Genomic DNA, 60,948 nt, shown 5'->3' with positions numbered 1-60,948 from the left:
CTTGGATCCACCATACCACCTGCACTTCAGGACAGGTCATCCACCCTCAGCCAAACATGTTTGGGCCTGGCCAATACTTAGGTCGGAAACCACCATAGAAAAGCCAGGGTTAATAGTAGAAGAGGAGTTGGTGAGGCCAGCAGGGGACACTTACCATGTGATCTGTGTGTGGGTTCCAGTGCCTTGGGGCAGTGATGGGGACACTGTGCTGTAAAAACAAAAACTGGTGCCATACCTCAGAAAACCAAAGTCCTGACTCTCTGCGCTCATAAAAGGTCCCTGAGCATCTTTAAAAAGAGTAGGGTGCTCCCAGGACTGTCCACCACATCCTGGTCATTCTGGCCCACTTCTCATTCCCTGTCTCTAATTGGCTGACTATCTCTCTAACCCTTCACCACCTGATAGGTAATGTGTGAGCAGCATTCTGGCTGAAGAAGGGACAATGGTGTAATTTATTATTATTACTTTTATTCAAAATGCTGTATATTAAGGGATAGTCCTGTTGTTGCCGCCTATATTGAGCCTAAGCCAAGACAAAGAGCAGTTTTATATGGTGTGTATACATGTAAAGTATATGTTTTAGGGGATTGTTTGTTAAGGAATATCCTTATTATGTGACATGAATTTAAAATGGCTGCTTTTCATAGTTTTACGTGTATTTTCTTATAAGTAATGGCTGTAGGCTTTTGTGCAGTGTATGTGGGATGACACCAGTGAGGGATACAACAGTAGACACAATGATGATCTTATCCATTCTCCACAAACAGTATATTTCTTCTGTCAGTTCTGTGTACTTCTGTATTTTTATTTGTAAATGTATTTTGTGTATATTACATTTGTACTTATTTGGCTGAGGTGACTTACATTTATTAAACAATTAATTACATTTCTCTTGTTGGCTTGCAATTGGTCACACAGTGTCAGTAGCAGTCCAATGACAATAATATCCATCCATTCATTCTCCAACCCGCTATATCCTAACTACAGACTCACGGGGGTCTGCTGGAGCCAATCCCAGCCAACACAGGGCACAAGGCAGGAAACAAACCCCGGGCAGGGCGCCAGCCCAATGCAGGGCACACACACTAGGGACAATTTAGGATTGCCAATGCACCTAACCTACACATCTTTGGACTGTGGGAGGAAACCTGGAGAAAACCCACGCAGACTCCATGTAGGGAGGACCCGGGAAGTGAACCTGGGTCTCCTAACTGCAAGGCAGCAGCGCTACCCACTGCGCCATCTCGCCGCTGACAGTAATATATGTAGTTTCATTTTGTTTGTCTACCAGTGTTGTGCCTGGTCTGATTTGGGGGCTAATTTTGTCTGTCAGTATAGTCAGTGCCAGCGCCACCATTAAGGTGAATTAATTGTATGTGTCTCCTAGTTTGTGTTGCAGTGCCAGTCCTTCTGATTGGTCTGTGCATGCAGTCTGTCTGTGTCAGTAGTTTACAACCTGATGTGATGTGTTCGATTGTTTGGTATTGCATGTAATGTTAGCGTCCTGAAGAATATATTTTCTTTAGTTTCTAGTGTTTATAGCTTGATATTGTAAGTTCTGTCTCACCAAACATGTCGCTAGCTATTTGACACAATCTTATCCACACAAGGCTAATAAAATTCATGAGGATGTCTGCCATGCCATGGTTTCCAAGTCCATGCTTGAGTTTTAAGTTGTGTGGTTCTTATGCCCTCTGTGATGGTGTCTGTGGTGTGTATTTTGTGTACATGTGAATTATTGTTCTGGGTGGCATTTGTGCTGTTTTGTGTGGAGGACTTTTGTTATTAATCTGTGTTGTGTAAACTATTTTACACTATTATTCCTTAAAGTCCTGCTCTATTCACTCACAACGCCAAATCCATCCCTTGAGCTTAGGGCTTCCATGAGGGTGCAATGGTTCATTTGATGGATAAATTATAAATATTATTAGTTACATAAATGGTTTTATAGAAAAATCTCTTACCTGGACAGTTTTTCACAAAACCACACAAAACTTTTGGATTTATTCTGGAAAGCAAACAAGATGACTTTTTTGTGCCAAGTGCTTTAGGTCAATATTTTTTTTTAATTCACAAACGTATTTTAAAGTTACTCACGCTTTCTCTGTTTTTCTAAATGCCCTAAATCAACATTTCTCATCTTTAAAATACGTGAAAACAACCTTATAAATTGAACACTATATCGGTACGTGCTGATGAACGTTCATAGTTACTTTTGTCCCATTTCACAACGCACTGTATATTCAGCGCATGCTCCCAACCTGATTTCGAGGTATTTATTTATTTATTTATGCCCCGTCTTTTACTTTTCTGCTGTTCTGTCTTGTATTTTAGAGAGATTAGTGACGCTATGCGCTCTGCACTTTATTGGCCATCAGTCTGTTTTGTCGAAGAATTCAATTAAAAAAAAATCCGCCATACGCTAAATGTTCAAACGATTCGATGTCAATAAAGTTGCAGTTGATAAACGCATTCTGCGCATGTGTAGTTCTGAAGCGTGAGGCCCCTGGGTAGTAGTGGTGAAGACGTTGCCTTCTGTGGACTTCCTGAGGAAGGGCTGAAGTGTTTCAGGACTGTGTCTGTTTTTGATTTAATGTCAGTTCTTTCCATTATTTAAGGAAGGTTGTAAGCCTATCGTGATTTGTTTAATTTTTGAGCGCCACTTTTCAGTTTGGACAAAAATGCCTAAAAATAAAGGTAAGTCTGGGCCTCCGTGTTCCCGCTTGGTATTTTTTTTTTTTTTTTTGACGCATTTCTCCGTCAACGTGAGTAGAGACATCCAGTATGAAACGTGTGTTTGACGAAATATAACATATGTTACAGTTCACATTCTGACACATTTTACGCTGTTAGCTGTTTTTCTGTTTCTTGGCAACTTTATAGGGTTTGGTAATTGAATCATTCGTCAGGATGGTCAGTTACTCGATCAGTATGTACCACGTTGGTGAAAACTCTTAAACGGCAGTTGTTCATTTTGATAAGCCAGTGGCACATCGTAAGCGTGACCTGTTTTACCTTTGTTATCTGTGTTTTTGTTCCGTTTTCATTTAAAGCCCCCGCACTGTGTATTACGTTTGGAATTGCACAACGCACTAGGAGTACCGCACTAGGCCCAGGCCTCTGGCCGTCGCATGCCCACCAGTTCATCATCAGTTTAGTTTCTGCATGTCTTCTGTTTGTTTCATTTTTCGTATGTTCTTTATCACTGACGAAGTATGATAGGTTTGGATGTTCGGTGTTACTGAGGCCAGTGCGCAATTAATTCGCAGTTAGGATTATAATATGCATCAAGGCTGTGTTTGTAAAGGCACCTTTCTGCTGTAAAGTGAATGGGTAAACTTTTGAGGGTTTTTTTGTATATTTGAGAATGTGATTGTTATATCTGTTTCTTAAGATTCTGTTAAGTATCCCCTCTGTCTCTGTGATATACAGTAGTACTTTTCATTACTATCTATCTACCAATCTCCGAGTAATGCAGCACTTCATGAGTCTTTCTGTCGATATTCCAGAAAAAAAGACACTGAAGTCGGTATGCATAAGAAACCGATTTAAAACATTTCGCCCAGTTGATCAGAATTCAAAACTAGCGTACACATTTTCGAAAGGCATTTTGTGGAACAGTTTCTTTGAATAAAAATAAATTCATTTTCTGTGTTTAATCTGGGAGTTGTTAATTCATATATTTTGTTCTAAACTCCTCACTTGTGATGATGACTTTTGTAACTTTGTCTTGCCCAACACTTGTCCTTAAAGAGCCCCCGACTGATATTTAAACGATTTTAGTGAGCGCTTTTGTCGCATTGGATAATAGCTGGAGCTTAGTAAATAAACGTAATTTTAAAAATACAAGAATCCAAAACCTGACCTAAACCCAGCTTATGTCTATTGTGAGATTTGCCTGAAACGTGCAAGTCTTTGTGTTTATTTTCTTGCTGAGTTTTCACATCAACCCCACAATTGCCTGTGGGCTTTGTCAGCTAATGTGTATTCATGCCAAGTCTGCTATGTTAGGGGAGCGTCTGTCTGTCACGTTTTCAAATGATATTCAGCTTTGTATTTTTCATCAGAAAACTGAAGTTAGTAAATGTTAATTTAATATTACTAATCATTACAAAAAATCCGTTAGTTGAATTTTTAATCGGGAAGCTGATAAGAATTTCAGCCATATGTCTTCTAAACCTGCTTTACCCAGAACAGGGTGGCAGTGAAGCTGGAGCCTAACCCAGCAAGCATAGGGCACGGGGCAGTCACAATCCCTGGACAGGGTGCTGGTCCTTCACAGCGTCACATAAGAATTTCTTTCTTTGTAATTCTAATTAATTGCAAGCTAAAGCTACTGGATTCAGTATTATAATTTCACTTCCAATAAACCCCCTGAAATGTGATGAAGAGGCCCTTAGAAGAATATTCAGTGGTGAAGGATGCATCCCTTTGTTAGAATTTTCATTTGCAGATGTTTGCTGCTCTTTGTAACAGCTGAAAATTCCAGTTCCTCTCTGAGTTTCCCCTAGCATTCTCAGGAAGAATATGTGACACACTGTAATTCCGCCATTGTTTTTTCTTCCTTGCGAAGAGTCTTTCCCCCTGTTATCAATACCTCAGTTAAAACCAAAGAGAATACCTAGTGTGTGTTCTTCAGAAATTTCCAAGCTATATCACCCACATCTCCTCAACCAGAACAGTTGCTCCCAAGTGTGTTGATCTGCCAAGGACCGATAAAGTACTGTAAAACTGCGCCCAGACTTGTAACAGCAGAATGTTTATTTCACATTACAGTTCATAGCTAGATGAAGTGCCAATTACAGCAGCTTTTGCTGAAGATCGCATTCTTTAGTTTTCAAATCATTCACCACCACTGCACATTTTATGCCTTCACTTCCCAACCATGGAAATCAGTCAGAGCAGGTTTTTAAAAGAAAAAAAAAAGAAATTCAGGGTACTGAAATCAGTGGTGGTTGTCACTGGTGGGATTAGCATAACTTTAATGGAAGAACTGATAATTAATACCAAATAGTTGAATTGATCCATTGGTTTGAAAACAAGTGTGGGGGCAAGTAGTAAATTGTATTAATACATTTTAATTGCTTACTTTTAAATGGTTTATTATTCTTGGTGTTCATGTCCTTTTTGTAAAACATTGCATGCTTTTGGACTAGTATGTTTGTTTGAGTTGTACTTGAACATCTTCAATATATATATTTTTTTTCCTTAAACTCAAGGGCATTTTTTTTTCTTTCCACTTATCTATATACAGGTTTATTTATCTTTATCTATGTACAGGCTGAGCCATAAAGTACCACCACATTTCTCAAGGTAATTGAGCGAGGTAGAGGCACCCAAGTGGGTTGGGGTGGGTGGTCCTTCGATAAGCAACCCCTTGTAGTTTTCAGTCTGCAACATGCCTTGGTCTTGTGTGTACTGTGCTTTCACTGTCAAAGCGTTCTTCATAAACAACTAATCCATCCTCACTACGCAACTTGCCTTCCAAACGCTCTTCAACATTCCTCCTAAAAGTGACGTCCCAAATCGGAAAGCAGTTCTTCAGTGGGTGGCTAAATTTAGACAGATGGGTACATCATTGACCAGAAAGTCTCCAGGCCGTCCTAGGACTGTATGAACACCTGAAAACATCTAAGATGTAAGGGCATCAATTTTGCAGTCTCCTAGACGTTAAGTGTGCATATATGCCTCTGCCTTAGGGGTTTCCAACACGTCTTTGAGGGTTTTGCATGAGGACCTTAATTTCCATCCATACAAAATGTTAGTGCAGGATCTCACAGACAGAGACTACGAGAGCTGTTTAGAGTTAGGGCATGATCATTCTGCAAACCGTTCGAGATGCCATCATCGTGTGCAGCAGTGAGGCACATTTCCATTTCAATGGCTGAGTAAATAAGCAAAAGTGTCACTTTTGGGCTGAAACCAATCCTCATGAACTTCATTAGAGACCCTTGCACAGTTTGTGTTAATATTTGGTGCACCGTTGAAGAATTTGGCATTGTAGGCCCTTACTTTTTTGAGGGGGGGGAAGCAACGTTCACCATCACTTCCGAACGTTACATTGAAATGCTAGAGAATTTTTTGTGGATGTGTGGTTTCAACAGGATGTAGCAACAGCTTATATGGTGCAGAGATCCATGCAAGTTTTGCGGGAGATGTTTTTGGGGAAGCTGATCTCCCTGCGCTGTTGGGAGGCCTTCACATTCACTTAATCGCGCTCTGTGTCATTTTTCTTCTTGTCAGGCTATCTCAAGTCCAAGGTATATATACACACACCGACCTCAACACCTTGAATTCCCCATGAAATGGCCGAATGAGTCCTGCCAGTGTTCAGAAATCATCTCGAAGAGTGTTTCACTAATGGTGGCCACCACCTTTAAGACATCATTTTTAAAACCCAGTGAAAAAAAATCTACAGGTAAAACTATGTTACAACAAACTCCCAGGGACCTAAAAAATATTTTGTTAACAAATTTTGTTGTAATGAGATTCTGTATTTGTTACTATAGTGCTTTCTTTAAGGCTTTTGCAATAATTTCAATAGCTTCTTTCGCATTAATTTTAATCTCCTCCTGCCTACAAGTTATGCTGCCGAGAATTTTTCTCAGCATTTCCTTGCGATAATACACTTTAAGGATGTGAATGATGCCCAAATCCAATGGCTGAAGCACCACTGTGCAATTGGGTGGGAGGAATTCAATGCGAACATTATCTAAATGCAGAAGCATGTTGTGGGCAGCACAGTTATTAATCAGGAGCCGAATCATCCTTTTCTTCTTTATATTGTGAGGTTTCTGAACTCTTTTGAGACCCCCATATCCCACCAAACAGGAACAACACGCTGATATGCATCCCGAAGCACGATTGCAGCATCTGAGGAAGATGGTTTTTGCCCTGCCCAGGCAAGGGACAAACAGACTCGTAGCCCTGCAGTGACGCGACACAAAAGCAAATCATAGTCTCGGTACTTTAGCAAAACCAGCTTTATTCACCTTGAAACAGGAACAGCACAGTTATTTATTGTAGCGGGATCTGCCACAGACACAGCAGTCAGGCAGGGTTGTGGCCAGATCAGTGTTCAAGTAATCCTGTTATCTGCATTTCCAATGAACCTTGCACCACCCATCGAGATCTTTTCTGTTTGCTTTGCTGGAGAGATGCAGCATAGCTTTGAGCCTACTGCTGCCCCGGCAACAGATAAACAATCTTCCATAGATACGGAGATCGGACTTTGGGACGCTCATCAGCGTGCTGTCTAGTTGGGTGAGGTCCCAAGAGAGTTCACAAACCTCACATTTTCTTGAATGAGTGCAGCATTAATAGGAATGTTTCTTGATCGAGCATCACTGAACCACATTAAAACTGCATTTTCAATGTCTTCAAATGCAGCAGTTCACATACGTTTGCAACCCAAGATTTTTCATCTTTTTTTTTGCCTGGTCTTTCAAGAAGGCTGATAGCGTTGATGGTGAAATTCCGAATTCACTGGCAACATCTTTTTTTTCTTTTTGCCACAATCGAGAGCTGCAAAAATGTAAAGTTGTTTTTTTTTTTCTTTCCTAATATGAACTGTTATCGTTTTTTCATGTCTGCTGTTTCTATAGGAGGGTGACAGTGAGTTAAATTCCAATGGATGTTTTTCAAATGTTCATGAGCAATAAGCAAAAGGTATCACTGAAAACTGCAGGAAACAAAAAACGCAAAAAAAAACAGTACGAGGAAAAAAAATTTACAATGTTTGTTTGGGGGATCGTTGTACACAACTGAGCTGCGACCACAGAACTAACTGCTCTGTAGATGATTCATTCGGGCATTTCAAGGTCTTTTAGGCATTTTGTTGTAATGAAAGTATCTACTGAATGTACTTTGTAGTAACAAGATTTCTATAGACTTGCATCATATGGGGATACTGTCGGGATCATAAAAATACTTCGTTGTAAAGATATTTGTTGTAACGGAATTTTACCTGTATTTTGAATACCCTTTCTTGTATAGTAGTCTTGTAGCGGCGTTTGTAGAATAAACATTTGAAATGTGGTACTTCGTTTTGGCTCCCATATATAGTCCTAATTTCTGTATGTTACACAATTACTCACAAACTAATGGTACTAGAACTTTGTTCTGGGCCTTCATTGGAAACTTAGGAGCTGATAGACTGAAAATTCAAACAATTTTGGGTAGCAGCAACCTGGTAGCCACAAAGCATGACAAAATGTTTAAAAAACAAAAAAAGTGACAACCAACATAAGGGCAGAAGAAAATAGAAGAGTGGTGACATTTGCGGAGTGTCAATTGCAGAAGGCAATTTAGAAAGAAAGAAGACCCTGAAGGATATAAACAAGCAAGACCTAGTCCTCACTATGTCCCAATTATGTTCTGGTAATTCAAAAAAAATATTGGTCTTGGCAGCCTGGTGGACAGAGACATGTATTGTAGTAAATGTAAGGTCCCCACAAGCCACCTATTTATAATTCTCCAGGACATGGTACCTACTTGTTCTGAATACATAAGTCAAGTTTAAGTATGGTAGTTAGACTTTATTAAACAAACAAAGGATGGCAAAGTAACCTGTGGTTGCATGCTTATGAAAAAGTGGTCAAAAGCCAGGTCAAACATCAAGCAAATCTCGGAATACGATTAAGTGGGAAAGGCCAGGAAAGAATAAGTTGTCCCTGAAGAACACAGACAAACAAGAAGTAATCCCAAATGCTGAGCAGAAGACAAACATACCTCATGCATGAAAGACAAAGTCCAGAATGCAAAAACATCCTAGTCAAAGTAGAAAAGTTCTGCTTTTTGTTGAAGAATCACAAGAAGCAATAAAAAACATAACTGTGTAGAGGAACTGAAAGAGTTACTGTTTAGAAATCAAAGTGTTGCCAGCTTGGGAACATTATATACTAAAGTGAAGCATATTTCATGCATTTTAAAAATACTCATTTGCATTTTATAATGAAGCTAATGGATAGCAGGATCCCATTGAGAAAAATCCTTACTAAATACATCTCCTTTGAAGTGACAAAGGTTTCTATTTATAAAATGGGGCCTTTTGCATTTCTGAGAAATGCTTGTGATTAAGTAAACTGAACATAATGCATTTTATCACAGTTACTGTTACTATTTCCTTGAGGTAAGAAGTTTGTTGCTCACTTGTTTGCTGTCATTGGGCAACATTTGCAGGTCCAGTTATGACCACACCCAGCCCCAAGCTGTATTTTGCTTATTATCCTATTTTTGCTTATGAAATTGTTTCTTTAGCAGTTATGTTCTGTGATAGGTTGTAACAGATGAATCGTTTCCTACGTGGTGCCCAGTTTCTATTATATTCTGTGTCTGAGTGGCAGCATTCTGGTTAACAGTTAATGTTGGAATTTCCTTGTATTCTATGCACATGGCAGTAAGTCTGTACTGATTACACTGCATTGAATTTTTGATAAAGCCAATTCCCCTGCACGTTGTGCTTTCAGTGCAGCACAATTTAAAAAATGAGAGAAGTATGATAGAGCTCATCCACAATGAAACAGGCCACAAACCAATTATCAAATTTAATACATGAGGAGTTGTCCTTGCTGGGGGTATGGTGTTTAAAGGAGCTGAGGATGTTTTCAAATGAGTAAACTTGCTGATTCTCACTGATACCAAGCTCCATGCAGAATGCAGGGTAGTGAGGCAGAAATGAAACCTCTGTGATACCTCTCTGCATATTAAAACATCAATTATACAAATAGATTTGATTGGGAAATTGGCCAAGGCATTTTTTTTTTTTTTTTTTTGCAGCAAATGTTTGTTTTTCCGGAGTCCTTTTTAGCAAAATAATTTCCAGTAAATTTGCCATGAGTCTGGCATAGGCAAACTTATTTTCTTTTAAGCCAGTCCCACACTGCTGCTTCTTTGCACGGCCAATGTGTGCCCTACGCTTGGAACTCCGAGTGCAATAATCTATAACTACTTTACTTATGAGATCTGACAATTAAGTTTGCGAACTCATCCCAGAAAAAGTTGTACATATCTCATTGCTGACTATCACTACAGTCACCTTCGAAGTACTCCCCTTGGGAAGCTATGCACTGATGCCAGCACTTAGTCCACACTTCAAAGCAATTTTTGAACTCCTTCTGTAATGGGTATCAGAGCTGTCGTATTACGTTTACTGTCTTGTATGTCATTAAAATGTCTTCCTTTCAATATTTTCTTTATCTTCAGGTAAAGAAAAAGTAATTGGGGGCCAGATCCGGGGCCTCCTGTATAACGCCGTGTGTAGAACTCACACTATAACATGGCATAAGCATAAAAGCGGGAATGTGCGTACACACAGAAAAATCCAGATGCAGGAATCTTTGCGTATGCAAACTTCCACGTTCTTCCGCTACATAAATCCCGATCGGCGTGAAAAATAACGCACATGCATACGCCTGCTGTCCGCCCCAACTCCTCCCAGAATTACGCCTCTTTGGATATACAAATCAATATAAATAGCTCTTAAGCTCAGCCTTATGTGAAAAGACAATGGGAAAAGCATGGGGGAAAATATAAGAATTTCAGCGAATACTGAGTGGAGGCAAAGGAAAAACGTACTATCTGTTGGTTTAAACAGTGGTATAAACAAAAAAAGGAAGTTGATCGAGTGACCTAGTGTGTCGGAGACACTCGAAAGCTCAAGTTCACAAAGTCGCACACTGCCCGAAATAAAAAAAGAAGTTGTCAGATATCAGTCTCTGTGAAAAGGTGAGTCATAACCCACCGTCTGAGTGTCCTATGAAAGCTTATGAGGGTTCAGAGAAAAAAAAAAAAAAATAGGCACACAGTGGGGAAAAAAGTACGAAATGTCAACTTTAGTCTCAAAATTTCCACCTTAATCACGTAGTTTATTTTGTCATTAAAGTAGAACATCATAAACTTCATCTTAAAATCGTTTAATTAGCTAGTTTCTCAAATACCATCGTAACTAAAGTAGCACGTTAAATGCTTTGTTTTGTCTTTGATCTTCTATGTGCTCTAATGTGTGTGAATCACTACGTGTTTCTGGGCTTTCTCTTCCTCCGACAGGACACAGAATCCATTACATTCGTGATATTACAGCTCCCTGAATAATTAAAATACTGAGATATATACGTGATATTTTCATGATGATAGGAATGAAAGCATGTTGCTAAACATGGGAACACGGTTGCGCCAGTTTTGATTTTGATGCACAATTCAATTTTTTTTTCCAATATTTTTGACCGTTCTGCTTGTTAGTGTCCCTGATCTCTCCATCAGTGACGCTTTCTCTCCCCTCAGAAAAACATTTAATCCATTTGTACACTGCTGTTTTCTTCATGGAATTATACCCATAAACTTGGACTAACATGTCCCTGATTTCACTTCCACTCTTGCCAAGTTTACAGGAAAGCAATGTATGTTGGTTGCTCTAATGCAAGCTCCGACATTCTCGCAATGGCACACAGGAACATGCAACAACAATAATGAATGCCACTTCGCAAGACACCACCACACTTCGACGCAAACACAGCTGTGAGACAGTTATACCAAAGTTATGAAACCTTACTAAGCTTTTTGTACAGTGCTGCCAACGTAAGTGTATGATGGCAAGTTTGCAAAATTGTCAGACCTCTTATTACTAGTTTGTGAATGTTGCTTTTTTTTTATTGCTTTTTTTTTTTTGTTTGTTTTTGTTCCATCTGTGTCTTTTGTGGTTTGAGGCACAGTGACGTGGTGGTTAGCACCACTGCCTCCCAGTTTGGATTGTATTTTTGGCCACTATGGCCTGCCTGCTAAGACACTTAAGATTATTGCACCTTTGTAATCCTCTCAAAACTAGTTCAGTTCCTCATTTCCCGTTGACTTGCATGCGTTTTGTAGAGGTTGGCGAAGTTTGAACATAAAGACCACTCCCATTCTTTCTCAATGCGGAAGTTTGTGTGACTTTTTTTTGGGCATCAGCATTCAGTAATATCAATAGTGGTGCATAGCAATGACTTTCTGATTTGAATCCATGAACCTAGCTGTGAAAATTTCCTGCAGAGGATGATGAGTAGCAAAATGAAGTACACAGCCAGTCTCCTTTTAAAGTGGCTGAATCTCTCAAATAAAACTTTGCTTTATCCTTCTTAAATTAAAATGGATAGTGTTTTGCAATATGTATACAATCTGAAGACATGCTTGGAAAATGAATGTATTCAGTAAGTTTAGATACTTTTTTTTGACATTTGTCCCGGTAAATACTTATTCCAGTGTAAAATGCAAGACCAGGCAAGTTTTTTTTGTTTTTTTTTATTTATATAATATGCTTCAGTTTAGAACAAAGATTCATCAGGGAAATTATTATATATCATAATTGAGAAGCAATGACTTTGACTTGAAAAATACAAAACTTATTCTTTAAACTGTACCATTCTATTGGAACGTAATAAAATCAGTAAAACAATTATGTAAAACTGGTTTTGAATTCATGCTGAATGTAAATGCAGTCGTTCATGGTTATCCAGTTCTAATCCATTCCTGAAAATGGGTTGGAAAACAAAAATTGGATCGTAAAAAAACTACTTATTGTGTTAAATGAAAAAAACGTAATACTGTACTATGTTTCCAGCCCATTAGAAACCCTCGACCAGTTTCCCCAAATATCACTAGCATGCTTTCAAAACATGTAAACAGGCATTATCCCTTGACTGCTCCATTACATAAAACTGTCATCGATAAGTTATCAATGAGGTAATTAATGGGTTTGTTCCTACACATTAGCGCTTCCATGATTCTATGTAATCAAATAATCCACGACAATGGTAATCATTGGCAAAATTTTTTTCCTATTTTCTTAACTGACTAATCGTCCCTTCATCTCCTCCAAATTAAGATGCTCTGTGGCAGCAACTGCACCACAAAGAAAGGTAATCCAAAAGATAAGAGTTTGGAGTAACCCAGTTACACTCAAATGTCCTCAAGCTGTTCTTTTTGTGATACAAAGCTTATTAACTATAGACATTTATTCTAGTTAATAGCATTATTATGAAAGTTACAGCCAGTGTATATTGTGGGATAGAATAAATAGTTGGTTAGTGCTTCAAATTTCATTACACAGGCTAGTTAAATATGATTGAGTAGTCTGTTGGGTGCACTTGCTAGCTTTATTTTGGGCAATTTGCCAAATATTTATGCCAGGACCAGCAACTTGTGACTCTTGAATGTGTCATCTTTGATCTTGTTGATTCGAAAAAATACTACACATTGGTGTTAACCTTCTAAATTTTTATTTACAAATTTTAATTTTTGGTATTTTCTCCTGTTACTAGATTGTAAATGAATCCTATTCAGTAAATCAAGTCGACTTGGAAAAATATAATTTTAATTCTAGTGCAATTGCTTCGGCTGATGTAAACAGTTATTGTGTGCCAGTGCAGCACAATACTCTGCCTGCAGACAAGCCACTGCTGTGAATCGTCTTCTTTTAGAAAAGAACCCTTCAGTTTATTTCTGTCTGCTTTCTACCTGAACCTTGGCAGTTTAAACTTTCTGGACTGGAGGAATCAAGAACGGTTGGTTAGGAAGAATCTGATTTTTTAACAACTTGTCTCCAGATGTGGATTCTCATTTGAGAATCATATCTGACTTCTGGAGAGTAGGCTACATGATATAGTGAATGTGTGGGCCCTCGGTGTGTGTTTTTGATTGTTTTTTGCAAAGTGAGTGACATAACAGCAATTTAGATTTTATTGTAGATGATGCCATCACACGCCCCTAGCTGTAATATTGCTTAAATTCTTCTGTAATGTACTTATCTGAAAGAGAGCTTAAAAGTAGTTTTGACCATTTGCCAAACCAATTAACTTAATATTTTTAATTGCACTACAGCTTTTTTGCTGTTAACATTTATGTTTACTGTATTTTGTAGGTTTTTTAGATTTTTTTTTTCTGTGTAATAGTTACACATGCCCAATTTATGTGCAATTATAAACATGGATTCAGCTTTTAATTATGCAATACTTTTTTGTTACCAAAATTTATACAAATACAGTACATACCTTCCAAAAAGCCACAAATCTCTCAACTGTTCATAAGATCTCTTCAAAAGCATACAAGGCTATCATGCTTAAAGTAAAATAGACAAAAATTTGCAGTTAACCTAAAAAGCCTATTGCATACTAAACAGCAATTTCAAATTTTTAATTTCTTCTTTTTCTAAGTGAAAATATATGCTGCTGTACTTCACACAATCTCCCCAAGTAGTTTTCATTTTATTTTAAAGGACAAGATAAAAAGCTTTGAATTCATTAAAGTACCCTTTCTTGCCTAATTTGTCTAATTGCACAGGACATCTCTTCTGATTACTTTTTCCTCTGTTTATTAATCCATTTTCTTTAATGTAAAGTCTAATATTCCAATTTTTCTTTCTATTGTGATATCTGCCTTACTGTTCTGTTTATAGAAGGTTTGCAGCAAAAAAGATGTGCCTTAGCTCTTAAAAGGAGCACTTCAGATAAATTATGGAAAAGTGATTGGCCAGTTTACTGACTTTGCATCTCTACTTCAAAATTAACAGTTTACAGGCTTATACTGATTAATGTTCCTATAATTTCTGAAATAAGATACCTACTTCTCTGATTCTTTATATTGCTGGTCCTTCATGTGTTTAGTTAAATTGGTTGTGTTGGCCCCTTTAGTTGGTATTGTTCAGTAACAAATCTTGCATGCAGACTTGCAAGCTGATAACTTGTTACTCTGTGGCTTCAGCGGAGTATTGCTGGGCATTACTGGATTCCCCCCAGATTCCACGCCCCCAAATAAGTTTGCTGCAGGATTGTGATAATATAGTGAGCCAATGATGCGAAGTTGTTTCAAAGTTGTTTTATTCATCAGAAACATTATCGTTTTCCATAGATGCATCACAAAAATAATCCATACAATTAAATATTAAAGTATATTTGTTTTTGTTTAAAGACAATACGAACATGGTGCAATGAGACATAGTTTGTGTGTGACAATTACAGCATTGTAGCAATTAAATATTGTTTTCTTGAATTAATGTACATTTTGTTCTTAGGTAAGGGAGGAAAAAATCGGAGACGTGGTAAGAATGAGAATGAGTCTGAAAAAAGAGAATTGGTGTTTAAAGAAGATGGACAAGGTGAGTTTTGACCTGGATAAGGCGTATTCTGACAGTATTGTGTATTTTTTGAGGCAGTCATTGTCTAATTCTGTCAAATGTTTAGGGAGTAAAAAATGTATTCCAAATACACTCTGATTATTTCTCTGCTGTAAACTCGGACAAAGCCCTCCTCCAGTCTTTGTGTAATCCAGTCTGTCGTCTTGTTTAACTCTCTCCTTCATTTAATTGCTTGGCAAAATTTTAAATTTGTGAAGGAGAAAGTGGTGTGATGGCATGGCATACCAAGGAGGCTGAAGGAAGGTGGGAGTTTTACAGTTATCATTTATTTGCCTCAGGACTATTTTGGTATCTGTACTGGTGTCTGAAAGCTGGATTTGGTACTGAAATCAAGTTTAGGAATTTAATTACAGCATACGGGAGCAGCCGAAAGAAGAAGATACAAGATTGCTGAACAAACCTGACTATTCACTATTTAACCTTTTATGAAAGTCCGAGAACACAATGGTCTAAATATAAATCTTACTATATGGTATACTTCAGGATTCAGCTATACTTAACACTTAACCACATAGTCTGCACATATTTTGGATCTTCATTCATATAAATAACATTTACATTTATAAGTAACATTTACCTTATGTCGTACTGTTAACAGATTCCAATTAGCAGTACATGATATCGGATTAATCTCAATACAACATGTCATCAAAGAATTTTCTTTATTAGATGGAAGACTGTGGGGAAAATTGGCTAAATATTCACCATACAATCATACTGTGTCATCCAGTTTGGGATAGGCAAGAGATGTGTGGAATACCTACATTGCTCTTGAAAAATATTTGTCACATAATAAAAGATGGCAAAAGACCTAGAGAAAATATGGCTATGTAGTGTGTTAACGTCCATGGGATGTTTGATAACCTTGTAAGTTAGGTATGCCTTACTCCCTGAGTTAAAGTTCTTTCCACTTTTTATTTAGAAAAGCAGGAAATTACTTTAACTGTTTCTGACAATGGCATCACAACCATTCATGTCCATAAACTATTCAAGGCATACACTTTAGAAGAGCTGACCTGTGTAGGAACTCATAATGAACAATGCATAATAGTACAGGCTACATGGCAGATTAACAAAGGAAATACATGGAACATCTGAAAATCTCACCTCTAGACATGACAACCAAATAATAAACTTTCTGTAAGATGTGAAATTTTCTTTAAAGAAAATGTTCATGTCAGACCTGAACATCAGATACAGAGGTAAAAGTATTTTTGTGATCAGTTTCGTCTCTACAGTACATACAATGCCTGTTGTGAATACGTTGACACCAGTTTAGTGCCTAAGGATTTAAATTCACTGTGTTGTGTTTTTTTTTTTTTTTATATATTTATAATATATATATTATGCACATTGCCACATATGAATGCAAGGGGAATTAACTAATTCATGAAATTGAAGGTGAAAAAGACAAGAATCCAAAACACACATGAAATGTACTATGAAGTACCTCAAAACACAAGGCTCATGTTTTCGAATGACTTGCAATCTGAGAGTAAATCTTAAACGTGACGTGACCGATGCAACGAGAAGTCAAGCAAAATGACACCTTTTGTTGGCTAACTGAGCGGATTACAATATACAAGCTTTTGAGGCAATGCAACACTTTAGGCAAGTGCATAATTTGCCGTGGAGTGTAAACTTTTGCATGGGATTCTATGTTAATATGAAACACTGAAATCATTTTATTTATCTTGGATGACTGCCTTAAATTTCAAAGTGAGTTTTAATTGAGAAATCACAATCTCTATTTACACTTTGCTAAGTTACTGAAATGTGTTTGTTAATTGTTCCCATCTGATCAAGTAGGCATCATTCATGTTTTACTGGAGTGTCTTATTTAAAAAAGAGGTGGGTGTTTTGGATAATACTGTGTATTTTCTGACCATTTTTTTTTTTCTTCTCTTGGTTATTTCTGGGTATTCAGAAATTAAGTGTGGTTTTTTGATTCTTGCCAAAATTAATTCATGACCCCAACACTATTTGTTTGGTTTTTTTTTTTTAATGATTCAATTACTAAGACTTTTTGGGTTTCTGATGTATCAAATGGAATGTTTGACTACTAGCTTTTATGTTTTCAGAATATGCCCAGGTGATCAAAATGTTAGGAAATGGTAGGCTGGAAGCGATGTGTTTTGATGGCGTTAAGCGGCTGTGCCATATCAGAGGCAAATTAAGAAAAAAGGTATGTTAATTTCTTTAAAATATTTAAGTATCTAAACCCAATACAAAGAAAGGTTTATTAACATTAGTCACTGTAGAAATTTTAATTCCTGCATTGGAATTACACTTGTTTTACACTGAAGAATTTGTTGTCATTGTTTTCCTGAGCTTTCCATCCAAAAGTATCCACTCATTTTCTGTTCAGTTTTTCTGGTGTGTATAATGGTGGTGCCATACTTGGGTTGGTTACACCACATCTCTTTCACAAATGAACACATAATAAATATGTCACAATTGTTGTTGGTCTACCCCAGTTCTGCCTACAGTAAAAATGTCAGTTGGATATAAAATATCAGCATGAAACTCTAAATGAAGAGAAGTACAGGAAATAACAATGTTTTGCATTAGAATAACTACCAGTAAACCAGATTAAAGTATAAACCCTGAGCAAATGAAATAATTTGTGATACAAATCCTCCCAAACACCTGTAGTGAGAGGGTCAGAATATTAGGGTAAACAAATGAGTTTTAATGTGGTTTATTACAAAGTAAATTGACTTGACTCATCTACTTAATTTATATCCAGAATATTGTATTGTAAAAAGAACTGAACAAGAAATAAAATGGTTCAAATGCCATTAAAAGGACACAGAATATTTGAAAAATTATGTACTGTATAGACTGTACTATATAAAGAGATTGACAATGAGCTACTCTTCCCAATTTCTTTTGTTTTTCATTTAACAAAAAACAAGCAAGCCTAACTTTAAAACATCTTTATGAGCATGAAGTAAACTCACAAGGACAAACAAAAGAAAATGCACAACTTCATTTATTGAATAGTGCCTTAGAGGTTGGCAGACCAAAGCCCTACAATATAAAGCTTTCAAACTTGTCATACTATTAATTTCCAACATCCTTTTTCTACAGAAACATGTGTTTAGTGGTCCATTATTTAAAGATATTCTACTGAATACACAATTATTTGAATGAATCATATTGTCTTCTATTCCATTGATTTCAAATCTTGATATAGTATAGCATTTCAACATACTGGAAAGATTTAAAAATAAGGCTTATTGCAGACAATTTTATTTATACTTTCTGTTACTTATTTAAAAACTCTCTGGTGACCCCTTTGACTTGATGCCCTATGAATGTGCTTCATTTTTCTTGAAGGTTAATCCATAGCTCCGTTGTTATCTCTTAGCATGTTTATAGTACTTTATAATAACTGGTTATATTCAGAAACTTGGTTATAACCTGCCATGTAAACTTACTCTGGTTAAAGAAACCGGGTTATTAGTAAATCCTTAATCCAGGTTACTATTAAGGATTTTGTATTCTGCACATGTTCACTGCTCTTTGTTTGCTTGCTTAGCTCACACTGTCTGCATCCACCTATAGAAGGTGGTGGAGGAATCCATCCACAGGATACATTTTCTTGAAGAAAATACTTGGGTGATCGCAGTATTCTTTCTCCTGGTTGAAGCTAATCTCTTTCAGTATTTCAGAATTAGTTTTTTATCCTCAATATTCACTTCCATGTAAAGTCATTTGGTTGTTTGGGATGCACTAAAAAACACAGTTCAGACTTTTCAGACCCAGCAAATATAAAATGCAAAAAATATGACCTCATTTGACATTTTTGTGTAAAACTTAGGGCCTGACTTTTCACTTTTCGGGTTTTGTACGAGTCCCCTTTAGAATTGGATGATAAATATGTTGATTTCTCAGGCTGATTGTCTTTTTAAACATCATTGATAGACTATATTATCAGGGCAAGAGTATCATTTGAGAGGGATTGGGGATTTGGGCCTGTTTAGTTTCAAGGCTAAAATCACCATTTTAACAAAAAGCCAAAATTGCTTTAAATGCAGTGCCTGTAATTTTCAGTTTGGCCACAGGGTGCCCTCATTAGTATTTGCCTTGCATTGTGACAAGGAATAAAATTGTCCATGTTTAAAATAGAAAAATATATAGATGTGCAAATGGTGGACTAAGAAGAAATCGGCCTAACTGGCAACAAATCAGCATGGTAAGTCAAGTGAAATTAACCAAAGTTATTTGTTGAGTAAGCTGGAAGGTTTTATTTAGAAATTGTCATAATCCAGTGGACTATACTCTGGCAAATCTTATCTGCTGTTATTTGTGCTTTTGAATTTAGAAAAAACAAACTACAGTCAGGGAAGTGCAAGGGTACAGCAGCTGCTTTGCATTGTCTATGTGAATAAAGTATGTTTGCTTTGTATTGCACATCTGTATGTAAAATTAGCCGAGAGTTAAACGGTAGCATCCCTTCCAGTTGTAGTAGTCGGTCTCAAGTTGTTTTTGGGGCGATGACAGGGATATGCGAGCGGTCAATTTCATCACTCCACTGAGTCGCTTCCCTTGTGGGAGTTTGATGTAGAGGTGATTTGAGAGCACAGCACACTTGCTGAACGCCAGGACTTATTGGCGGTGGTCACCGAACAACCCAAGCAGTTTTTCTTGCCAGTCTTGATTTTGTTTATGTATCCAGACTGAATGAAGCAAAGTTTCTGCTTTGGCTAGAGCTGTCAAAATTGCAATAGTACATCCTCTACCTCTCTTGTCTTCTCTTAATATGTTGCAAACCTCTTCTTCCGCTGGCCTTTAAAACTCCATGCCTACTATGTTAGCTACCTGACAGACTACATTGTTGTGGGTTTTAATTTTTGTTTTGTTACTGAAAATGAATTTGGATTTGTTGCTTTCTGATAAAGAAGTACTTAAATGTTCTAGTTTTAGTAAATACTATGCATTTTACAGCCTGTCTGGATACAAGTGCATAATGTATTTTACAACATGTTCAATCACTTGGTTTAAAGCAAAGTCCATAGATGATTATGCAAGTTCTCAGTCATCAATTGACATCGCTACCGCCTGTTTGCACAAGGCTACTAGGTATGAATGGAGAAACTGTTGTGCAGTCTTCTCCTGATAAAACTTCTATTAACACATCGACGGCCTTCAGTGCAGCACTCAGACTCGAATACTCCAATGTCTTGCCGTGTGTGTGGTGCTGTGTCGTCGCCCATTGCATGGCCGCCCTCGAGTCTCAATCCGGGTGGTTTGTCATGAGGTGAGTGCAGCAATGCACACGATTCCCACCTGTAAGCAGGTGCCCAGCTTTTATCGCCTATAATGCACCTTAACCTTCTGTTCTTATTTGAGTCTTGTCATTGTTACACCACCAAGACCGAATAATGCACCAGCTTGGCGCTTCTCTGTCTTCATTAATCTCGCACTGTTTAAATTTGCAGGCTCTCCTTTTTCATCTGGCTTAAAAAAAAAAAAAAGCCAAATAACTTTGACTATTTTTTTCTTCTTTGCATCTAAATTAGCCAATTTTAAATAAGTAGTTAGTGATTGTCATCTTGTTGTCTTTTGCTTTTTTCTTTCTCTCTCTTACTCTTGAGTGTGCACATACGCATTTGCTGATCATTATGTCCAAGCAAAGAAATGTTGTGTATCAAGGCCGGAACTATTGCCATGATAATATTGCCCAGTCCTAGTTCCTTTTAGCAGAATTGTATTTTTCCTGCGTGATGTGACACAATACTGTTGTTTTAAACAAACTTATTCCTCGGTCTAAATAAAGTCATTGTTCAACAAAAGAAGAAATATTGCAGCCTCTGAAACTGTTTGGTTCTATCTTTATTTTTGTATTAATTTGCTCATCGTAATTGTTTACTTTTTTGGATGAGAATATAGCAGTGTGATATTTCTTTGAATTATGAGGTTTTTTTTTTTTTTTCTTTATCAGGTTTGGATTAACACATCAGATATCATTTTGGTTGGGTTGAGAGATTACCAGGTGAAGTTGTTTTTTTTGTGGTTTTTTTTGCCACTCTTATGCTTTTAGACAAACTTGTCTTATTCGCTCAATTTTTAGTATTGAATATAATACAAATTTTTTTTTTATTTTTTTTATTATTATTAGGACAACAAAGCAGATGTTATTCTAAAGTACAATGCGGATGAAGCTAGAAGCTTGAAAGCGTACGGAGAGCTTCCAGAGCATGGTAAGAGGCTTGAAAACCTGCCTTTTAAGGAGTACTGTGAAAACGGACAGCATTGTTTAGTAATTTCCATTTTACAAAGCTTTGGAATTTATTTTGAATCGTGGAAATAAGATTTTTTTGAATGTTCAGTGAAGCTTTATATATTTACTAAAGCTAGGATGTGCCTTGTTTTCAGCCTCATTAATGATTGAGAATACTTTTCCTTTTCACCAATTATAGCTAAAATTAATGAAACCGACACCTTTGGTCCTGGGGATGATGATGAAATCCAGTTTGATGATATTGGAGATGATGATGAAGACATTGATGATGTAAGTGTTTGCTCTCAAGACTATTTCCAGCAGTAATCTTTTCGGGCTAAGATGCTGGTTGTTGTGGCATTAATACTTGCCTGTGAGTAATGTGGGGTGTTTTTAGTTAACATTAAGTGCAATATGATGTGTGGAAAAATTCATCAAACTCGCCACTTTGTTACTGTCTGAGTCAGGGAGCTACTGTATATAATTGAGGATTTTGCTTCCTAGTGAGTTATGGAAGGTGGAAGGTCAAGATTATTTTTTCTACTTAAAACAAGTCTTCATACAAGCCGTGTAGTATAGAACTGTTCGTAGCACAATGTTATCCCATCTTGTATTAATCCAACAATTACTATAAAATCATTAGGAGTGATTTGTAGATCCAAGGTGATTTTGGAGCATTCGTAAAACATGACATAGCAGCTTGGGCATTTGACGTTACTAAGAGGTTGGATCTTGTCAGGAGTACACTTTAGACCACATAATCTTTCAAATATCTTTTGTTGTTGATTGTGGAATGCTCAGGGTATATTCCATTCGAATATATCTTATGACTGGCAGGTTTTCATATCTTTTCTGAATTTCAAGTAAAAGATCATTTTTAAATATCTTACGGTTTAATGAGAAAGATTAAATTCCTTGAAGTTTGTTGATCGACTGTAGACGTACTGTCTCTTATCACTTTACATACAAGAATGGTAGGTTACTTTTAGTTAGGGTTATAGTTTGTATATAAACAAAGTAGTATGCTGCCCAAAGGATGCAAATACATTAACAATATACAGATATCCAAGTGTCTGTGTGTGCTACAGCGTCCATAGATCAAATGTAATGGAGGTTAATGAAGGCTGAAATATGTGATGAACATGTATAGGGGCTTCATTGGCTCCATATCACTAATAAATGTGAAGTACAGTAATCCCCCCTCGATCGCGGGGGTTGCGTTCCAGACCCCCCCGCAATAGATGAAAATCCACGAAGTAGAAGCCAAATGTCTGTATGGTTATTTTTATATATTTTAAGCCCTTATAAACTCTCCCACCCTGTTAACATTATTAGAGCCCTCTAGACATGAAATAACACCCTTTAGTCAAACGTTTAAACTGTGCTCCATGACAAGACAAAGATGACAGTTCTTTCTCACAGTTAAAAGAATGCAAACATATCTTATCTTCAAAGGAGCGCCGTCAGGAGCAGAGAATGTCAGAGAGAGCGCTCGCTAAGAAAAGCAAACAATCAAAAAATCAATAAGTGCTTTTAAGTATGCCGAAGCACCGTGATAAAGCAGCATTTTGTAGAGGAGCGTCGGTATCTTCTAAGCATACAGCCCCTCTGCTCACACCCCCTCCGTCGGGCACAGAGAGAGTGAGAGAGACAGACAAAAGCAAACAATGAAGCACCGCGCGGGAAGCATATCCTATCATTGAGGAGTTTTATTTAATACGTAATACACGCTCTGATTGGGTAGCTTCTAAGCCATCCACCAATAGCGTCCCTTGTATGAAATCAACTGGGCAAACAAACTGAGGAAGCGTGTACCATAAATTAAAAGACCCATTGTCCACAGAAATCCATCATATATATTTAGGTATGCTTACATTTAAAATCCGCGATGGAGTGAAGCCATGAAAGTTGAAGCGCGATATAGCGAGGGATTACTGTAGTTTGTTTTCTCAATGAAGTACAGATCAACAATCAAATGAAGTATATAGTGGTATGCTAAACTTTAGGCACACTTGCTTAAAATGTTTGTTACTGCGAACAGCTAAGTGATCAGACGATGAACTTGCACCAAAAGGTATAAAGTTGACACATTTCTTTTCAGCATTTTATGCAAGATTAGTGTAATATTTTTGTTTTGTACAATTTGTACTATGACAAAAGGAGAGGAGCACCATGCAAAGGTTTGGGCAGGCCAGGATATTTGAGGTCTCCGATAACTTTCACCAAGGTCTCAGACCTTCATTAGCTTGTTAGAACTATGTCTTGTTCACAGCCATCTTTAGAAACCCTAGGAGATGCAAATTGCAAAGTTGTATAAATTCTGACTCCTTAAACCTTGTTTCAATAATCCGCAGCCATGGGCTCCTCTAAGCAGCTGCCCAGCAATGTGAAAAATAACTGATGGTCACAAAGCAGGAGAAGGCCACATGAAGATGGCAAAGGGTTTCCAGTTGTCTGTTTCCTTAGTTCGTAATGTTATTAAATGGCAGTTAACTGCAACAGTGAAGGTCAAGTTGAGGTCTGGAAGTCCAAGAAAACTTTCTGAAAGAACTGCTTGTTGGATTGCCAGAAAGGCAAATCAAACCCCCTGTTTGACTGCAAAAGACCTTCAGGAAGACTCTGGAGTGGTGGCACATTGCTCTACTGTGCAGAGACACCTGAACAAATGTAACCTTCATGGTAGAGTCGGCAGAAGAAAAGCCACAAAATTCAGCATCTAAAATTTGGAAATGAACATCTAAGCAAGCCTGATGGATCTTGGAAACCAGTCATGTAGATTGCACATTGTGGCCAAAAAGTTCTATTTTGACTTCACCAAAGTTATGTTTGGATAAAGGGTGGCAAATTCCAGGAAGTGATCCGATGTACATCTCAAAATCTACAGTGGAACACCCCAGGAGGCGCCGGCTGATGGTTTTGCAATGACCCTCACAGTTCCCTGAACTAAACATCATTGAAAACCTGTAGCGAGATCTCAAAAGAGAAGTGCGTGCAAGGATGAAGGGGTGAAGATACCCCAAATCACAACTGAAAGACTTGGCTGGCTTCAGGAAGCGTTTACAAGCTGTGATATTTGTTAAATGGGGTCTGTTACTAAGTGTTTGACCATGTCAGGTGCCCAGACTTCTGCTGCAGGCCCTCTTCAATTTTTGGTATTTTCTACCTTTGCGTGATGGAAATAAAAATGTAATCTTGGTTAAAATATTAAAGAAATGTCCCCTAACTTTTTGCCATTTGGTGATCAGTTCATCTTCTGCTCACTTAGCTATTCACAGGAACAGACATTTTTGGCAAGGGTGCCCAAAAATGTGCATGCCACTGTGTTGTTATAGGCCAGAGGTACTTCATTCCAGCCCTGGTAGGCACAGTGGGTTTTCATTCCAACCAGTTTCATAATTAGAAGCCAGGCCAGAAACTTGTCTTTTATTCTTCCAAGACCTCTTTATCACATTGTCGGATTTCATTTTCTGAGAGTGTTAGCCGTGTGTTTTGTGGTCCTGAACAGATTTGTATCTCTTGGTTCTTTTTCTTCCCTCATTTATTTCCAAATGTATTAACACTGATACTTCTTGATGCATCATAACGTTTCAATGGAAGCACATTAGCTGGTGGCTCCTTTGTCATTTGCACCTCATTATTAACTGATGGCTAATTACAGAAAACAGTTAGCAATTAATAGTTTATATTTATATAGCGCTTTAGTGAGTGGGGAGCCGGTTTAACCGCCGCCAGAGTGTAGCACCCACCCAGATGATGATGTGGCAGCCTTTGTTGTGCCAGTACACTTGCCACACTCAAGCTGTTTGGTTGTCTTTCTCACCACTTGACCACCTAGTAAACCTGGCGGATGATTAGGCCATGGCAGCCAGTTTAGGCACTGGGATAGACCCTGCTCTTTACGAAGTTTGCCTAAGGATCTTCTATGACCACAGAGAGTCAGGTCCTTGGTTTTATCTCTCATCTGAAGGGTGAAGCCATTTTTATGTTAGTGTTCCCATCACTGCACTGGGACATTGGGATTCACATTCAGACCACAGGGTAAGCACCCTACCTCCACCAGCCCCCTGCACCTCTTCGGCAGCAACCCAAGTTTTTCCTTCTGGTCTCCCATCCAAGTGCTTGCTGGGCCTGAACATGCTAAGCTTCAGGTGATGACCTGTTCTGAAGCGCTTGTGCTTTGGCGGCTGTTAATGCAGCATTTAAACCTAAAATTGGCAATCAAGAGTTCTGGAGTTGTAACAAATGGCTTTCCTATAATCAAGCCCAGAAATTTGTTGCTTTAGTAGTAAATAAATGAGTTGTAATTAAAAAAATAAAAGTGACTTAAAACAAAAACCTGCCCCCATTGTGGACCTCTAGGAGTGGAGTTGCGTACCCCCTTTGTAGGCAACATAAGGTAAACAAAAAAAAAAGTCCGTCTTAAGAGTCCCCTGGAAATGCATCTCGATGGTCAGTGAGTCGGTGAGAGGAGTGCACTTGACAGTAGTCAGAGGGGGGTGTGTGTACTGTAGTGGGGGACGGCTAAGAGTAAATATTCAAGAAACTAACACGACTTATCCAACAATGGCAACACTGCTGGCTTTTCAGTGAGTATTACACCCCGAAACCCCCCAATCTCCCTGCACCGAGGTTGGCACATCTCGTGTACAGCAGCATACAGGCAAAAAAAAACCAACCTCCTCCTGAAGAGCATTAGTATCGGGTGGCACGTGTGGTCATTAAATGCCACGTGGGCGCTGTAGTGGGGTTTTGTTGGCATACTTTAAATAGGGAGGGGGGTGTCTTCACATTTGCGCTTACCAGCCCACACATTGACATTTTCCAGCTCCTTGCTTTAGTTTCAAGAGTATGCAATGGAGCTCCAGTGACCGTCTCGAGCTTCAGTGAGGTGAAGTTCAACAGAATTGTTCTACCTTGGGAGAACATACAGTCGGAGTGATGGGGCCAGCGAGACACTCGGGGTTCATGAAGATCCTCGCCCTCCTTTTTAAACTGGCAGCAGTTGGAGTGATCAGCTGGGCTTATCAAACTGGCCTGAATTACTCTCCTTATCAGCAAATCTCTTAATAATAATAATATTAATAATGGCCTTGTCTCCACAAGTGGCCATCTTTATTTAAAGTAATGTGCATTCGTCTTTGTAAAGAGGTTCTCTGTTTTTATTCTTTATTCAACATGAGCTCATCTAAATGGCTGGTTTTCTTGTAAATATTTCATAGAGCCTGGGTGGATGTTTGAAAGTACTTGAAGTTAATTTGATATTTTTTGTTTTCAGATCTGATGTGGAGTGTTTATTCCATTTTTGTTCTTCGTGTTGTCCCATCCTGTCCTGTTTGTGCTGTGGACTTTCAGCAAGAACCCTAAATCAGGATCCCCAACCCCAGGATACACCAGAGTGAGGATAAAAAATGCTCTGCTGCATTTCTTTTAATGTATTTATATATTCTTTCAAAAGAAGCGAAAACTTTAAAGCTGAGTATAGAGTGAATTTACAATAAAAAAAATCAAACCCTGTATTTTTTATTTTTTGTATTTTTATTTCTTTCATTTTTGTTTGAAAGTGTATAGAATTGTAGCAGTAGTTGCAGTCACTCGACTTATTGTTCATTCTTCCGCAGGTAAACTATTTTTATCGTTTGATTTCTTTGGAAATTTAGCCTCTGTGACCCCAAACCTTTGGAAAAAATTATTTAGCTTTTTTTTTTTTTTTTTTTTTTTTAAACATTAATAAGCCACAGAATAACAATTACATTTAATATTACCTGTGGATATTTGTATTTTAATCACTTGCATTTTCAGAATAATTTACTCTGTATATTAATTATGTATTGTAAAGTAATTTCATAATTGCCTCTGGGAGAAAAAATAAACTTGTCCTCCATTAAAGTTCTTTCTGAATCCTTAGGCTGTGTATTGCAACCTTAAAGTGCTGCCACTAGAGGGGGGTGTTGAGTGACATCTGAGGGTGAGTGTCGTTTGGGTATCAAGGAGGAGAAAATGAAAAAGGCCCACTTGAGTGTCCGCTTGTGGAGTTGTGAGGACCTAAGGGGGAGAGAGGGTCTTAAGGCGGGGGCTTGAAGCTTAAAACACAAAACATTTGAAACTGAAGACCCCAATGTAGTGTCATTTAACTTTTGGTTCCACAGCCGTCTTTTTGTCTTTTCAGTATTCACACATGCAGTGAACCGCCTGGAGATGGCACCTGATTGTAATGCCAGTCTCTACTGTGGTGGTGGTTGTGTGTGTGTGTGTGTTTATTTATTTTTAACTGGGTCCACCTTCTCAAGAAACGGGGAAAATTAAATATAATAAGAGAAATCAAACCTCTGTACTAAGTTAGGCAGAAGACGTAGACACCTGATGTGCTTGTGGAGGGCTAAGCTGCCACATAAAAAATGAGAAATGTGCAAAACATCTGAAAGTACTGTGAATGGGTACCAGACTGGCCAGGGCAATGGCATAGCCAATGTGGCAGAGAGAACTCCTCCAGGAAATGGAAATAAATCACTGGCAAGTAGAGAGCATCGATCTGTGCCGTCTTGTTTGTGCCCAGATGAAAAGGGCAAACATGGCACCATGGGAGGAAAAATTGAATGTTCCCCTGGAGCCTGGGCAGTGGCATTGACAGAAAGGATCGAATAGAATAGAATAGAGTGCCTCTGGAGGGTTTAGTCCGGTAGCTGGCACAGTCGAGACCGAGGAGGTCCTCGGGGATATTTCAAGGGCGCTGTTTGTTAAAAATTGCTTCCATTACATACTCCACATAACTAGATGAGCATTGTCTGAATTAAAAAGCCAAATTTGTGCTTGTGAGTGGAATCTGATTTTGCACTCCTTGCCGTCGTTAGCCGGGGCGCTGCGTTCAGATTTTGGCTGTTGCAGTGTGTGGAGTTTTTACGCTCTTCCCATTTTTTCACTCGCACACATGCAGTGTTGGCTGATGGCTTCTGGATGATCACCGTGTGTGTGAGTAAGTAAGTGCACCCTGAGGTCCAGTGGTCTTTAGGGGCTTCCCAATGAGGGATGCCTGTGCCAGTTGCTCTCAAAACACACAAATGATTTATCAACCCATTCTGCCTTTAAGTGCCCCATGGCTGCCCATCTCTACACTTGCACTATTTTAAAATATAAGACTGCACTGTAAGCCTCGATATGTGCGCCAGTAGACTGAGTATAAAGTGCAGCAGAAATTCCTGCTGCACCTCCCGAGGCTTGCAGGTCGTCCCTGACAGACTGTTTAGAAACCTGCTTTGTTGAAACTGATTGATGTAGCAACAACAACTTGAATTTTTATAATGAATAATACGGTGGACTCAAAATACTCGGACCCCTTTGCTTTCTGCACTTCTACACTCGGTAACCCATAAAGTGCAAACAGGTTTTTAGAAACGTTTGCCAATTTATTGAAAACCAAAGCTCAAAAATCACAAGATGAATTGAAATCAAAGTAATCCATGCAGACCTCAGCATTCACGTTTGCAGTGCACCCTGGAAGGCCTGTGTCTCTGTTATGTGACATTTGGTGTCGAATTTATAAGTTTATGCGCCATCTGTTGGAATGACAGACACGGACACTTGGCCCTTTATTAAGGTGGACTCTGATCCTTTGTTGTGGCTCTCCATATTGTGGTCAGGGGCATCCTGTTTACTTTCATCCTCCGTGAGACGTGTCTAGAACATGACTGGAGTCCACCAGTGGCAAATTCACAACGCGTGTCCGGACAAAACCCCCCAAGCTGTAAAGTCCAAGGATCTCCAACTGTGATGAGACCGAGATCAGGGCAAGTCTATAAAAGCTCTTGTAAAGCTTGGAGTGTTCCCAGTGGCCTCGGTAATTGTGAACTGGAAGTTGTTTGGAACCACCAGGACTCTGCCCAGAGCTGGCCTTCTGGTCAAACTGAGTAACTGAACAGGAAGGACAGTGGACAGGATGGTGAGCGCAATCTAACGGAGCTTCAGAAGACCTCTGCTGAGATGGGAGAAGCTGTCAAGGAACCGGCGCTTATGGTAGACTGCCTAGACCAGGGGTGTCAAGTTCAGGTTTTCATTGTAACCATCTTCTTATTTAGTGACCACTTTCTGCTGTTAATGAGCTTCTTTTGCCTTATTGGACTCGGACCCCTTAGGTGTTTCTTTGTTCTTAATTAGTAGCCAATAACAATAATGAGACACAAAACGAGTCCCCACATGAGCAGCTCTCTTGTGCCCATCACACAGTATCTGAAGTGAAGAAAGGTGAAGGTCTCATAAGGCTGATCTGCTCAGATCATCCATCCATTATCCAACCACAGGGTCATGGGGGTCTGTTGGAGCCAATCCCAGCCAACACAGGGCGCACGGCAGGAAACAAACCCTGGGCATGGCACCAGCCCACCATAGGGCGCGTACACACACACACCAAGCACACACAATTTAGCATCGCCAATGTCTTTGGACTGTGGGAGGAAAACCACGCAGACACGGGGAGAACATGCAAACTCCATGCAGCGAGGACCTGTGAAGTGAACCCAGGTCTCCTAACTGCGAGGCAGCAGCGCTACCCACTGTGCCACCGTGCCGCCCTCCGCTCAGAAGAGTTAGAATGAAAACCTGCAGCTGCTGCGGCCCTCCAGGCCCGGAGTTCGACAGAAGACAGAAGCCATACTTTAGTTAAAGGCGTATGAAAGTTTAAAGATCTTCGACAGCAGAAGGGAAAAAATTCTCTGGTCTGATGATCCAAACTCCAAGCACTATGTCTGGTGAAGACCGGGCGGGCAACACTCCTCACCCACTTAATATCATCCTCACAGTGAAGCTATGGGGGTGCTTCTCATTGTCAGGGACAGAACTGAGCAAAGGATGAATGGAGCCAAATTTAGAGAGGACCTTGAAGACAAACAGCTCTGAAGTGCACACGACCTCAGGCTGGGGTGACACGTCACCTTCCCACATGACAATGACTCAAAGCACACAGCCAAGACAATGCTGGAGAGGCTTCAGGTCGAGTGTCTAACTGTGCCCAGACTTGAAACCCATATGGAGATGGCAGTTTACAGACGCTTCACATCCAGTCTGATGGGGCTTGAGAGGATCTGCCAGGAAAACCAAACCAAACCAAGCCAAGCTGCTGCCCAAATACAGGAGTGCAAAGCTTGTAGAGACTTCTCAATGAAGACTCAAAGCTGCCATTTCTACAAAGGGCCTGAATCCTTCCATAAATGACTGATTCCAGACTGTGATTATTAATTACATTTATAAACCTCCCTTACATGTTTTCAGTTTTTTATTATGGGATATTGGGAGTAGTTTGATGGGCAAACATCTCCATTTCAAATGAAAGCCACGACACAACACAGTAAAGTGCACAGACAGTGAAGGGGTCTGAATTCTCTTTAGAAACCACAGCATTTTATAAAAAGCCAACACCTTCAGATCAGAAGTTTTTCGGCTCAGCCCTCTCCCTTAGACGCCGGGGGTCTGTGTGGCACTTCTACATTCTCCCTGGCACCCCACCCAGCATTGTCTGTCATCGCCTCCACACCCCACCTGTGACTTGAGCTGTCAAGAAGCAGGCGCTGCGGCCAGTCTGGTGCCTCACCATGTCGCTGGTCGTTGTGTGGCAGACGTCCATCACAGTGATGTGCAAGCTTACTATACCTTCAATCCAAGCTGCTTCTAAGAATTTGCTTAAACTCTGCACAAGAGATTCAGCCTACAAGGCGCTATACAGACTGCAGCAGGGTCAGGCGGGCAGCTGGAAGTTTCTTTCACTTTCAGTGAAGTTCAAAAGTCGGCGTTTGCTGCGCCCCCCGCGTGATCTCTAATGCCAGCGGCCGACGCCTGCCACAGCAAACTTCACACGCATGCCTGATCAAGGAATGAGCTGAATTTTAGCCAAGAGCAAGGAGGGCCTTTTTATTCCCCCATTTTGCGGCACTGAACACGTCAGGTCAGCCCGGTAGTTAATTAATGGCCTCCTCCAGTCTGTGCCCTTCATTCCCACACACGAGAGGCCGGCAAGAACGCAAACCTAAGTGGTACCCTAGGAGAAGCAGAGCATAAAATGGGGCCCGACCTGCCAAACAGTGGTATGCTGAGAGGGGTGACGACTCGTAGCGGCCCCTCTTTAGGACCCCCACATGCTGCTGTACGTCATCAAAGCCCACTTAATCCAGCGCAGGCTCACAGGGGCCAAAGCTTACCTGAGGCGTAAATGGAAACGAGAGACTTGAGGAGGGGCTTTATGGACTTTGGTAGAAGTTGTTGTTTGGGGTCTCAGTGTCTATTAAGGTACGCACTGCTTACAGGAGTGCAAGGCAGTAAGAGCCACGGATGGTCTGCCAGTTCTGTCGCACATTTCTGTTTGTGTTCGAGACGTGGAGGTGCGAAGAAGAGCCTGTCGAGCGTTCAAGATCAGCATGGAGCAAAAATGAAAAACAGCTTAAAAACAATTCATGGAAGAGCCGGGGGTCTGAAATGTGTTTCAACAAGCCAAGCCAAAGTGAGGAGAAATGGGCTGGCATCTGCCGAAAGACGAGAGCAATTGATTGATGGGTTTCATATTTACTGTCGCTACTGAAGGAAGGACAAGTCGGGGCAGTTCGAGGCTTTTGTTGAAATATAAAATGAACACAAGGCTGGAGACAGCATGGCACCCGAGTGCTGCGGCCATCTCCTCAAGCTGGTGTGCCGTGGCTCGTGGCCTGAACACCCTGCATACAGTTTTAGACCAAGAGGGAAGGAGCCTCGGGTGTGCTAATGGCCATAAATGTCCTGGAGTTGTAGACTGCAGCTCCAGTCACAGTGAGCTCCATCACTCGAACCTTCACAGAGCAAAGAGTGGAAAACAAGTTACAATAAAACCGTCAGAAGGTCAGAACAAGTAGAAACGCTGAACAGGCTCCCCAAAACACAGACAATCAGGTTAGAAAATGGGCAGAGCGTAGGATGTAATGTCGAGAGTGAAAGGCTGACCTGTGAAAAATAAAAGAATGGCTTGAAAACGAGATGATTCGTAACACCGTGGCGTCCATTTTAGAATTAAAGGGTGCAAAGAGGACTCTACTGTAGTAAGTAAAGCTGACGCTTCAGCCATCTTTGGTCGATTTCAGACGCGCGCCATTGACAGCACACAGCATCAGATTATCGCGGAGCACAAGGTGAGCCAGCACAGCTACGCAGACGACACACAGCTTTATTTATCGATTGCTCCCGAAGACCCCGGCGGTCTTGGCTCTCTGATCCAATGTCTTAGCAGTTTTCCGATAGGATGAGTAGTAACTAAATAAGGAAAAGACAAATCTTAGTGATGGGCAAACATGGATATAGCGAGGGCATTACAAGTAAACTTGATCCCTTCAGTTGAAAAATCAAGGTAAAGAATTTAGGAGTAATCACTGACTCTGACTTCTTCTTTCGGCTGCTCCTGTTAGGGGTCACCACAGCGGATCATCTTCTTCCATATCTTCCTGTCCTCAGCATCTTGTTCTGTTACACCAATCACCTGCATGTCCTCTCTCACCACATCCATAAACCTTTGCTTAGGCCTTCCTCTTTTCCTCTTCCTTGGCAGCTCTATCCTTAGCATCCTTCTCCCAATATACCCAGCATCTCTCCTCTGCACATGTCCAAACCAACGCAACCTCACCTCTCTGACTTTGTCTCCAAGCCATCCATCCATCCTGAGCTGACCCTCTAAAGTCCTCATTTCTAATCTTGCTCATTCTCGTCATGCCCAATGCAAATCTTAGCATCTTTAACTCTGCCACCTCCAGCTCTGTCTCCTGCTTTCTGGTCAGTGCCACCGTCTCCAACCCATATAACATAGCTGGTCTCACTACCGTCCTGTAGACCTTCCCTTTCACTCTTGCTGATACCCGTCTGTCACAAATTACTCCTGACACTCTTCTACACCCATTCCACCCTGCCTGCACTCTCTTTTTCACCTCTCTTCCACACTCTGTACTGTTGATCCCAACTATTTAAACTCATCCACCTTCGCCAACTCTACTCCCTGCATCCTCACCATTCCACTGACCTCCCTCTCATTTACACACATGTATTCTGTCTTGTTCCTACTGACCTTCATTCCTCTCCTCTCTAGAGCATATCTCCACCTCTCCAGGTTCTCCTCAACCTGCTCCCTACTATCACTACAGATCACAATGTCATCAGCAAACATCATAGTCCACGGGGACTCCTGTCTAATCTCGTCTGTCAACCTGTCCATCACCATTGCAAATAAGAAAGGGCTCAGAGCTGATCCCTGATGTAATCCCACCTCCACGTGAATGCATCCGTCGCTCCTACCGCAGACCTCACCACTGTCACACTTCCCTCGTACATATCCTGTACAACTCTTATGTACTTCTGTGCCTCTCCCAACTTCCACATACAATACCACAGCTCCTCTCGAGGCTCCCTGTCATATGCTTTCTCCAGGTCCACAAAGACGCAATGCAACTCCTTCTGGCCTTCTCTAAACTTCTCCATCAACATCCTCAGAGCAAACATTGCATCTGTGGTGCTGTTTCTTGGCATGAAACCATACTGCTGCTCACTAATCATCACCTCACTTCTTAACCTAGCTTCCACTACTCTTTCCCATAACTTCATGCTGTGGCTCATCAATTTTATCCCCTGTAGTTACTGCAGTCCTGCACATCCCCCTTATTCTTAAATATCGGCACCAGTACACTTCTTCTCCACTCCTCAGGCATCCTCTCACTTTCCAAGATTCCATTAAACAATCTGGTTAAAAACTCCACTGCCATCTCTCCTAAACACCTCCATGCTTCCATAGGAATGTCATCTGGACCAACGGCCTTTCCATTTCTCATCCTCTTCATAGCTTTCCTTACTTATTCCTTGCTAATGCGTTGCACTTCCTGATTTACTATCTCCACATCATCCAACCTCTTCTCTCTCACGTTCTCTTCATTCATCAGCCTCTCAAAGTACTCTTTCCATCTGCTCAACACACTCTCCTCGCTAGTGAGTACATTTCCATCTTTATCCTTTATCACCCTAACCTGCTGCACATCTTTCCCAGCTCGGTCCCTCTGTCTAGCCAATCTGTACAGGTCCTTTTCTCCCTCCTTACTGTCCAACCTCTCATAGAACTCATCATACGCCTTTTCTTTAGCCTTCACTACCTCTCTCTTCACCTTGCATCTTATCTCCTTGTACTCTTGTCTACTTTCTGCATCTCTCTGACTATCCCACTTCTTCTTTGCCATCCTCTTCTTCTGTATACTCTCCTGTATTTCTTCATTCCACCACCAGGTTTGCTTTTCCTCCTTCCTCTTTCCAGATGTCATGTCAAGCACCCTTCTTGCTGTCACCCTTACTACATCTGCTGTAGTTTCCCAGCTGTCTGGTAACTCTTCACTGCCACCCAGTGCCTGTCTCACCTCCTCCCTAAACTCAACCTTGCAGTCTTCCCTTTTCAACTTCCGCCATTTGATCCTTGGCTCTGCCCTCACTCTTTCCTCTCTTGATCTCCAACGTCATCCTACAGACCACCATCCTATGCTGCTTAACTACACTTCCCCTGCCACCACTTTGCAGTCTTCAGTCTCCTTCAGATCAACTTTTCTGCATAGGATGTAATCTACCTGTGTGCATCTTCCTCCACTCTTGTACGTAACCTTATGTTCCTCCCCCTTCTTAAAATACATATTCACCTCAGCCATGTCCATTCTTTTGGCAAAATCCACTATCCTCTGACCTTCTTCATTCCTCTCCTTGACACCATACCTACCCATCACCTCCTCGTCTCCACTGTTCCTTTCACCAACATGCCCATTGAAATCCACTCCAATCATCACTTTCTGTCCCTTGGGTACACTGTTCATCACTTCATCCAACTCACTCCAAAAATCTTCTTTCTTACCCATTGCACACCCAATTTGCGGTGCATATGCACTAACAACATTCATCATCACACCTCCAATTTCCAGCTTCATAATCATTACTGTCTGACACTCTTTTCACCTCCAAAACACTCTTGCATTACTGTTCCTTCAGAATAACTCCTACCCCATTTCTCCTCCCATCCACACCATGATAGAACAATTTGAATCCACCTCCAATCCACCTGGCCTTACTCCCCTTCCATTTAGTCTCTTGCACGCACAATATATCAATATTCTTTCTCTCCATCATATCTGCTAACTCTCTCCCCTTACCAGTAATACTGCCAACATTCAAAGTTCCTACCCTCAGTTCCACTCTCTTTACCTTCCTCCTCTCCTCCTGTCTCTGGTCAGGTCTCCCCCCTCTTCTTCTCCTTCTTCTTCTTCGGCCAACAGCAGCCCAATTTCTGCCAGCACCCTGTTGACTAACAGTACTGGTGGCAGTCGTTGTTAACCCGGGGCTCAACTGATCCGGTATGGAAATTTGTATTGTTGTCCACATACTGATTTGACAAAATTTTACACCGGATGCCCTTCCTGACGTAACCCTCCCCATTTATCCGGGCTTGGGACAGACACGAAGAAACACACTGGTCTGTGCCTCCCCTGTGGCTGGGTTAATCATTGACTCTGACGTAAACTTTAAATAGCATATTAAACAGATTACTAGCACTGTATATGTATAGCAAACATTAGACCTCTTATAACATTACGAGATTCAGAAAAATGAATTCATGCTTTTGTGTAGTCAAGCAGATTACTGTAATGCACTCCTAACAGGAGAGAGGGAGGTTGGCAGCATACAGCACGTTGTTGCACCCACCACACGATAAACCCCCTCAGGATCCCAAATTAGTAGCAAAGTGCAGCCGTTCAACGGGTGACACCTCAGCACCATACTAGCTTGAATGGAGTGGAACATTGTGAGGTTTTCAAGGTGGCTAGAGTGCCAATCCTTTTGATTTATTTGTATGGAATGTTGTGTGATTTCAATAAAATCAATAAAAAAAAGTGCGCCAATCCTGCCACCAAACCCTGAGTTTTTTTGTTCAAGATGGAGGACTTGCTTGCAGGGCTGGATGCAGGTTAACGTCATACCCCGGATGGAGCGATTGCAGGTTAAGGGCAGGGCCTTGCTCAAGGGCCCAATGGAGCAGAGTCACTTCTGCCAGTGCAGATCCAGAGTCACCACTCCATCCTACTCCTAAGTGGTCTACCTAGGAAAGACATTAATCGGTTGCAATTAGTGCAGAATGCAGCAGTCAGAATCTTAACTAGAAAAAGTAAAAGCACATCACACCATTTTTAGCGTCATTACCTGGGCTACCTGTGTCATTCAGAATCGACTGTAAAATACTACTAAAGTTTTATAAAGCCTTAAAGAGTCTCGATCTGTCCCAAATGAAATACAAGATGCAGAGATAACCCATGGAGTGCAGTGTGGATGGGACAATTGGAAGAAGGTATCAGGAGGATTGTGTGATCAAAGAATTAAGTCCAAGGTTAAAGGAAATGTTTATAAGGAAGTGGTAAGACCAGCAATGATGAATGGAGTCAAGACACTGGCAGTAAAAGGAGTGCAGAAGAAGAAGTTAGATGTGGTAGAAATGACAATGTTGAGACGTGTGGAGTTACAAAAAAATAACAGAATAAGAAATGAGACGATGAAGAGGTACAACAAAAGTGGGAGAGATAACTAAGAAAGTAAGATGAAGTGGTATGGGAAGTGATGGGAATGGAAGTACCGGGAAGAGAAAGTGAGGGAGGCCAAAGCGGAGCTGGAGGGATAAAGTAAAAGAAGATCTGAAGGAAAAGGCCGAGGAGTTGCAGGACCAAGCTGTTTAGAGAAGGCTTATCATGCACATTGACCTCACAGAGAAGTTGTGGAACGAGCCCCGGACACAGACAGGCAGACATGTTGTAATTCCATCACCACACGTTTATTTACAATATAGACAAGTTCACGTGCACACAAACCCCGCAAGTCCCCAAAGTCCAGGCCTCTCACACTCTGCCTTTCCACTGCTTCAAACCGCCTCCACTCTCGCTTCTCCTGCTTCGTCCCTCTCCTCACCCGACTCCAGCCTCGAATGAAGGGAGGCGGCCCCTTTTATCCACACCCGGATGTGCTCCAGGTGCTTCCCCAGTGTGGCGGAAGTGCCGGCTGTACTCCCGGAAGCACTCCGGGTTTGTCCCTGCTTCTCTTCCCCCCAGCACTTCCTGGTGTGGCGAAAGTGCTGAGGTCCAGGGCTCCCAAGGCATTCGGGCACCCCCTGGTGGTGACCACGGGCCCCTACAGGGTTGGGCTTCCAAGTCCTCTACCCGTGGCCCTCAACACAACCAGAGCGGTCGCCCCCTCGTGGTCAAGAGGAGGTGCAAGCGCCCTCCTCCGGTCCTCCTGGGCGTCCCGGCTGGGTACCACCCCCAGCTGTCCGCCACAAAGTGTACAAAGATGAAGAGGCAGAAGGTGATTAAGCAGAATGCAAAGTAGAGCTGTGCTCCTAACCTTTTTGGACTCAGTTTCATATATTTTGCTCAGTTCCTTTATTATCACTAATTTTAATATAACCAGCCAACACTTTCCCCTGAATGGCACACAATAACAAATGTTGGTAAATACACATTCAACAGATAAATACAGTGTACATGATAGATGAAATACACACGGTACTTATCCAAAAATAACTTGACACATGGGGGCGTAAAACTGAATGAAACTGGGTGTTCTTTTGTCTTTTTAATTGGTAGCCTGGGCTTGTCTGCTTTTCACAAGTTTGTTGAAATCAGTACTAAGTGACGAGAGTGCAGAGAGGAATACATTTTAGATGGCTGCTGGCTGACTCATCTAGAAATTCGGCACAATGAGCTATTCTGCAATGGTGTGCACTTTCTTATGTTTGGTAGGTCGATGTGCGAGGAGACGATGCCCTGAGTACCTGCCGGCTTATTGTACAAACACACTAGAATGTTTTTAATGGAGCCTCAAGGTCTTCATTTTAAAAAGTCAAACAATTTACTTCAGTAAGTAGCATGGCTTTGTTTCTAAATACAGTATCTTCATAGCTGAAGGCATTATGCTTTCATTTGGTGTTAGCGCACTACAGATAACACACAACAACCATTGTTCATCACATTTCATGGTAAAAGTAAGTCTACACCCCAGACATCTGGTTTGCATGTTTTTTTCATGTTCCTTCTTGGCTCAGGTTTTTGGAATGAATATTGTGAGGTTGATGCAGAATTGGAAGAATTTAGAGTAAATGATGCAAGGGGCATTTTAGAGGCATGTCCTTTCTTAATGAAGCATGCGGTGTAGAAGAGGTTGTCATCTGCGCATAACTGGACTTACGGCAGTCATTTCAGGAAAACATCTCCCTTTGACTGGGAGTAGAAGTCAAATCTGTAACCAGTAGCCCCTTAAAACATTAAAGTGATGGCTGATTTAATGTTATTTAATCTAGGGCATCCAGTGACCCGCATTGAGAAACGTTCATCTAGAATACAAGACAAATAAAGCTTGGGATACAAAGGTGGGTCTAATGCATGGGATGCCTGGTCACTCACCTTCATGAAGAGAGGAAATAAAGGAGTGATGAAGGAGAGGAAGGGCTGGCATTATTAGCTCTACAATGAAGTCTTACATGCAGTAGAGGCCCACGACTCAAGATGATTCACATTACCGTAATGTGCAGCACTAAGGTCTTATGCAGAATATCCAGGATTAATTGATGTTATGTCTCAGCCAAAGTCTCAGTCCTGGCTCAAGTACATTTTCTGTTTATTATTTTGTATATTGTGTTTTTAATTTTGTGTTTTTTGTATTGAATATAGTGTTGTTTATTAATCATTGTGCCTTTTGTATTATGTTATTGTACGTTAGTTTTCTGTCTTGTCCACTTTATGTGGAGCCTCAGGTGGTGGGGACTGCCCCCGTAGCATTCAAGGAGAAGCCGAAGTTGATATGGCCGCTTTGACACTGAGGTTGTTTCCTCTCCTGTGCTTTGTGCTGTTCATTTTGGATATTTAATTTCCTGGTTTAGACTCCTACTTCAATTAAGGCACGGTTTCAAATATTGCATTGGACTTGTTTTCCAGTTTAAATAAGCCTATTTTGTTTTCTCTCCTGCCACCGCTTTTGTGGAATCCTTTTCAAATTCTCAATAAATCTTTAAATATTTTTTTGTTTTGTTTTTGTGGGCTTGCTGTTTTTACGTTTTCCTTCTCTCTCTCCATTTGTGATATTTTGAATTTCTAAACTTTTGTCCCTAAGCAGGCCATTTTGTTTAATGAAGAATGAAATGCTTAAGGGCTCCAGATTATAGATGGAGTACACTGGGGGCAGATGGCACACACTTGGCCACAGTACTACTGCTGTGTTATAGCAGAAGAGAATCCTCCTCCTGCCTATGAGGCTGATAAACCAGATCAATGTGGAGATCAGGAACTCGGCCACCAACTGTTTTCATGCATTTACAGGTCTTGAAGGAGTATGTTCTATGGTCTGCGCACGTCCAATTTGAAAGTGCCTCTGGAATTAGAAACCAGTAATTAACTGGTAACCATTGTGCCACCATGCTGCTCTGCCTTCTAGTTGTCTGTTTTTTTTATATAGTTCAGTCATAACCGGCTTCAACTTGCATCTGTTATGCAACAGTCTGAATTCTTGTGCATTGTATATTTTATTGTTGTTTTTGAATTATTTTTATTCATTTTTTGTTTGTCTTTGACTTAATTGTACACAGTAATTGTGTCCTGTAACTTTAAACGTGTGGCCACTCTGTGTATTTCGAGGTTTGGAGCCCCAGGAGGCGGGTCCCCCTGACTGGTCAGGCCTGAGCGTCTACTCAGTGTCTATGTGTGCCTGTACACTGGACTGCCTGGGTGTTTTATTACTACTGTCTGGTTATTTTTGTATTGCACTTGTATGCTGCATCATATTTTAGTACTTTATATTTTATCATTTGTATTCTGTGTTGGCCTGGTATGTTACACCAATACTATCAAGGCAAATTCCTAGCTGGCCAGTAAAGTGAATTCTGATTCTGATTTATATTGAGTCAGGACGGAGAGAATCAGCAGCAAAACATTACGGCTGTTATGGAGCTTTGTATGAGTTGCACTTCTTGTTATTTTTCTTCAAGTACAGTATTTGGATTTTTACTCTGTTTTGTCATTTCTCTTACAAGATCACAAGTAACTAGAAGCCAGCGGGTAGTTGTCAAGGACAAGCTGGTTTGAAGTAAGCATCTTCTGGGCTGCCAGGGGAGGTTCCTGGCCTGCTTTATGATCACTCTGAAGGCTGCAGTCTCCTTTTGCCATGTATGTGACTTCACTTCATAACAGCATCCTGTGCTCTTGAACTCATTTTAAAATATCAGATGGCTTTCAACTAATTCTGTGTATATCCTCTATATATAAAATGGCTGTCTGTCAAATGATTACTCACAAAAAGAATGGGGCAGGGGTGGGCAAAGTCAGTCCTGGAGGGCCGCAGTGGCTGCAGGTTTTTGTTCCAACCCAGTTGCTTAATTAGAAAAAAATCCTTGCCAATAATTTAATTTCATGACTTATTAATGCTTTAAATCTGCCACGTCAGGTCATTCTCATACCCTAGATTTTTTTTTCTTTCTAAGGATATTGTCCAAATTATTTGTAGTCTAAAATTGAGGAGTAATTCTTAGCCCTTTACTTTTTTCTCGTCACTTTCCTTCCAAGTATTTAATTAAACCAAATAGTGCACATTAAATACACACAGGTGTAAATGGAAACAAGCTAAATGGAGAAATGCTGGTTTCTTTTGTCATTTGCATCTTATTGCTAATAAGGAGCAATTAAAAACCAAGACTACAACTGTTTAAGACTAAAATAAGCAATAAGGGTTCAAAATCTTAATGAGCGAGACAACTAAAGTGAAGCAGAAGTGTTACTTGAGCAATAAGTGCTTCTGATTAAGTAACTGGCTTGGAATAAAAACCTGCAGCCACTGCGGCCCTCCAGGACTGACTTTGCCCACCCCTGGGCTAGAACCTTGATCATTATCTTTGTCATGGAATTCATCTTTTAGCTGTTCTCTGTGGTTTCTTTGGCCTTGAATATGAAAATCAAAACTGCAGCTCCTATTGAAATGTGACCTCCGTTTAACTCCTTGACTAGCTCTCTACACACAAACCTCCAACACTCAACACCCAATCAGCCTCATTTGTCCTTCCTATATGCTGTGCTGTGCTGCTGCTTCAATTCACAAAGACTCCTTTTCTTGAGATGTACAGTATTTAGGCATAATATACTCCATTTTAATATATACAACATGGATGTGTTTGTACCCCATGCTTGCTTTCTGGATGTGAGAGTTTTCCTCTGGTAAACCGGTTGCCCCTCAAACAACACCAGAGATATACTTGTCACGTCAACTAGCACTTCTAACCTGACATTAGCATGCCTTGCAAAAGACTGCCATCCAATCTAGAGTTGGTCTTTACCTTTTGCCTGTTGCTACTGGGGTGGGGGCACTGGCCCTGAACTGGACAAAGCAGGATGGAGATGGTTACAATATCTTTGAATACATTTATCACATACCTTACAGTGGCACCATAATTAGTTGTGCTGCCTCAGGCATCTGGACTCACTATTTCAACCAATACCCAATTTTTATGAAGTTTGCACGTTCCACAGACAGATGTGGGTTTTCATCCCACATCTCAAAGATATGCGAGTTAGGTAGTCTTGTGGGGCCATACCTAAGCATACATGTTTGGGGACAACTCAGTAAAAAGATTGTAGTAAACAGCGACAAAAAATCTGCTGCTGCAAAGTCTCTTGCCCACATGGCATCTTCCTTAAAACACCCACCCACAATCCCCATTCTGTGCACTTTAAACCACTAGGGTTAAGGGTTAGAGCAAAAGAAAATGATTCAGACAGAAAAAAAAAAAGCTAAAGCTGCTGTCATCCATTCAGGAAGTCAATAGTAAAAGGACAATAATACTTAATTATTAATTTGCACGTTGTATTCGCTGTGACCGAAGAGACTGGCACACACATATAGACTACTGCAGCCACAGGGCTCCACACGTTCAAGAAATACTTCTGTTTGCTCTGACGTCATTTTCACAACGCAAACAGAGTTTAGATAAGCCTTGTGGTCAATGGATATACGACGTGTTAAAATGCTGCAGCTATTCTGTAATGGCATGTTTGAATTTTCAATTAGACAGTAATGTTATATTTCTTTACTTGTTTGCTTACACATGCAGTCATAAGATGGATGTTTTACCGCCTCATCTGTGCATCTGCTGGTGTTGTTAGGCAGTTTTGTTGATTCGGGTGTGTTGAATACTGAAATCTGCATCTCCTTCTTTATCAACTCCCTAAACAGATCTCCTTTTCACCTGCTTTTGGCAGGCTGTGACACATTGTTTATGTCAAATGTATATCTGTCAATTCTTTACCCATTACATCGAATCCGACACTATGTTTGTAACTGAACAGTAGCACTTGCAACAATGTATTGTTCGCTGCTACCACTACTCCATTGATGCCTTTGAAAGCCAATGTATCATCTGATATTACAGAAAGGTTTTTCCCTTGCAAGAGGTTATGTTTATTTTTAACACATGGAATGTGCTCTCGGCACACGTGACACACATGTTTATTAGGGGTCTTTCCGGGAGACTTGTAGGCTGTAGACAATTTTTTTCAACAGTAGCTTGCTCTTTGTCGGTTCAGGTTAACAAGAGCACCACTGCTTTTTGCAGTTCACTGCCCATACTTTGTGCATACATGAGACATTGGGTTGGTTTAGAAATGTGACATTCAGTGAGCCATCTAGTTGTTCCCATCCAGTTTTAAGCATAACTCACTTATGGTTGTGTCTGGCTCTACTAGACTTGGTTAAATGTTCACTCAGAATGGCCCTGAATGCATGAATGTGCCCTGTAATGGAGTGGTACCAAGGCTGGCTGCTGCCAATTTAGGTGCTCCACATCACATTACTTTGACTCGCCAACCAACCCTCTAATGGAAAGTGTAGGTTCATAAATTGAACAAATCTATTGCTCTCTTGCTATATTTGCCAAGGCAATTTCCAAAGTGTGTCCAGACTCGACTATATGCATTGAGATGTCTTTAGCTTTATTTACCTATTTTAGTTACAGCTCAAGATTTTGACGACATTTCATTTACTGACTCTTTTCAACTCAGGGTCATAGATGGCTGTAGATCATCTGGCAGCAACAGCCACAGACGAGGATACAGTTCCAAGCTGAGCACCAGTCCATCCCAGGGTAGATAAAATATGTTTTTTTTTTCCAGTTTAAAACTAGTGGAAAATTCAGACAGTTTCTAAATATGAAGAATATTGAGAAATTAACTCATGCAAAACTCTGCATCAACCAGGCTGCGGTGCTCTCTAGTGGTCCCTGGTTCCTGGACACATCCAAGCCCTGCCCTATTTTTTGCTTAAAGAGCTCAATCATCTTTAATTAAGGCACCAGAAATTTCTTGTTGGACACCCTTACAACACTCTTGTAGCCTGGAGAACAATATAAATACTAAGAAAATAGTGGCCATCTTCACTGATCACGAAACTGACTTGACATCACGTCTTACCGGGGATTTCCTCAATCTGACTCAATCACACCCCAGCATCTGCACTGGTGACACAGGCCAGCAAGTGAAGATCTCATGTTCATGACCAGATGTCTCTTTGTCTTTTCCTTTTTACCAGCCTGAAACATGCACTGCTGGGGATATTTAACTGACTCATGTCCCCTTCAGCACAGTGCACTTCATCTCCATGTTTCTCACTATTCCGTCGTTGTGCAGTAAGTCCCTTTCTGCTATACTCAATTGCAGATAACAAACACAAAGCCACACACATTAACTTAGTGTCTTTTCTATTAGCAGTGTTCACTGGTCTGCAAACTAATAGCCTTTCATGTCAGGTGAGCTATTTTTAAGATACCGTCAAGCTGCTGGAATGTAAATGTGAAATGTAGGCCTACAGTATTCCTGACACACCTTTACATTTACTTACTGCTATTATCCACATTCTAATTATGCCAGCATATGTAGGATCTCTTCTTTTACTTTTTCTTTCATTCCAATGCTGCTGCAAAGCTACAAAAATAGAAAGCTCCCAGAATTCCAGCTGCTTTACGAAGTTGTTTCTGTTTCTTCCTATTGAACAGAATGTGCTGTATCGCCATCCTTTAGCACACTAATGCAGCAGGCCCACACATCACATCATAAAAGAAGAATTACAAGTGTGACGGGTTCAGAGAGACAGCTGCAGGCATTCTGGAAAATTCCACTTCTGCTCTTTTGAAACAGGTTTCTCTGTAAATAACATTACAAGTCTTTTGGCCAACTATGTCCTGCAGGTTTTGGGACTTCAGCCTGCCTAGGCAAGCAACCAGCTTCCCCACAAAAAGCTACTGTGTGGTCCTCTGACCCTCCATCAGTGTCATTGTGCTGCATTTTATATTCAGGCTCTTAGTGGTCACTCTAGCAGTGACTGAGTTTAAGGATTAACTAAAGTACATAGTGCTGCCAAATGTCAGTCCTAGTCATACTCCACTCCATGGTGAGAAGCCACATTTATTAGTGCTGAGACAGCATCGTCAATTACAGCTGCCTATCCGTTTAGCATATTGTACAAAGTGATTTGGAAAATAGTAGGGCACAATGGGAAACATAGAGGCCATGTCACAGGGTGGGTGCTACATGTACAACCAATGAATGCTCATACAAAACAATGGTAATGCAATGAGGAATAAAGAAGGCAGGTGTTTTGGACCTCACAAACAGAAGAGAACCTCACCTGTCTGATGCCTCATGTTTTATATACCATGAAAGAATGAAAAAGAGGACGAGATTGCAGCTGAACTCACCATGCCTGTTAACCCTTTATACAGCACAGGCTCTGTCACACAGTACATCATTGACTTTAAGAAAAAGGGGCAAGCACAACTGTGCTGGAAAGTCAAAACTTAGACGTGTCATTTAAATGTGATATACTCAGTGATTTTTAGTCATTGAAACTGACATGGTAGGACAACAGGGTCAGCAACTACAGTCGGCAAATCTGATATATCCCCATGACTAGAAGTTAAGTAATGTGACATCAGCTTAAGGGTTGAAAGACCAAGTCAAGCCGCAGGCTGTGACCAATTGGGTCACTCTGGTTATTCCTCTCAAATTACAAAAGACGTGTGTAAGAGCCAAAATAGTATCATCAATTATACGACATGAGTGGGCCCTGCAATAGGCTGGCACCCCTTTCTTTTCTGCCCTAAACCCCTCATTACTGTGAACTGGATATATTGGGTTTGAGAAAGTTTAGGTATGTTGTTTACGTTCTTAAGCCTACGGTACTCGGTGAGCTTCATTTCTTGACTCCAAATAAACTTAATAAGGCTGCAACCCCCAGGAGCCCATAATACAAGCAATAATTTAATCTAGTAATAATAATAATAATAATAAATTTTATTTATATAGCGCCTTTCCCATGCTCAAGGCACTTACAGAATATAAGAAAGAACGACAGGGTATACAGTGTATAGCATTGAACAAACCAAATAAATAAATAAAGATTGACTAATGTTAGGCAACGTTAACAGATAACAGAATTGATGGTCTAGCACACACACACAGGTTACATGAGCATCTTGACAGAGAGTTAAACTGAGAGAAGGGTAATAAAGTCAAGTAGAGCTAAGATGAGTTTTGAGTTGTTTTTTAAAAGAATTCATGGAGTCAGCTGATCTGATTAATTTCGGTAGGTCATTCCAGAGTCTGGGCGTTATACAGCTGAAGTCCCTGTCACCCATGGAGTGTAGATTAGTGTGGGGCACAACAAGATTGCCAGAATCAGAGGACCTTAGTGGGCGGGCAGGCACATAGTGATGGAGAAGATCACTGATGTAGTTTGGCCGAGGTTATTTAAGGCTTTGTAGGTTATTAGTAGGATTTTATATTTGATTCTGTAAGACACAGGGAGCCAGTGAAGATGGAGCAGGATGGGTGTGATGTGCTCGCTGCTGCTGGTTCGAGTAAGGACTCTTGCAGCTGAGTTTTGAATAAGCTGGAGCTGTGATATAAGATTAGAAGGGGCACCTGCCAACAGCGAGTTACAATAATCTATATGGGATGTGATAAAAGCATGGACAAGTTTCTCAGCATTAGAAAAGGAGAGGAAGGAGCGAACACGGATATGTTACGGAGGTGAAAGTAAGAAAGTTTCTTAATGTGATTTATGTGGGCGGAATAAGAAAGGGAGGAATCAAAAAATGACACCAAGATTCTTTGCAGTAGAGGCAGGTCTGATGAGATCACCACCAAGATGGACTGGGAAGGAGCTCATTTTATTAAGTTGCATTTTAGTCCCAATTTGCAGGAGTTCAGTTTTGTTGCAATTTAATTTTAAAGAGTTCTGCTCCATCCAGGTTTTAATTTCACTAAGGCAGGTTGTGAGCTGAGAAAGCTCTGATGAAGTTCCACTTTTAACATTGAAGTAGAGTTGAGTATCATCTGCATAAAAATGATAGCCCAGTCCATAGCTATGAGTAATTTGGCCAAGGGAAGCATATAAATACAGAAGAGAAGAGGGCCGAGGACAGAGCCCTGAGGAACTCCTTGTGTGACTGGCGCAGCTGGATCTGCTGTTGCCAAGACTAACAAACTCTTGCCTATCAGTCAGATAGGACTTGAACCACTGGAGGGCAGTGCCAGAGATACCCAGCATGTTCTCCATTCTGGACAGTAGAATGTCATGTCTGACAGTGTCAAATGCTGCACTGAGGTCTAATAGAATTAATATGCTGGTTTGTCCAGAGTCTGCTGCCATAAGCAAATCATTGGTTACCCATAGCAGAGCAGTTTCACAGCTGTGCTGCACCCTGAAACCAGACTGAAAGGGTTCCATCAAATTATTAGAGTTAAGTAATTGGTGAGCTGGGAAGCTACAACACGCTCAAGAGCTTTTGACAGGAAAGGTAAGTGGGAAATAGGCCAGAAATTGTTAAGATTGTCAGCATCAAGACCAGACTTTTTAACATTGGGGTTACAGAAGCGATTTTAAAAGTGAGGCACAGAGCCAGTGTCGAGGGATGAGTTTATTATTGTTGTAACAGTCGGGATTATGGCATGAAGGCAGGATTTAAGTAGTGTGCTGGGATGGGGTCCAGTACACAAGTAGTCGGCCTCATCTTACAAAGCAGGTTATTAACAAAGCAGATGTGACTGGTGAGAACTTAGAGAAGGAGCTGGATGGAGTGGGAAAACAGGGAGAGATATAAACAGATGATGTATTTATGTTAGTTGAATTATTTAGATCTTTAATTTTGTTACGGAAAAAGTGGAGGAATTCCTCACAGACTTCAGTAGAAGAGGTAGTTGGGCCAGATGCGGGTTCGAGTAGTTTATTAACTACAGAAAACAAAACCCTTGGGTTATCGTGGCCACTTTCTATTATTCTGCCATAGTGGGTGTTCTTAGCAGCAGTTAGTGCTTCTCTGTAAGCTCTTTGGTGGTCAGAGAAAGCCTGAATGTGCACGGTGAGGCCAGTCTTACATGGCATTCTCTCAAGGCGTCAGCCAGCTGCTTTCATAGATCGCCATTCTGAATTACACCAAGGAGCTGAACGCTTAAAGGAAACCTCTTATGTTTTAAAGGAGCTGTTTTATCTAATGCTGAATGAAGGGCTGAGTTATAGTGGTCAACAAGACTATCTAGTGTTGATGGAATAGGTGCAGACAGTAAAAGATCAGAAATGGATCCAGAAAGGATAGAGGGACAGGTATTTTTAAGGTTTCTGTAAGAAATTTGTCGTTTACAGGAAAGAGGAGGGAAAGGCAGTGAGACAGTGAAAAATACTGCTTTATGGTCAGAGAGTCCCAAATCAGTGCTGTAAATGTTGGCAACAGATAGTCCAGAAGTACAGATCAGATCCAATATATGACCACCAGAGTGGGTGGGAAAATCAACATGTTGTGTCAAGTCAAAACAGTCCAGTAAGGATAGGAATTCATTTCTCAGTTTAGATGTAGTAATGTCAATATGGATGTTGAAATCACCAAGAAGGATAATTCTCTGAGAGTAAGAGCTTAGGTGGGTTAAAAGTTTAATCAGATCAGATAAGAAGGATGCATTGTATTTTGGGGGACAATAAAGAACAATGAGTGAGACAGGACCTGATTCTTTAAGAGCCAGGCACTCAAAAGACAATGGACAGTCATTTGGGATTTGTTTGATGTTTAAGTGTCTTTTTACAGTGAACACTTTCTCAAGGTGCTTAACAAATACACAACTAAGGTTTACAAGCGAAGCACAGGCAGATGTCCTGTTTATGGTTAGAACGATAAATCAAATATGGCAACTTCGCACTTTACAGTTCAGTGTCTTAGCCACTGGACTGCACTGTCTTCATAAAGCTCTGTCAAGGAAGTATAAAACTTACATGGTCCATGTTGGTCTTTAGACACACATGTGCTGTTAAAAATGCCGCCCCCTTGTTTGTTACAAGAACCTCTGTAACCTATGTATGTAAGCTTCTCAGCAAGACTATTATTGAGAGTAATAAAAACCAGCAATACAATGCAAGGGTTCATTTGGCATAAGAAAGTTTTATATAATGCCTTACTTACCAATCCTTGTGACAAAGTACAATCTTCTTCCTACAGTACATAATACGCTACCGTGGCTGTTTGCTTCTCTGTCAAGGATTTTAAGTCACCTGTAGCTCGCAAACCATTTTACCAATTGACTTGAAATTTGGTACACATATATTATGTGACTTCTACTACCCTCTTTCGGGGTGTTGATTTTTATTACTCTTTTTATTTTTATTTTATTTTATTGTAGTATCGACTCTCAGCAGCGCACAGCAGGGCGGCTGTGCGGCACATGCGTATGGGCTCCATTCTCATTCCCTACCACCTTCGCTAATCATTCTTGAGGCAGATTGAAGACGTAAGTGCCAGCTTAAGTGAAAAATTAAAGAAAACGTAATTGCAACACAAAAATTAACTTAATCAGTTTTAACACGAAAAGATGCCGACGAAAGAAGAGAAGCAGCGGGCTACTAGGGTGGATAAAAGAAGAGCTGCTCAGGAAGCAGCAAGCGCATCAACCTCTGAGCAACCGAATGGTAAACAGAGACAGAGAACAGAGAAAGAGGATGAAAATAAGGAATGCTCACGTCAAGTGTATTCACTGCACGTTATCGTGCAGTACGCCGTTACTGGTCGTTTATATTTGCCAATGCCACAATTATCTCTAGGCTATTCAAAATAATAAAAAATACAAACACAACTTGATAGAATGGTAAAAACAGATGAAAAACACACAACTCTTAATATATTTAGAAATAAAACCCTGGGACTCCAAATGTGGATATTACTAACTGCACATTACTGAAATGAACACCAATAAAGACAAGTCTTTAAATGTGTATTGAAAAAGACTGATGCAGAAAGCCCTGATGGTTTCTAGAAGCTTACCTGATAGTAAGGAACCACAAAAAGTAGAATGCATAGTGGCCCACAGTATATAGTTTCATTTGTCAAACAACCAGAAGGTTAGAAGGTCGACATATTCATTCCATCGATTGAAATAAGAATGATGTCTGATGATTGGGGCCAGCAGCACACCTCAACACCACAGTGTGAGTTTTTTTTACGGTGAAATGAGGAGAAAATGATGAGACATGAAATCTCAGAATCTGCTGCTATAAGATGGCCGCTGACAATCCTAACTAATGTAGTTAACATATTATGGAATGCCTGAAAACTGGACTTGAAGACTTCTTATTAATCATTTGGGTATAAACAGTCTTGTAATTGCAAGGCAATAAACTTCTTAAGAAATTTAGACAAAAAAGGAAGGCAACAATTACAGGTTCAAGATTTAACTTTTCAGAACTAGTTTTATAGAATTAAGCTTAAAACTTGTGGGCATTTTGCCAGTCAAACAAATATTAATGACAGTGGTCTCGTGTCTTTGACTGTATTCCTTTCTGTTTGCTTTTTTGTATTTAAGCCTATGACTTTATATTTGACTCTACAGTATTAGTGTCATGGTATTTTGCCTTTTGAACATATGCTCACCTAATTCTCCTCAACTTGTTTTTATATCATATTGTTTACCTTAATACAGACCTCTTCCATATTTAAAAGAGATCTTTATACTCAAAAATAATCCCCATGAACCCCAGTTAGAATGGGATGCAAATGTCTAGAGGCTCTTGATGACATGACTTCATTTTTTGAACTTTGGTTAAAAAGTAAGTGCAATGACGGACTTGTATGTGTGCCAAATTTTCTACTCTGGAAACACAAAAAAATGTCATTCAAGTAAATCCAACACAAGCTCTTACATGTTTAGTTCTAACCCTGTCATTTAATCCCTGCTCTTTTATAAGAAGTCTTGTATATGAGATACAGTATACTTTAGCTTGAAAGCTGATTGGAAACGGAGTGATTAAACTCTTTTTTTTTAGCTAGATTCAGCTGATTATAGAAGCAGCAGGAAAATCAGGCCTTTATTTTATCAAGTCATTTCCTTTAGTCAGCATCTGCCCTTACAGAATAAGTAATCAACACAAACTGTCACAGCAACTGGTGGGACTGCATTTAGTTATCCTGCTGCAAATTGCAGCCCTGTAAGGCATATTTTGAAATGTGAAAATACATTAACAATGGTAGAAATGGCACTTTGAAATTGTGCACTCATATTCTGTAGGACTGTTCTTGATGAACAAAACTGCTTTACACCAATTATAGAATGAATTTTTTTTTGATTTTTAAATCTTTCCATTCATTTATTCCAAAAGAGTGTAACCTCTTACTCGTGGTCATGGCAGCTACACTCTTAAACCTAACTTGGCTACAATTGATGTAAATCAGAAACCAACTCTGAATGAATGTTTAGTCCATCACACATGACATAAACGCACACCAAATCAAATTTCCCAGTCAATGCAACACCATGTCTTTGCACTGTGGGAGGAGGTGTACACAAAAAAAGAAGAACATCCATATTTCACAAAGAGGAAATCAAAAGGCTGTTAGGTAGTAACAGCCGGTGTAAGTGTGGGAATCTGAGTGGATGCTCCCTAGGATGGATTGACATCCCTTAAAGTAAAGTATGGTACTTGCTTCCTCAGTGTAGACCACCAAAAAACACTACAGATAACTAATTGATGGACAGATGATTGATCAAAGCAATTTTATATCCATGACTTTGAACTGTGATTGAGGACCCAAACAAAGAAAGTGAATAAACTTCAAGTCAAAAACAAAGGCATCTCATTTCTGATTTAAAATCCAATTTTATACTCAAGGGGTGTGACGAAGCGATCGACTACCAAAATAAGACAACATCCATTTGTACTAAATATAAATTAGCCTAATGCACACAGAAGTGTCTGCGTTACAATGTGTACCTACAGTATATGTGTGTATTCAGTGTGCACTCAGGATTTGTGTATGTGCACATATATCAAGTATTATTTTCAATAATACTTACAGTTTGGCTATCCACCCATCATAAATGAACCATGTTTGTCCTTCATATGACTGGCAGAGGCCAGGGCCTGCCCCAGCATCATTAAGGATGTCAGGGCCAATATAATTAGCTCACTCCTGTGCAGAAAGCACATTGCATTACTAAACAAGCTGCAACAAAAGTAATATATACATGTCATGGGGGATTTCCCAGTAGGAAAATGAAGGGAAGATACAATAACAAAAAACAGGTTTATTGAAAATCAAACATTTAATTAAAGATCAAAAACCACCAGTCACTGCTTTAGATTTGATCATACCACTACCTCTTTTTATAAACTGATTTTATCTGTCAGCGAATGAAATGAGGAATTTTTTTTTTTTTACAGATTACATGTGCTTGCATGCCACGTAAAGAATGCTTCACATACTGATACTTGATTACATGCTAATTGGAATGGAGCAACCTGAAGGTTCAGAGGCCCATGTTCCTTATATACAGTGGCTGCAACAGCTGGCAAGTGTGCTTAAAAGCTCTCATAATCAAATGTCAAAGGCTCACAAAGCCATTTGCTATGCAAATCACATGAACTTCCTTGAAAGTACAATAAATATGAACCATAAACCCTAATCAGTTAAGTTAAGCCCAGTTAAGAAGCTCGTGAAGAAGGAACTCCAAGTCCAGCTCAGGGTGGCGAAGGAGCAGTACAGGAGAAAGCTGGAGCAGAAATTGCAGAATAACAGCATAAAGGAAGTGTGGGATGGGATGAAGATCATCACTGGCTGCAGCTCGAAGAGGGGTGCCGTCATTGAGAGACGTGGAGAGAGCAAACCAAATGAACAACTTCTTTAACAGGTTTGACCACCCTAACCCACTCTCACCTCGAAATACTGCATCCTCCACCCATTCTTCTCCTGATACCAGCATAGGTGAGACATCCCCACCCACAATTACAGCAGCGCAGGTGAGCAGAGAGCTGAGGAGACTTTGTGCCAGCAAAGCAGTGGGTCCAGATGGAGTATCGCCACGACTGCTGAAGGCATGTGCGCTGGAACTGAGGAGTCCTCTACAGCGCATCTTTAACCTCAGCCTGGAACAGGGGAGAGTCCCGAGGCTTTGGTAAACATCTCGCATCACCCCAGTCCCAAAGGTATCACGTCCTAGTGAGCTGAATGACTTACGGCCTGTTGCTCTGACGTCACATGTGATTAAGACCATGGAGCGGCTGCTGCTTCACCACCTGAGGCCACAGGTCCGCCACACCTTTGACCCTCTGCAGTTCGCATACCAGGAAAAGGTGGGAGCAGAGGATGCCATCATCTATATGCTACACCGATCCCTCTCCCACTTGGACAGAGGCAGTGGTGCTGTAAGAATTATGTTTCTGGACTTCTCTAGTGCCTTCAACACCATCCAACCTCTGCTCCTTAGGAACAAGCTGACTGGGATGGGAGCAGACTCACACCTGGTGGCATGGATCGTGGACTATCTTACAAACAGACCTCAGTATGTGCATCTCGGGAACTGCAGGTCTGACATTGTGGTCAGCAACACAGGAGCGCCGCAGGGGACTGTAATTTCTCCGGTCCTGTTCAGCCTATATACATCAGACTTCCAATACGATTCAGAGTCCTGCCACGTGCAAAAGTTCGCTGATGACACTGCTATTGTGGGCTGCATCAGGAGTGGGCAGGAGGAGGAGTACAGGAAGCTAATCAAAGACTTTGTTAAATGGTGGGACTCAAACCACTTACACCTGAACACCAGCAAGATCAAGGAACTGGTGGTGGATTTTAGGAGGCCCAGACCCCTCATGGACCCTGTGATCATCAGAGGAGACTGTGTGCAGAAGGTGCAGACCTATAAATATCTGGGAGTGCAGCTGGATGACAAATTGGACTGGACTGCCAATACTGATGCTCTGTGTAAGAAAGGTCAGAGCTGACTATACTTTCTTAGAAGGTTGGCGTCCTTTAACATCTGCAATAAGATGCTGCAGATATTCTGCCAGACGGTTGTGGTGAGTGCCCTCTTCTACACGGTGGTGTGCTGGGGAGGCAGCATAAAGAAGAAGGACGTCTCACGCCTGGACAAACTTGTTAAGAAGGCAGGCTCTACTGTAGCAATAAAGCTGGACAGTTTAACATCTGTAGCAGAGCGATTGGCGCTATGCAAACTCCTGTCAATCATGGAGAATTCACTGTATCCACTGAACAGTGTCATCTCTAAGCAGAGGAGTAGCTTCAGTGACAGACTGCGGTCACTGTCTTGCTCCACTGATAGACCGAGGAGGTCGTTCCTCCCCCACACTATGCGACTCTTCAATTCCACCCGGGGGAGTAAATGCTAACATTATTCAAAGTTATTGTCCGTTTTTACATGCATTTTTATTACTCTTTAATTTAATTTTTTTTTTTTTTGTATCAGTATATGTGAATTTCCCCTTGGGATTAATAAAGTTATCTATCTATCTATCTAATTTTATATGATTGCTTTCACAGAAAGCACAATATTAGAACATATTTACTTTTATACAGTAAATGAAAGCAAATACTGCATTCAAAATCCTTAAAAGGCAGCAAACACATAAATTCAGTAAAGCATTATAAGCCAACTGAACCTTTGGGCATATCACAAAGTGTATGTTTGGTCAGTCTGTATGGCATTAACATTTCCTACTTGAACCAGTATATTGTTTTCTCCCATATCCAATAAACACGTTATACTGTAGTAACTGGCAGTGCTTGAAGTATGCCAGTACTCACCGGCAGTACTGGCATCTCTTTGAGTTTCTACTTTGAGAGCTGGCCTACCAGTATGCTGTTCCCATGGCACTTGAAGTCGGGGAGCCCCCACCCCAACTCTTCAATTGAAAACTAGTGTATTGCAATGAACAGAGTATCACAAGTAATTTGTTTCCACTTCGAGCACTGGTAACTGGTAAAATTTTAATTGGCCCATTTTGTGTGTATGTGCTCTATCAAAAATGTTCTTCATTCATTTCCTTCTGCTTAGTGCTGCTATAAAAGGCTGTGGCATCCTCAACCTTATAATTTGCATTCACTAGTTTTGAAAAATGGATTGATGGTTAATTTTGTTTTAAATTGATATCCAGAGTATCTTTTTCTCCATTCATAAGCTAAAGATAGATCGGTTTCATTTGTGTTATGTGGAGCTGAAGTTGAAAAACAGGCTAAATGACCTTACATATAACAAGGCAACAGGTGGGTGGGATTTGGCCGAAGCTTCACTGCTACCTTAGCAGAAAAGGGTGGAAAGGTACAGGTAGGTCAGTCCTCTTTTTCCAGACTGTCTAGAATAAAATAAGAGTGTAAAGCAGGTTGATGATGTACCTGCAGCAATCTTGAATCAACATCCATTCTCTTCTCATCATTAGATAATTTGGGGAATCCAAATTAAATTCTTCACAAAGCACATGAGGAGTGTGTGTGTATACCAGGGAATAACTCCAAAAATACTGAGTGAGATGAAGGTGTTCTATGGCATGCTGTTTCTCACTTCTTGTTTCACAACATCCAGCAGGGTCACTCAAAGTAGATGTGCAGTGATGTTTTGTCCAGTGTGATGTGGTCTACTGATTAAACTAATAGAGAAAACCTCACCTAACCATTTAATTTCCTGTCTCCAGTTTATGGAGAGAGCCTCAGCAAGTCACTTAAACTGCATGGCTCCAATTCTGAAAAAAAAATGTCGACATTTGTACTGCAACCTCATCTTGGATAAAAGTGACATATAATAAACCACAAAGATAATTAAGAGATTTGGAAATAAAGGTTAAACTTCTTCTAAGAGTCATTACCAAGCCAGTGTAGCTCGGAGATCAACGAAGTGACTCCATGGTATAAATTTAATTACTACCTCTCGCCAAGAGCATTCAAGCTTTAATTTAGGAATTACCAGATGATAGCCCTCCGATGGGACTAAAGAGTTGACAGAAGCAGAAACAGAAAGTTGAAGAAAAAGACAAGAAACAAAACATTAGGACTAAGAGTAAAGTATGGAACTAAATCATCTCACATTTATATTTTGCCTACTCTCAAACTTACCTGTTTGAGAATAAATTTTAATTTTTCTGGATTTAGCAATTCTAGAAATTCCAGAGTATGTACTTAAAAATGCAATTCTTTTATTTTGGCTGTGACATACATTATAAAGGTGAGATTAATAATGATCAATGCGTTTTAAAAAGCATAAAATTCTGTTAAAATATTAAAGTATCATACTCTTGCTATGTTTATGTAAGGTTGTCTTTCCCATATTTGCGCTTCCTTCAATCGTTTGAATATGTTTTTTACATTAGAGGGTTGAAGGGAGATAACTCTTGTTAAGAAATGGGTGTATTCAGTATGAAAACTGAAGTTTTTGCTCTGATGTTTTTATATTACAAACAAAACTGAGATTAACTATTTCCAACCCTCAACCTGTATCATCTTCATCTGTCTTAGCTTGCCCTTTGTATTCCATGCCCAACTGAGCTAACGTTTTCTAAAGCTAAATGAGGACCTGAAAAGAATGAACACCTCATGAAGCAGGAAACATTAATACGGAAAAACAGGATAAATACAATCTTCTTTCTTAGAAGAAAGAGTGGTCTATATTGCTTCTTCACATACTGTATGCTGTTACAAATGTCCCAAAATAATTAAATAAATAGCATTAGAGAGAAGTCGTGTGCTATCTTTCTGTAGATCCCACAGCAGCCCGTCCACTACAGACTACACTAGTATACGTACAATCACCATTAAAATAATTCAAGACATTCATCCATCGATTTTTCAGAGTCATTTATCCAGAGCAGTGTCACGGAGTAGCTGAGGCCTATTCCAGCAAGAATCAGGTGCAAGGCAGGAACAATCCTTGGATGATGCACCAGTCCATCGCAGGGTAAAATAATCTGAGACATCAGTCAACCTAGCAAGTTAGTAGAGTGTGAGTAAAAACAAGTTCTTGGATAAAATCAATGCAATCATGAGTAGAACACAGAACATGTAAACTGCACAGTGACCCTATTTTCTGGCATACGGTGCAGTCCTATAAACAAAGAAGCAAATGAAATTACATATTGCATGAGCAATGTGATTCTCATGGTGTCTGCAGAGTTTTTGGACCTCAGCGTAGCTCTGTTCCTTATAATGTTCATATTTATTGACACAGCACTGAAACATTCAGGGCTCAGATTAATTGGAGCACATCATGCCATCCTCTTATTTGCAATGGCATCATTATCTAACCAGACCATATGATTAGGAACTTGGACATGAACCGAATGTCATTCTATGTACTATTTTGTCACAGATCATAACTGCAGATGCACACGGCTGATTTGCATGTAGCATCTTTTGCAGAAAAATCTAATTGCCTTTTCTAAAGATTGGATGGAATCTGCATCAATTCTCTGTAGTATAAAGACCCCAGTATTATGCATACATACATTCCTGAATACAGGAACGGGAGCTTAAGAACTTCACAGTCCATGTTTTAGACTTGTACAATAGTCGGTTAAGAACTAATGGGGACATCCATTGTTGCTGCCTTTTAGAAAAAAAAAAATCATTCTGCTTCTTTCAATAGTATAATCCTTCTTCTAAAAGAGACTGTGGAGCTGATGTTCATGTGGCATTATTTTGTTCTATGCCTATAAAGCCTTCATAACTTTCCAAGGCCAGAATAATTTCATTTTGTTTTCAGCCTCCTAGGTACTACTTTCTCATTTATTGAAGCAACACACCAGAGTGAAAAACATACAGACTTAACCTCAAACATCTTCTAATTTGAATCCTTATTACATGAAACTCCTTAAGTTGTGAACACTTCAATTTTGACTGCATAAAGTCACAAACACTTGGTGGTACTTTGAAGGCCAGCAAAAACTGGCCTATGAAATTCTTCCTTTTGATGAACACTGTGGAGTATCATGGTTGAACTTCACTAAAACATAAATACCATCCAATTCTGTTTTCATTTGCTCTGCTGGTCATCAGCATAATGGAAATACATGAACATTTCTGTGTCTTTGTGCATGTTGCTAATCTGTTCAGTGCTCTGAGTAAACCTGTTATGACCAACACAAAACAAAAATTAATTACATCAAACTAAATGATGGTATTAACCAATGTCAGGGCCTAGTTTCCTAGGTTTACTTGATTAATGTCTCTTTTTTACCTTTGTCATTAACCAGCTCTGGAATATCTAGTTACTCGTGCTCTGCTTTTTACCACTATCCTGTTCTCCAAATAAGGCCTTCAATCATTGCATACGAGTCCTGCATCAGCCTGTCCACTGCATTAAGCAGCTTTAACTTAAACCTCTCTTCCCCCATGCATGTGCAGTTCCTTCTGGCAAGCTTCTCATATGGACAGCTGACGCTGCACACCATCCATCTCACAAAATCTGGCTATTCATCCTGCTCTCTACTCTATATGTGTGCACAGTATATTACATTTTTGCAACTGAGCCACTGTTCTGACTAGGTGGCAAAGTGATACGATACAGCAGTTTCAAAGCAGTTCAGTTATTACGCTGTTCTAATTTGGTACACTGCTTCTTAAGATATAAAATCCCAAATTGAATGGTCACTTTGAATGTATTCCTTAACTTCATATCAGAGAGTCACATTACCAGAAGTAATATCATAACTCTGATACTGAGAGATGTGTCAGATTTCAACACCCCCACCCTCACCCTGGCACCCTAACTTAAAGGCTTTATAAGACAAACTCCAGAAGGAAAGTGCAATTCCCATTTTGCTATTTCATTTTGAATCTCTCCATTAACAATCATGGGCATTACTTTTAACTTATAATATATACAAAAGGTAACATAACATTTTCAAAAACACTTAATCTACTTCAGGATTATGGGGACATATAAAACAAAAATGAAGGTATCTATTGATGTTAAGTATAAGGAATTTTAGTGACATTTAAGATTTTGCTCCTACAATGAGATGTATAAAAAGAAAGCACAGTTCATGAAACATTTTTCCTTAATGTTTACTAAAAATCTGTGCATTAGCTACTGTACAAGAATGACTGTTTCTCTAGAAAACATCTGTTCACCTTAATTGCAGCATTCTTTCTCTTCTGCTTTGGTAAAGGATTATTCTTCTTGCTCCTTACCTATAGAATTGAGTTTTCTTCAACAGGGTACTATTCCCAGTTTAATGATTTTTCAGGGGTCTCCTGGAGATGCCTTGGAAACACTTAATCCTTCAGTTACTTGGTGACTGAAGCACTTTGGACTAAGTGCTTCTTCCAAAGCAATAAGCATTTCCACAGTCTTCAATGCAGCCTTAAACTCATGAGTATCATTACTGAAAATGAAAACGTACATTAAACTGGAAGACACTTGAATAACCATTTACTTGGTTAACAACTTTTACAATTTTAATTTAATTACCACAGACACTTTGGCTGAAATTGCATTAATCAAAGCTTCCACAAGCCTTTATCACTCAGATGTCTTTTTCTGTCTGGTGCCAATTACTTTCTCAGATTTCCTCCAATTCTGCTCCTCTTTTTATTGGTATCATCCCAACATATAAATTTAGCTAACTGCTGAGATTTCAATTATTTTATTGTGAGAGAGTATGTCATCCTGTAGACTGGCCCCATCTTAAGTTGGTTCCTGTCTTATTCACAGTGCTGTAAAAACTGGCTCTTTCTCCTTGTGACCCTAAAATTGGAATAAGTGGTTTAATTAATATACAGTGCTTTGCACCCTTGTTTTATAGTTCCACAGCGTTGAGTTCAAATCCTGTCTCGGACACATACTGTGTGGAATTTTAACATTACATTGATTTTTCTAGGGGGAATTCGTTTTTTCATCTACATCACAAAAACATGCATGCTAGGCCAGTGGAGACACCAATTTATGCCAAGACATATTAACAAACTAAGATAGTTCAAAATGAACTTCAGATGGTTTTAAATTTATTTTAAGAAATGTTAAACTTTAATCTCTAACAACATGAATTTCAAGATATCTAAAATGCATTTTACAAAGACATCTTAAAAGGACTTTTAATATCTCAAAATGTATTGCAGATATTTTAAAATACAGGAATATATTTTGAAATATCTTGAAATATGATTCAGATATCTGAACAGTTTAGCTGAACTGTGTTTTAAGATGTCTAAAATTCATTTTGCTATCTCTTAAAAAGTTAATTTTGTTTTCTGTAAGAAACTAGCCTTGCAGGTGTGTACGGATGTGACATGGGATACACTGGAGCCCTATCCAGGGTAGGTTACTGTATTGTTCTTAATACTGCTAGAATACACTTTAATTCCACTGTGACACTGATCTAGATAATAAGGGATCCACAATTGATTGATGGGTTTATTACTTGAATGGATAAATGCATGGATGAAACTGAGCTGTTTTATGTGAGGCACCAGAGTGCTTAGTTCATTTCTTGAGAGGAATGCTCAATGTATGTAAGCGTGCATGTTCTCCTCATATTCAAACTGTGGGTCCTAAAATAAACATTTACACTGAATGGGAGACATAAATGAAATTGGTTTAAGAGCTTCTGACTATATGTGAGTGTGTCCTATGATAGACTGGTGTCACATTTAGGGCTGGTTCTGTCTTGGGCCAATGCTAGTGGATTAGGCTCTGGGTCTAGGAGAATGGAAGAAAGCAGGTTCAAAAAATGAATGGTGAAACCGCTTCAATAACACATTATAGTAAATACCATGAAGATGGAGCCTTTTCAGTGAAAAGAATAATATGTCATCTCATAATGCACAGAAAGTTCCATCCATCCATCATCCACCCTGCTATATCCTAACTACAGGGTCACGGGGGTCTGCTGGAGCCAATCCCAGCTAACACAGGGTGCAAGGCAGGACACAAACCCCGGGCAGGGCGCCAGCCCACCGCAGGGCGTGTGCACACACACACACACCAAGCACAATTTAGGATCGCCAATGCACCTAACCTGCATGTCTTTGGACTGTGGGAGGAAACTGGAGTACCCGGAGGAAATCCATGCAGACATGGGGAGAACATGCAAACTCCACGCAGGGAGGACCTGGGAAGCGAACCCAGATCTCCTAACTGCGAGGCAGCAGCGCTACCCACTGCACCACCGTGCCACCCCGCACAGAAATTTATTTGATGTATCTATTTAA

The 60,948-nt window shown here is 40.2% G+C and overlaps 1 protein-coding gene across 1 annotated transcript; it reads left to right on the top strand.

Moving 5' to 3' along the window:
* Nucleotides 1-2,481: 2,481 nt before the first annotated feature.
* LOC120523874 (eukaryotic translation initiation factor 1A, X-chromosomal) lies at nucleotides 2,482-27,019 on the top strand. Its single transcript, XM_039745553.1, has 7 exons — nucleotides 2,482-2,697; nucleotides 15,041-15,124; nucleotides 17,245-17,348; nucleotides 21,114-21,164; nucleotides 21,291-21,372; nucleotides 21,592-21,683; nucleotides 26,668-27,019. The coding sequence occupies exons 1-7, from the start codon at nucleotides 2,682-2,684 to the stop codon at nucleotides 26,671-26,673; spliced, it is 435 nt and encodes a 144-aa protein (XP_039601487.1). The 5' UTR covers nucleotides 2,482-2,681; the 3' UTR covers nucleotides 26,674-27,019.
* The last annotated feature ends 33,929 nt before the right edge of the window (nucleotides 27,020-60,948 follow it).

The sequence above is a fragment of the Polypterus senegalus genome, chromosome 2, assembly GCF_016835505.1.
Source record: "Polypterus senegalus isolate Bchr_013 chromosome 2, ASM1683550v1, whole genome shotgun sequence".
Lineage (NCBI taxonomy): Eukaryota > Metazoa > Chordata > Cladistia > Polypteriformes > Polypteridae > Polypterus > Polypterus senegalus.
This window is presented reverse-complemented; position numbering and strand designations above follow the sequence as displayed.

What these genes read in the sequence shown, in the direction of transcription:
- LOC120523874 (XM_039745553.1), top strand. An exon ending in GTTTAAAGAAGATGGACAAG is followed by an intron (nt 15,125 to 17,244) that starts GTGAGTTTTGAC and finishes TTATGTTTTCAG; the next exon opens with AATATGCCCAGGTGATCAAA. An exon ending in GAGGCAAATTAAGAAAAAAG is followed by an intron (nt 17,349 to 21,113) that starts GTATGTTAATTT and finishes TTTCTTTATCAG; the next exon opens with GTTTGGATTAACACATCAGA.